The sequence below is a fragment of the Diplotaxodon limnothrissa genome, linkage group LG7 (assembly GCF_057381915.1).
Source record: "Diplotaxodon limnothrissa isolate DT_005_m linkage group LG7, D_limnothrissa_male_GT1.1, whole genome shotgun sequence".
Taxonomy (NCBI): domain Eukaryota; kingdom Metazoa; phylum Chordata; class Actinopteri; order Cichliformes; family Cichlidae; genus Diplotaxodon; species Diplotaxodon limnothrissa.
The window spans coordinates 49748824-49812931 of NC_140602.1; the positions used below are offsets into that span (position 1 = coordinate 49748824).

At 41.5% G+C, this 64108-nt stretch overlaps 1 protein-coding gene across 2 annotated transcripts; it reads left to right on the top strand.

The window, feature by feature from the left end:
* The first annotated feature begins 4255 nt into the window (after nucleotides 1-4255).
* On the top strand, nucleotides 4256-59076 carry znf462 (zinc finger protein 462). Of its 2 annotated transcripts, none has more exons than XM_085359829.1 (13): nucleotides 4256-4410; nucleotides 30382-30632; nucleotides 30882-36070; nucleotides 36719-36853; nucleotides 39572-39975; nucleotides 41920-42038; nucleotides 44120-44317; nucleotides 47467-47722; nucleotides 48119-48258; nucleotides 49459-49682; nucleotides 53243-53606; nucleotides 54143-54284; nucleotides 55824-59076. In XM_085359829.1, the coding sequence occupies exons 2-13, from the start codon at nucleotides 30422-30424 to the stop codon at nucleotides 56041-56043; spliced, it is 7602 nt and encodes a 2533-aa protein (XP_085215955.1). In that variant the 5' UTR covers nucleotides 4256-4410; nucleotides 30382-30421; the 3' UTR covers nucleotides 56044-59076. The 2 variants fall into 2 exon arrangements, with proteins under 2 accessions (XP_085215955.1, XP_085215956.1); XM_085359830.1 differs by lacking the exon at nucleotides 4256-4410 and adding an exon at nucleotides 10407-11065.
* Nucleotides 59077-64108: the final 5032 nt, after the last annotated feature.

A 64108-nucleotide genomic window follows, 5' to 3' on the forward strand; every position in this document is an offset into this window, starting at 1 on the left:
TTGAACCTCTGACCTCTTCTTCAAGGTCAAATATGGTCAAACCGTCATAAAAAAAAACCTATCTTTGAAATTACTTTCTGTTTGTATTAGCAACATTTCAAAACTGACCTTCTTATATGGGGATTCTAAATATCGGATTATACTTTGCATCCAAGTATCATGTCACACTTAACTTCTGACCTCACTTTTACCTTTCATGTTCATCTTTCTTTCATGTGTCACAGCAACAGAAAGAGATTGAGCTGCCCAGTTAGTAAAAAATATACCGTAGCATAATATTATGTAATAAGTCCAAGTTGTTCATGGCCAGTTATTTACAAATCAATACCTATTATTCATTACTCCTACGTAAAGATTGTATACAAAATATAATAATATTCCTTTAAAATAAACACTGCCAGAAAGATGTTCAGGCTTCTGGAAGAAAGTTAAATATTCGCAAAAAAGTGGAGGAGTGCAACAGTTTCTGGTAATCCTTAAAAGACATATAAAGACAGTTAAAGGGCTTAACTATATAAAATAGTAGTTCAAGCATTAATAATTCAGGATCATTTATCCATTTAGGCCTAAGCCGTGGTAATTTGCTGAATGTAACATCTCTGTCTAAAGGTCCTTGCAGGCAGCAGTTAGTGGATTTATTTCCACTTTATACACATTGTAATGGTGTGTTTTGTAATTTAAGAGATATATCAAAAATGCAATGACAGTTTAAAAGAAGTTATTCTGGGAAATACATACAGAAAGAAACTGTATGAGTTTCTTTTTCTTTCATCATAATCTCGTACATTTAAACGGAGTACATATTTAAAAATCTGTCCGACAACTGAAATAATTATTTCATTGCCTGCTTGATTACAACAAAATTACGTCACGACAGAACCGGCACAAACAGTTCGTGTGCACTTTGTTGTGCTCATTGTGAACGTACGTGTGCTGTTATGCTGTGAAAGGGGAAAAATGAGAATTTAAGAGGACACAGGCAGCATGTTTAGACCTGTAGCTGAAGGTAGATGTCCATGAAAAGTCCCGTAACAGCAGCAATCACTTTATCCGCTTGTATCACCTCCGTCTATGTGTGGTCACATATCTAGCAACTTTTGCTGACCCAAATGCTGTAGGACTCAATTTAAGTGTTTTTGAGTTCCAAAAGACTCCTAAAAGCATTTAAGAACATATACAACACAAAATATCTGTTAAACTGATTCTTTTTATTTGCAAAACTCTTAAGAAATAATTGACTGAATTAACTGAAGACCCTCGTTTTTAATTAGCAGTAAATATTTACACTGAAATGGTGGCACGCTGATGTAAGCGTATCCAAAAAGTCATCGGTCACCTTCTAAATCTGTACAACACCTCCTCTGCTCCCGCTCTCCCACTGCTCAGACCATCTGAATCCCTGACGACGGGTCTGTTTTTAGCTGCGCCGGGTGGAGGCCTGGCACGGTGTGAGGGGGAGGCCGGACCAGTGGGGATGTCCTGGCGCAGTCTGTCCCACGCTGCACGCTGGTCTCCTGGCCATCCCATATTAATCAGATTTGCCGCAGCAGCCATATGTCCAAGCAGCGTGATAAACCCCGGCTGCTACCTGGCACCCAAAGGACTCACTGTCAACAGAGTGTGTGTTCATCTGCGCAGGTGTGTATATTTCACAAGTCTTTTACTCCAGAGACATTCCTTCAAAGATCTGTTGAGACATCAAAAATGCTTGGTATGAATATCTTAGGCCTTTTCTGTTTGTGTGTGTGTTTCTTTTTCTTTGAGATGCTCTGACTTAAAAAGAAAATATATAACACAGGTTATGAGCAATAACCCTGAAGGAGGGGGAAGTCACTTTTGGGCCAAATGATCATTTGCCACAGTGTTTGGGAAATACATGGGGCTATGTACGTCACGGCGACAGAAGAACTGGCACAATGGAAGTGCATTAACAAAGGCCGAGTCCTGTTTCCATCTGTCACCTTATGCTTATAAGCACTGTATACATTTCATATTTGCACATGACTCAGCTCACAAGGTGTCACATTTTAGACACCACTTGTATCACACTGCTTAGTAGTGTTGCAGAGAATCTACTCGAGCATTAGCTCTGGTGACACGAGCAGCGGCGATGGTGATAGAAAGAGTGACTGAATATAATTTGCTAACCCAAGCTTTCTATTAAATTCAAGACAAAAAAAAATGCATTCCACAATCCATAATTCATAACCGAACCTCGCAAGAGGCAACATCAACACTTGTCAAACATGATTAACTACGTCTGTATCTTACACAAATTTAATTCCTCTCTGTGTCTCTGCCTGTAAATCAGGCAACAATCACCAGTGAGCATGCTCGCAAGATTTGTGGCTGAGGTTTTTTGTGGGTTTGAATGTCACAGGAAAGGAAAAGTTTCTGGAATCCAAACTACTCCCCCCCCCCCCCCTTTTTTTGCTTAATGAATAAAACCTTGAAGCACACAGAACATCTCAGATCTTTGTTTGAACAATCAGGGCAGATGGGCTTTTCTGTCTTCTGTCTTGAAAAGACAAAACAACAAACAACCAATCTCCTTGTGCACATCATGTAGAGTGAAGTAATTACTCTGCGTGAGTATTAAAGAGTAATCACATCGGCCTTTAGATGAACATAGTGCAACTATTACATATACTGTACAGTATTAATAAGCATGTTTTACCACCATTTACACATATACAAGTGTAGTCAAGTAGATGCAATGAAAGGAAATTGAGTTTTATTGGGTGGTTTGTATAATGCATGGCTTACACACAGTGCTTGCACCAAAGATCTTCAACAACAAGAAGAACAAAGAGTCCAGAAACAGATGGTATTACCCCCTACCCTGCCCCCCCTCCCCCCCAGGGCCCTGATATCAACAACATGGAATCAGACTGGGATTACATGAAAAAACAGAAGCAAACGAGACAGCCTAAATCCACTGAAGAACCACAACAAGGTCTCCAAGATACACAGAGCCACCTAACTGCTGCCGAACCAAACACAGATCTCCATTTTTAATAAAGTTTTTAAAAAATGATTTCATTTCATTTTAGGTTAACTGATAAGTAAAAACTACCAATGACAAAAGACGCTTGCTTTAAAGCAAATACTTGCAACTTCAGCCCAATTCTGCAGCTGCAACTGCATTTATGTGAAAAATCAAAGTGCCTGACATCATACAAAGCTTTTAAATATTCAGACATGCAGTGTGTGACAATAAGCTGTTGCCATATCAGAAATATTGTGCAGAGATATAATGTAAACAGCATCGATTTAAAAGAAAGCCCATACATAACAGGTAAAAATATACACTTCTTCCCAACAAAAAGTCATGGAGGGAGACACATTTCCCCGCTCACATTGTAGTTACTCAACCACTCAAGGTAGACTCTTCTTCTCACCACCCACCCACCCATGCGTGCCCTTCCTGCCGCTCAAACCCCCACCCACCCACTCACCCACCCACCGTTTACACTGACATACATCTGAGCAGGACCCAGCACCTTTTGTCTTGGGCTCCCTCCTTTGTTAGTGGCTGGTGGACACAGCAGCAGCAGCAGCAGCCTGCATGCCGCATGTCTACAGTAACAGGGAAGTGACAGAAAACTGCATCTCATCAGCCATTTACCTTTTTTTTTTCTGACTATCAATCAAGCATAAAATATATATTAAAAAATATTAAATCTAATATACATATATAGAATTATATATAATTAATTGTTTAATTTAATTTAAATAGAATACTTTGAATTCTTGATTTTTTATTATTTGGATGAAAACAATAAACCTTTTGTTTGTCAGTCACTGGGAGATTTTTTTATATTCTATATTTTATATATATTGGGATGTGTAAAAATATACAGTTTAAATTATATCTATCTTTTAATATCGGGGTGTGTATAGTGAATCTGTGTATCTATGTGTCTATCTGTGTGTTTGGTTGACTTGGGAAGCAGCATCACCACCAAAGTGAACTGCAGATAACCTCATGACGTTGCAGACATGGTATGCAACCCTATATAAAATTGACGGTGGCCGCATGTATCTGGTGGTGGTCTGCGTCGCTTGATAAGGCTTTGCAGACTATCTGACTTCAGTCTAGATGAAGGATGAGCTTCTCAGGCACAGACGTTGTCCATCCTGCTGATGCTCCCTCGTCTCATCGTAAACTCTTGTGCACCCTCTGGTGCTTGCTAGTCTCCCAAACTTCTTTGTGTAGCCTGCTTTGCAGATTGTCTTCCTTGTCTGTGTGGTTGCTCATTATTCAGAGACAGACGGATCTCAGGTCATCTGCAGCTGCAGCAAAGGAGAAGCAGGAAAGATGGCGATCATCCACTAGACCGACCGAGCGCACGCATGAAATACGGAGGACAACTTTTGGGAGGATCGCTTGAGGAGAAGATTGTACCAGTGAGTTTTTTTTGTGTGTGCTCTTGCTCTATATTTCCAGTTTCGTCAAGATTTCGGCTGAGCTTTCAAGGTCTGCGAGAACGTCGGTATGGTAGATCATGGGATATAATTTGGAGAGCGCCTCGTGAATGACCTGGAAAGAGCTGATCTCCCCTCGTTTCTCCCCCTTTTTTTTGTAGTCGAGGTCCATGCTACCACTGAGAAGGAAGTCGGGGCGAGATTTTCTCCTCTCTCTCTCTTTTTTAATCGGGTGGTCGCTCTTGCTGGCACCCGTGCAGCCAAAGTCAAGTGGGTCTTCTCGCTTCCCAGTTAATATCCTAACCAGCCTAGCGCTTCCTCGCTATGTCGCCTTTCGGTTTGTTGTCAAAGTGACACAAGGAAATGGACGCGGCGGTGTAAAGAGGCTCGCCTGCGTGTTTCGGCAGCACCGGAGCGCCAGTGTTTTGTTATTCTGACATGTCTGGTCAGGGGAATTATTGGCCCCGGCTGTGCACCCCCCCCTCTCTTCGGCCGTGCGTGTTGTTGCGCGTTAGCTTCATGGAGAAGCCATTGCACGGATTGCTCTCCTTTACCAACCAGCCTCCATTAGCGACACAGTGGAGCTGGCATAGCCGCTGGTCCAGTCTCACACACACACACACACACCATGAAAAGCCATGTCCACTGTGTGGAGGCTATATGCGCTCTCCACCTCCCCTTGCTTCTCTCAATTTTTAAAAAGGAAACCTTAACGTGGTGGCGATTTTTGAGTCCACAGTGCTGGAGCTACTACACGTCTTGCTGGTCGTGAAATCAATTTAAAAGCGCAGTGTGGCTTCTTCTTCTGCTCTTTCTTTTTAGATGTTTTTTTTTTTAATTCAAACGGGTTTTTTTGGTCCTCCTTTTGCTTTTCTTCTTGGGTGCTTCTTGCTACACTCTTAACCCGCATGTGCCCTTGCACTGTTTTGGATGTCTATTTGCTGTCACTGGTCTCAAGTCAGGTATGTCACACTAGTGAGGGCTTCACCATAAAATGGAGGAAGGCAGATGAGTATCCAAGGAGAGCCCTGGAGTCAGATAGGCAGGATCTCCCCCCACCTCCCCCCCACCTCACGCCAGAACAAAGGTTGTGTTTAGAAAAAGAAAGAAAGAGAGAGAAAGGGGGGGGGGTTAAAAAAAGAAAAGCTCGGCCACATCCTCTTCTTCCTCCTCTTCTGCTTCGTTTTCAGCTCGGAAGTTTTAGTCTAAGAGGAAGCAGAAGAACTCTAAAAAGTGAGGTTAGATCCTCCAGTGTGTGTGTTTGTGTGTGTGGGGGGCCTTTCGAGGTTAACTTCTTCATTTTTAACCCCTGGCTTGCTTGTTTAAGTCATCTTGATTTGAAAAACTTGCTTTTCAACTATTTCTTTATTTTTGCTAGAGATGTACTGCTGAGGCTTCTGGAAAGTGTGCGCTTGTGATTGGCTGGGGGGGAGCACATGGATGAGACAGGAATCCTAAGGCTCAATAATGCAGTGTTTTGACCATGCAAGTAGTTAATGTTCAACAAAAAGTGGAGTCAACACACACACACACACACACACACACACATGCTCTCTCGCTCTCTTCTCTCTCTTCTGGTTGAGTGTGTGAGGGTGAAGTAATGACTGTCGCAAACAGTTTCTTAAAGGAAGTTCTCAAGATGATTCTTTTTTTTCTTCTTCTTTTTTTACTCCGTGCTCTGGTCAGACGAGGGTTCAGATACTGTCATGAATGTGCTTTAAATTTTGCTCCCTTATGGCTTCCCCATAATTTGCAAAGGAAGCAGGAGCCTCCACTGTGCACGTTACTGTAAGGCTCTACAGACTTATTTGGGACTTATTTGAGATTCTGGGTCCTTTTGGAAAACTTATTTTAGACTTGCGATTGAGGTTGTTGGTCATTTATTAACAGCCTCTCGGTTGCAATGCGCTCCGCGTTCGCTCTGCAAGCCTTGGGTGACTTTTCACACATTATATCCAAAAGGTGTCTGTTGACCAGCCTGGCAGGAGAGTGTGGGGGTGGGGGGCTTGAAAGCTGTAGTGTGTTTGTCTGTGTGTGGGTAGATGTTCTGTGTGTGTGTGTGTGTGTGTGTGTGTGTGACAGAGAAGGAGAGAGAGGGAGTGTGTGAGGTTGTGCTACGCTCTGCAGTTCCCCTGGCCACTGTGTGAAATCTTGCTGACAAGGAGACTGTGAGCTTGACACACTGTGCTGCGACAATGCCGGGGCTGAGAGGAGCAATCAAAATGGTGGCGAGGCTCCTTCTCCCCGGCGTGGCAGGGCAAACAGGTTCTCGAGGAGGAGCCAATAGAGGACAGAGACGGGCAGGAATCTGCTGCGGCGACACATTTGCATCGCTGCAATGCAATGGATGCAGTCAGGTGGATGGTGGATGTTCTGCAGAAACAAGCCCCCGTGATCGCAGTGTTTTGTTCCCGCTCAGAGTGTGCTTCTCTTTGCACTTGCAGTTCCTGTAATAACTTTCACAAGTCTCCAGCACATTCGTGGCCTATTCGTACTACGCTGGCGGGTGACCTATAGTCATATACCAAAGCCCCCTGGACTGCGTGAGGGCCCCTGAAGTTCCCTGTAGGAATTTCTTTGTTATAATTCGGCAAATGACACTCATGTGTGGCAGTAACATATATATGTGCCACACATATGAATTAAAAACTGAACAACGCAGGGTCCTTAAAGTGGCTCCTGTATTTTTACATAGCCTGGAAGGCAACTATCTGTAACGCCCATAAGAAAATCAATCTTTCCTTGGGAAATATGTATTTTGTAAGTGGAAACTAGTGTGCTGGTAAACAAAATAGGCTTGGAATTTAGACTGTAAATAAGAGGAAACATCTTGTGCCCCTTTCCTGCTTGTATTTCTGAGACTAAACTAAGAATTTCACAGAGCCAGAATGCTCTACTCAAATTTGATCTTGGACTTTTCTGCTGCTCTGTTTAGTGTTTCACTCTTCTGCTCGCTTCGTGTCTACAAAAGCATTTCTCTGCTGGTGTAATCATCACCAGTGACGTACAGAAAACCTTGGGGCAGGGCTGTGTGGGAGCACATGTGTTGGGTCTTTGAGCTGCATGTTTCTGAATGATCTTCTAAGATTTAACTGAAGTCATGTGATGACACGAGCAGATGTGCACCATCATGTTGGACTGAAAGGCTATCGCTGAATGTCCCAATGCGCATTCCCTTCTTCCTGTTGTCTCACTCTTCCTGTTTTATTCTGAAAGTCCCGACCAAACGCCGTGACACTGTGACCTCCACTGCTCGATTACTGTTTGTTCTAAAGAGACTACACCTCCAGGACCTGTAGTAATTCCAGCGAATGTTGCCTTAATTTGCATTAAGTTTGAAGTGGAGAATGGCAGTTGGGCAGTGCTGTTGTTTGTTTAGTAATAAATGGTCTGAAAAGCAGATCAAGATCATCTCTGATCGGGTCCCCCTCTCACTTGTGATGTGGTGCAGCAGACAGTAGTGTTTTGGGTTTTATTTTATTTTTTTGATGGACCACTTTCTGTCTGACTGAATATTTGCATGTAGCGCACGCTCGTATTAAACTGTTTGAATTTTAGCGCGGCATAGAAAGAAAATTTTAATACTCAGTGTTACCATAGCTCAGCTTTAAGGTGGCGGGGGGAGGAATTACATAACTGGATTTGTTTGCAAGGTATTTCAGGATTATGTTAGAAAAGCTTGACAGAGAGGACGGAGGATCAAACAAGAGAGACTTCTGTGATGGTTTGAACGCTCGGAGGAAGTGGTCATGAAGCTCATCACCCCCCTCTACACACACAAACACACATACATGCATACAGCTGCTCTCTCTCTCTGTCCTTCCCTCCCCTCCCTCCATCTCTCACTCACTCACTCACACTGGGTGATGCACGTCTCCATTCTTCTCTACCTGGGGCACTGAAGAAGGCTAAGGAGACGCACAAAAGCAAATTGAAATGCTCCAGTGAGTGCTTTCTTGACGTGATGCATGGCTCACAAGATGCAAGTGTAGCAGCAGGGCCAGGCTGCAAGTGTAGATCCAAAACACCACAGTCATCACAGCACAGCTGCAAGGGGGGAAAAAACCCCTCACTATTTTCTCCTGACCTTCCTGCCTTCATAAGTAGCCACCAAACACATGCATGCTCTTACAATATGCCCAAACCTGCTCTGCCCATCTGAATAATTTAATGCTGTTTAACTGTAGCGGGTATATTTGAAGAACTAAAAGGCAATATCATGTCAGGGTTTAAGTGGAACAAGGAAGTAGCTTCTTAGAGGTGTCATTCCAGTTTCTGTTGTCAGTTGCGACGTTATACTGCTGCAAAACTGGTTCCTCCTCTCTGCTTTCCATCAGAACATCAACAATTCAACTGTGTCCCGAGGAAGAGAAAAAAATGCTTGTGTAGCTCAGTGAAGCTTGCAGTTGTGCCCTACCTTTATCTAGATCTGCTGATCTTTTCAGGGTGCATATTTTAGGCGTGTGAGGGACTCGTTTTGTTGAAATTCAAGGTCTAAAGTGGCCGTGCTGAAGAGACAGCTCGTCTGGTGGGATAAATTAAGCAGTCTACACGGCGTCCTCAGGTTTCCAGCCTAAATTCAGGATTTGTGCTGTTCTCTGCTAAGACACAGTGAACCAGCTCTGTCAGTCTCGAGCTGCCTGTGGTGGGGAGGAAAAAAAAAAAAGGAGAGAAAAATTCTTTGGAGACGCCCGTTCCTTGGGCAGTGTGGTGCCACCAGACAAGGCCTTCATTGAGCAGAAACAGGAGTGGTCTTGTAGATGGGATCCACAGTGGCTCAGCCTCCGAAGCAACAGAACTGTCCAAGGACGATTAAATATTTAAGAGCTTGGAAAGGAGGTCTCAGTGGTAAGTTAATATTGATGGGTCTCATCTTTCCCTTCTCAAACTTGTTGAGTTGACTCAAGAGGTTGGTTTAGCAGGTCTGGAGAGGAACCTACCTTCTTTTCTTCTTAAAAAACTTTGAACCTTCACAGAGTTTGTTTGCAGTGTTTCCTGCAGCTGGCTTTTGAATTTTTCTGACACCCCCCCCCCCCCCCTTTTTTTTTCAGCTTCTTCCTGTGTCCTCTCATGGTCACTGTGAAACACTCCATCCTGGCTAGCTTGTAACCTCACCCAGTCCTTGTAACTGTAGTAACTGCCATGTCAGGCTTACAAGGAAGTCAGCATTGCAAGCTTTTCTGGCATTTGTCCACTGAGCACTACTTACAAGAAACCCTTCAGTGCATCTTGCAGTCCTTTCATGTAATCCTTTCCCCCCCTTTCCTTACTTTTTTTGTGAATTGGGCGAATAGAATACAACCAAAAGGCATTTTGATGTGTAAAATGGAAAAACAGGAGTAAAATTCCTGTTGCCTCCAGCCTCAGCCTCCAGCTGAGGGTAATTTTCCTGACAGTAAGTAGGCATTTCAGTTATACTAAACATTTCCCTCGATTGTAAAGTTTGGTACCTCAAGAGCAAAACTTCGGGGTCATTTATGGACAATTTTTGTGAGATGATGCCGATTTATCTGAGACAGCAGTGGATTGATTTACGTCAGGAAATGGTTTCCTAGGAGAGATGGGCTTCAAGGCTGCACGGAATGCAAGGTTTCCTGGACCTAATTGTCCTTGTGGAAAAACACTTCCTGGTTTCTCTCCAAGATCTGTCCTTCACTTGCCCCACTCTTGTTTGTTTAGCCCATGAACCCTTATGTTTCACTTTGGAGAGATCTGACTCAAGCATGTCTTCAGGCTCATGTGTCTGACTTATGTGTTGTGTGCAGAACAACTTCTTTTTTTTTTTGCTCTAGCCTACTTGTGTACACCACATCTTTTGTCAGGATTTTTTTTTTCTCTTTTAAGCTCAAGGGAAGAAACCTCTCGAGAAAACCAAAAATATCTACTTATTCCCATATAAAATTGTAAAAATAATCACGCCTGAGGCTATTAATTAAATTGTGCACTTAATCATTTTTGGATGGAATATTTAATCGTGTTGCTGAGGGTTGCCCCAAGTTTTCCTCTCTTATGCTTTTCAGTGTAGAAAAGAAGCTCTAACCTCTTTCATGGAAATCTTGATTAGACCACGTTAGGTCGCCCATATAAGTATGATGTCGCTCGCAGAAGGTTCAGGACGCGACATCGCCTCTAAAGTGTACTCGACCGGGCGGTCGAAGGAGCCACGTTTTAGATGCACGACAATCAGATCTGGGCTCTTGTCTTCACCCTCGGAAGAACAGCAAAAGGCAGGTTCGCAGGAGGCCATCTTTGCAGTTCACAAAACCACGCTTTTCACTTCTGCTTTTCTCGCTGACTGCAATGACAGCGTGCAGAGGAACCGACAGGAGGGGAAGCAGCTTGCTCAGGTCTGCGCTCTTAAAGTTAAACACTTCCATCTGTGTAACAAGATAGCAGAGCAAGCAGAGGCAGCTCCACTCAGCTGAGCAGGACAGTCAAAGACCTTGAGGAGCACAAAATGGTGGATGGCCATACCACTGATTCTCCAGCATGATTGGCTGCGTGTCTCCTTGGCCACTGTGGGGCTGGCTGTGTGAAATGGAGTCCTCTGTGCTGAGCGTTGGCCCAGCCTCAGCTCTGATGCAGAAGATAATTCTGTCAGCCTCGAGAGAGAGAGACGAGAGAGCAGCCAAGTGAGGTGACTATACTAAAAGAAGGCAGAGGACTCGAGCCATGTTTGTGTCTGCTTGCTTCTGTTTCTTATCTTCTAATCTGCTGTCCTACTTGATCTCCCGGGTTCTGATTTCTATTAATAGCTATTTAAAAATATATATTTTGGTGCTTTTTAGCTTTAAACAGACCTGTAACAGGTTAGGAAGGAATCAGTTGGGATTTATGTTTTGGCTTCGTTTGTAGGAATGAAGAAAGTGTCTGTGTAAGAGTGTTCGGTATCTCGGTATCTAACCTTCACACCCAGCAGGCTCAAGCTGAGGGATTTACCAGACCCTTTTTTTGCTGCTTTCAGCCTTGAAGGTCACATAAATATCTCTCAGGCTCGTGATTAAAACGCAAATTCACGAGATTTAAAAGAGTGTCAGCGCTGCATATTAAGTGGACTTGTATTTTTTTTTTCTTATTGGTTAGTTTTCACCATGACAACCTGAAGACGGCAGCCTCACAGCAGATAACCATTAATGCTTGTCCCTTCCTAATCTGCTCGGTCATTATCATCTGTGCAAAAAAAAGGACCAAATGTTACTACTGAGTGCTCTGCAGTCGTCCTCCTGTTCAGAAGGAACAATCTGAGCCCTTTGCTAAGCACAAAGGCTACCCTTGGTGCAAGGTTACTTGTGCCATGATGGCCAGCTGCTTCTTCTTCTTCTTCTTCTTCTTCTTCTTTTGCTTTTTTTTTTTTTTTTTTTTTGTTCAAATGCAGCTTTAGAGAGACATGGATTTGGCAAGTTGGATGTCTTTTGATTGACAAAGGGAATGTCTTGCTTTGCAAAGTAAGTCTATATAGAGGTCAGCAAGTACACTGATGTTAAATGGAAAAGGCCAAGTGACTGGTGATGGGTGATGTCAGGTAACGTGTCAGAGAGACAGGCTGATCCAGGCGCTGTCTGACCTTGTATTATACATGACTGACATAAACTAGAAAGTAAAAACAGGAAGAAGAAAAAGTATGCTTGATATTTTCTTTTATTCTTCTTATTGAGGTCTGCATTTGAAACTGTTTTCGTGGTTCAGTTTATGTTTACTTGTTCTTGGTCAAGCTTTTTGCTATAAATGTGCATGTGTTTGTTTGATTTTTTTTCCTTCTAGTTTTTTTGAAAGAGAAAGTTATTCTGGGCTCATCATAGCATTCCAACTAGGTGCCGTGCTAAAAGAATTCCAACTTTCCTCTTTTTGATGTGAGGATTTGCTTGAAGGCTTCAGTCACTCAAATACTTTGAGGTCCAGAGATCAAAATCTCTGGACTGGGGGGGCGTTGCTGACATTTATTACAAAGGTGGCGTGTCTTCCTTTTGTTTAATGTCTTGACCGTGTGGCGAGTTGGGACCAGATGTTGTATTCTTGAGCTTCCTCTTTCAGCACGATTTCAATATAAATGTGCAGGCCAGTATTAATAATTGTATAAAAAAAACTTGTTCCTCCAGTTTTATTGTTCAGAGTTGGTGCATTATAACTGATACGGTGCCGCTTGCAAAAAAGTTAACTAACTTGCGGTTTAGAAGTAAAACTCACAGAGGGAAAATGTGAAGAAGCCACTGAATAACATCACAATTCGGGCTTTTGCAGTTTTTTAACGTTGTTTGTTCTTCTTTAGTTACACAGATATCATGCTGTATTGTGATACTATTGTAACTGCGTGCAGTGTATTGCAATAGCAATCAGTTTGAAGAGCAGTAACGATTTTCTAAACCTTTATCAACTGACACTAGAAAAACATATCTTTGTGTTTCATTTGGTTTCCCTTTAGTCATCTTAACGGTATGGCGGTTAGCCTACATGATCTTCTCAGTTACCCAGAATCCTTAAGGGTTGCCTGATCCTGCTGCGATGAGTTGTTTCTCTTTTACGCCCTTTGAATGTGACACTCGTGAAGGTCAGGCTGCGGCAGATCAGCAAAGCTTGCTGGATTGCAGCGTCTGAAAGGCTCTGCACCTGCATTTAGCAGTCTCTCTGACACAAACCAGGATTACTGAGCTGGATGTTCACAAAAATCTTCACTGCTTTTCATTCATTCTGCTCAATTGCAGTTAAAGTTTAGACACAAATGACTGCTGTTTGTCTATGCAAAAATGGGCTACTTCTGCTTTGTCTGCTGTTTTTGAGACTTGTGCTGATGTACGGTCCAGTGTTGCTTGTGTTCATTCTGATTAGAAAAAGCTGATTTTTCCAACGTCAAAATAGTGCAGTTAATAAGCATAAAGAGCCTGCATGCTAAAAAAGTAACGTTTCAGATGGGGGGAAAAAAGGTAAAAAATTAGATGAAGGTTTTCTCTGAAACACAGCATAGATGGATGTCATGGAAGGAATTATAGAACCATGAGGACCACATGTAGATCAGGTCATCTTCCTATGATGGACACTTATAAAGAGGAAGCTCAAAAGGAAAAACTACCAAGAGGCCAGCAGCAAGCTAAAAATATCTGAAGGACTATATAGCAGAGTCTGTCCACAACATGCAGTTAGCAAGAGATTCATGTGTTCTGCACACTTCTGAACTCTCTGCGGGGCAGCGGCATGAAGATTTCTCTTCTCCAAAAGGCACATTTTAATGTTGCAAGCATGTGGTTAATTCCCATGACAGGAAATGGAACTTGTGGTCCGATGAAATCAAGGTTGAATGTTTTGATCTTACTTGCCAAATATGGAGGAGTGGTACGTTTCAGAGTGCAGGTCAAAACCTGGGGTCTTTGGAAAAAACTGACTTTAGGAAGGCAGGAGAATCTCAGGAGAATATATATATATATATATATATATATATATTTATTTTTTTTTTTTGAATGCCATATACCTCCTGAAACAGATCTCTTCTCAGATTTTACGCCCAGCATTTTTATCAGCCACAATGGTGATTATGGTGTTGTTTTCAGGCTTTGGTGTTTAGGGCTCCGTTGCAAAATGTAGCCCAAAAGAGCCAGAACTAGTAGAAAGGCCACTCCTGGGTACTTTGGCATGTGTTTATAGGTCTGTGTGCCTGACGACAGATTTTGTCAGCATGATGGCACCATGTACAGGTGGGTAGCTGAGGTCAGTATTATAGCCGTGTTTAAAGATGGGTGTGGTCTGAAAACACATTGACTTTGTGACTTCTCCTTTAGTTATTAGTCAGATAGCTGATCATATCTCATGACAATGTGGTGGATTTCTGGTGTTCTGGAAGATGTTTGTGACTTTTAGACTCTGCAGAGTTGGCTGATTCATTTGAAACATGATATAAATGCCATGACTATTATGGTATTTTTTTTCTTTTTTTGGTTTTTCCTAAACTGAGTAATAATGCTGGTCAAACCGCGCTGTTATTAAAAAAAAAACACTGTCTTCTTAGAACCAAAACTAAAACTGAACAGAAATGTGACAGAGAATATTTAAGTTCAAATATATGCTAATGCTCGACAGGCAGAGCATTGCGTGGTGGCATTGCTGATGTATTTTCAGCCCTTTTTCTGTTGCCTTTCATACCCTTCCCCATCCCTTTCATTCAATTCCAGCAGATGTCTGATGAATGTTATGACAAAATGTTCATACTGAACATTATTGATTCCTCACATCTTCTCTGAAAAGGCCTGGTTCATTGATCGGCCAGGTGGGATCGATGTTTCATCTCGGCACATTCAGACTTCCTCAAATGAGTTGGATCATGTGATCACGTCATTTAAGGAAGCTCTGTGCTCTGATCACAGGCACAGAAGAATGAGGTCAGTGTCCAACTAACTGCTCTTATCGCACAAGCTGTTGTAACGAGACAGATATGCTCATCAGTAATATAGTGGCAAGATAAATATCTGTCAGATTCAGGTTGCTTAAACCTATCAATGTCATTGTTTTAATTATCAACACTGCCAAAGTAGCAGGAGCACCAATTTGAGTATAATATATGGGGTTGCTACTTTCTGTTTTGGTATTTCTATTCAAGAACTCCAGACTGTGAAATCAGTCGGGATATCTGAGCAAGTCCCAAATATATCCTGCAGCTCCCCAAATATACAGCCAGAGCATAAACGAGCTATCTTCTGCAACAAGAAGAACAAGGAGTTCTGCAACAGACGGTAGTGCACACTTACCTCATTCCACCCCACCCCCACCTCACTCCAGAGTCCAGACCTCAACAACATTGAGTAAGCCTGGGATTACATGAAGAGGCTGAAGCAGTCTAAATTCACAGGAAGACTGCTGAAGTTGCTCAGGGCATTCTACAAACCAGAAAGAAAGTATGCTTAAGCACTGGTACTGTTTCAAAAGCAAACAGTGGTCATCCACCATAATGATTTGGTGCTAATATTATTTGGAAGCACTTTTGTGTTATTTATTAGTGCCTTTTTTGTGCCCAAAGCTGTAAACTAGTAACAAATATGTTACAAAAGAGATTACTTCATTACTTCATCTATTACATCTCTTCCAACTTTGGATTGGTGCAGCTGTGCAAGTGCGGAGCGTTTGGTGTCTTTCAGAACCAGCTTTCACTTCATCAGTTTCTAAAACCAGTTGCATGCTTGTTGGTACCTGTCAAACATTTGAACACACCCACTTATTGGGTCTATCCAGTCATTTAAACTGGTGCTGAATGTAGGAAAAAAAACCCTTCCATAGTTAATGATGAATTATTCCACCTTTGGACTCAACACTTTTTTGTGGTGCCACACTGGTGACAGATTTTGGGCACCAGTTTTTTCTTTTTGTTTTTTTGGTGGAAATCATCACATTGTTTGAACACTGACTACATTGGTGGGAAAGAGTTAGCTCTGAGGTTGCACTTTCACACAGTTACTTTTAGCTAAATACAATGACAGTGTCCCGTGCTAAAATAAGGACTGTTTCATGTTAAAAGTCATGCCAGGTTTGAACTGATTACTGAAGTGAGAAATAGAAATTGCATTAAATACCAAAACAGTAGGTGAGACATTTGACTAAAAACAAATGCAATCACTCTGCATGATAAGTTGCCAAGAGTCCTCCAATGTGCACCATCAATGATGGCAACAGATTTAATAGAAACAATCATGTGGTTGTTGAAACACATTAGATTAAGTGTTGAACCAACAAGCACATCGCAACTTTAGGTGCAAGCAATCAGTAATCAATCCCACATTAGCGATGCACAGCCCCTACATGCAGGATCTCTACATTAGAGTTTTACTATGCAAAAGGAAACTACTATACAGTGTTTTTTCTGTCTTTCAGTATGTTAAATCTTCTGTGATTGGACTGAGAAGGTCAGTCAGGTTGGACAAGCCTTTCTGTTTTGAGCCAGTGTTGTTATCTGCTACACTGCCAACAGATAAAACTTCAACTGTGCAGCAACAAAACTCTAAGCTGCATGCAAATTTTTTTCGTTCTTCAAGCCCGACTTATATTTCTAGGTTGTATTTGAGGGCACCCTTCCAAAATGAACCAAGGCAACTTTCAACGCTCATGCAAAGTAATTCTTGATCCTTTTCAGGGGATTAATGCGCTGTGGCATATTCACACCCCATGGTTTTATTGTTTGTTGAGACCTTCAGGTGAAGCTACACCACGAAAAGTCTGAGACAAGTTGCTGCTGGAACTCTGCACATTGTATTTTAGGATGTTATGCTGTGTAATCTTTGTGATTGTTGTGTGTGTGTGTGCAGTGCAGTAAATTTAGACGCATATGGGTGCATGTAAGCTGACAGTACAAATGTTAATTATGCTTCCTGGCTGCCCTTTGGTTGCTGTCTCAGGGCCTGTAGCATCCTGTGTTTGCTGACCCTAACAAATTAAATTAACTGATAAATGTGTGGCTTTATCACACTGTTAACACTGTTAACCTTTCTTTAAAATAACATTTTACCTGCTATTATGATACGCTGTCAACATATCAGTGACATATCACCTTTTTGAGTCATTACGATGAACGTTTAGCAAATCAGTTTTCGCTACTGCAATGCATTAATTTAAAAAATTTGGAAAAAATAAACGAAACCCCCCAAAATGCAGGATTTTTAAAACCGATAACGATATTTGATTATTAAGAAAATCCAGTATACGGGCCGCTGGTTGTCGTTTGTGGTGTTAATATCAACACTTATAGCATGGTTGAAGGGTGTTTCTCTCGTCTTTTATGTACTTTCAAAATTTTCATTTATCGCCCATTATAAAAGCCAAAATTGAAATATCGTCTAAAAGCTAATATCGTACGATATATCAGCTCCATATTTATTGGGCCTCACAATAAAGTGTTTTATCTTAAAGAGTAACTTTTTTCTAAATGCACCCGTTATACAACAAATCAATTTATTTTGAGCCATGTGAAAATTCTGAAATCCAATGATTGCTCTCTTTTAGCTCTTGTGTTGGTTCTTGCTACAATAGGTCGCTCAAGGACCATTTTTTCGCTCTGACGCCATGAGCGCACACATGGTAAAAGCAGCAATGGTTGTTAATAGTTGAGTAGGGAGCTGTGTTAAGGTGGAAAAGGTAGTCATCACAGAACAGGCCTTTTTTAACGGATACGTTTTAATGGGATTTGCTAAAGCCCTAACAAAAATATAAAAATAGTATGTTAAGATTTCCCACAGATGTGGAAGGAGTGAGTCAGTTGTCCTGACCATCTAGTCAGTGTCTGTGGTGGCTCTATATGCAACTGAGCAGTCTCAGTGCTAGTGGGAGCTTTGTGTTTTTCCAAAAACTGGGTTGTCGTTTGCGCTTTGTTATTTTGCCTTTACGTTCAAACGCATGCAAGTTTAAGTGGAACTGTCATAATTTAAAAAGCTTAAATGCTGTCTGTAAAGTGCTTCCCATTAAACAATTAACTCAATTTTTTTAATAAAAGGGGAACTAGTCAATGTTGTCTATAGTTTAGTAGCTTCTAATCACCTCTGCCTAGTATGATGTTGGTCTATTAAGTGCTGCCATAATCTAATCAAACCCACATGGACTCTATAAGGCATTTAAGGTGCCCTGTTGTATCTGACAGTGAGAAATTATGGTAAATGGTAAATGGCCTGTATTTATATAGCGCTTTACTAGTCCCTAAGGACCCCAAAGCGCTTTACATATCCAGTCACCCACCCATTCACACACACATTCGCACACTGGTGATGGCAAGCTACATTGTAACCACAGCCACCCTGGGGCGCACTGACAGAGGCGAGGCTGCCGGACACTGGCGCCACCGGGCCCTCTGACCAAATTAGCAGATCCTTTAAATCCTTTAAGTTGTAAGGAGCAGCTGAAGCAAATCAGACTTGCTGTAACAAGTCTTCCAACACCATGGTACTGATTCATGATTTATCCCATTGTCCATCTGTATGTACCATGTCCGATTGGTAAGCAACAAGGCTGTTTGTTTAAAGGTGCTCCTGACAAGTCTGTAGAGATTTAAAAAAAAAAAAAAAAAAAAAAGTTCTCGGATGTTCGGTTCATTAAAGCTGTCCATTTCAGTTTTGCTCTTTTCAACATACATATGCCAGGTAACATGAGCTCTTAATATATTAATATACCCCCTACTTTTGTGTGCACATTGCTGAAAGATAACAACCATTATTTGTTTCACTTTTAGGCGATCTCTAGTCTACAAGGTTGTTAGAAAAAAGTGAGAAGGACCTTTTCCAGTTTCTTAAAAGCAAATTGTGACATTTTTTAGATTGGTTGCATTGTTTTCAGGCAATATAATCTCAAATATGATCGAGCAAGTCAGCAAATCGTCACGGTATATACACTGGCATTTTTGCTTGAATTATTTAATTAAGCATCAAATATTTGCTTTCAGGCAGTTTCAGTCTAATTTAAATAGGAGCTTCAGATGTTTTTTTTTATTTTTTTTATTTAACTGTTCTCCACCACATTAGGCACCAAATCAAGTTTGTCCATTTAAATATGGTTCATCATCATCAAACTGCCAAGCTTCATTAAGTCACTACTGCTTTACATCAGCCGAGCTGGTTTTCCTGTTTGTGTCAAAACAGCTGGTAAATAATTTAACAATAAAAGACCAACGGGATCTAATACTCCGTCTAATGATTACAGTGCGTGAACAGGTGTAATATGACCACAAAAAATGAATCTGAGGCCTTACATTGTTGGTTTTCTGGTTTCAAAGTCTCACAGTATCAGGTAAAGAAAAGGTTTAACAGTTTGGTGCCAAAATAAATATTTCCTGCTGCTGCTTGACTTGACCCACACTTGCATCAGTTGATTTCACGAAGATAATTTGAGCCTCCACTTATAAAGACTGACTTGCAATGTTAAGGAACTGTTAGGCAGGAAAGAGGTCTTCTAAAAAAAAAAAATTTAATGTGTATGTACTGAGATGAAAATGGAGACAAAATCCTTTTTCTTTTTCCAAGCAAAATCATGAACCATACATTCATTCACAATGCCCTCATTCCTGTATAAACTTGAGTCATCCCAGAGGTGTTCCATGGGTTGAGATCAGGACTCAGGCCAGTCAAGTTCTTCTACACCAAACTCATCCATGATTTTATGGATGCTGCGTTTGGTGCGCTGATGCTTCCCAAACTGTTCCTACAATGTTGGAGGCATGACATTGTCTAAAATGTCTTGGTGTGCTGAAGCATGAAGAGTTTCTTTCATTGGAACTAAAGGGACGAGCCCAACTTCTGAAAAACAACCCCACACCGTTAACCCCCCTGCTCCCCTCCACCAAACTCTACACTTGGCAAAGTGCAGTCAGACAAGTCGCGTTCTCATGGCAACTGCCAAACCCAGACTCTTCCATTTGGTTGCCAGATGGAGAAGAGTGATTCGTCACTCCAGAGAGCACATCTCCACTGCTCTAGAGTCCAGTGGCGGATGCAGTGCTTTACACCACTGCATCCAACGCTTTGCATTGCACTTGGTGACGTAAGGCTTGGATGCAGCTGCTCAGCCATGGAAATTCATTCCATGAAGCTTTCTACACATGGAGATGATCTCAAGGCCACATGAAGTTTGGAGGTCTGTGGCAACCGACTCTGCAGGAAGTCAGCAACCTCTGCACACTCAACATCCCCTGATCCCTCTCTGTGCTTTTACACGGCCTATCACTTCATGTCTGACTTGCTGTCATTTCCCAGTCGCTTTCACTTTCACGACTGGGCTTGTTACACAGGTGGCATCCTTTCATGGTACCAAGGTGGAATTCACTCCTGAGAGTGACCCATTCTTTCACTAATGTTTGCAGAAGCAGTCTGTATACATACATGCTTGATTTTTATATTTTATCTGTGTCGATTTAGACATGTAAGTAGAAGTGCCCCATTCAGAAACAAATGTTGTAGTTCAATGTTTACTAAACTTAAAATATGTTCCATTAAAGATGAGCGGGAAAGCATGCAAAGGAGCAGGGGGGAAAAATGCTTAAGGCATAATTCGATAATAAATGATGAACTGACCCATACTCATCCACTACTTAGAATTCTGTTAAATATCAAATCCTGTTATTTGTAGCCCATTATTGTTATTTAAACGGTGCCTGTCAGCAACATCTTTTAGAGCTGATAGGATTAACAGTTAAATTCATCAGACAAGCTTGAAAGCCTGAGGACACAATGGTGGTATCGTTTAAAAAGTATTGCCTGAATTAAAACCAAGATGAAAAGTTACAGCTGCAGTTAAAATTTTCTTACATATTATATGCCAGTCATAATTCTCCCAAGTGTCTGATCCATTTGTTCATTTGGCCTCACAGTGCTGCAGTTGTGTTTGACTAAATTTGACTACATTTTTAAACTTTCTTCATGTGGAAAAAACCCCAAACACAACTACCAAAGGCTTTAGGGAATAACTAGACAGTCATTGACTTGTCAAGATGGCTCAAGAATCGTCATTTGAATTAATAATTGAGGATCTGAAAAAAAAGCCCGGTGAGTAGTTTCTCTTAACAGAGGAAGTCGGGACTTAGAAAAATGCAAAAAGCAAAATCTGTATTGAATGTGTCAGCTGAACCTTCCCACATGAGATCGGGGCACCATTCCTCTGTATAGAGCTGCTTGCAAAAACAGGGTCTACACGGAAGAGTCATCAGGAAACCTCACAAAAATCGACATGGGAAGCATGCAAAACACCTGCAAAAGCACGTTATTTTGGAAAACGGTGGACGCATGAAGATTAAATTGCGTATAGCTTGCCAATTGTTTAGCTTGGGAGAAGAAATATTCTGCTTTAGCATTGTCTGTAACCCATTGCAACAGACAACACTGCACAGATATGAGGACGATTGGATTGCACTTAAATATAGAACAGTCTGGATGCGTCAGTCGTGCAGTCATTCAAAAAAAATAAAAATAAATGTGAAACTGAAAAGAGACCGGTTCCCACATCGAGACGAGTTTCCAAAGCATACCTTTAAAATCTAGCATGACCTACTTAAAGAAACTCAGGCTGAAGCTTTGGAGTGGCCTTCATAGTCCCCTGAATTGAAGAACATTCAAAGTCTCTGGGTAGACATCTTAAACATGCTGTGTGTGCAAGAAGGCATAAACATATCACAGAACCTGACATGATATGCAGGGAAAAGTGGGTTAAAATTCATAGAGAGATTTTGATGGTCATGCTCTCCTTGGATTTCACAGTTCAAACAATCAGTAAACAGATAAACTAATAAAAAGGTTTATTTCAGCTGTATGTCGGTGTGCATGATGTGCTTGCAGCTTCACTTTGTTTCAATTCAACTCAGGTTCTAGTTACAGTGATTTATATAGTACTGTGCAGAACCCTCGAGCCTCCCCTCATTTCTTTATCTTCTGCCAGTGACTTATTGAAATGTGCACATATAAATGAAAATGAAATATTTCAGAAAAAAAACCCAAGTTGTGTAATTCTAACAAACTTAAAAGTCAAAATCTGGTATGACCAACTCTTTAAAGAAAAAAGCAAGCATATATCAAGATTGACGGCAAACTTGTGAGATAAACGTTGGAATTTAAGTTCTCATTGTCAGATTCATTCTTTTTGGCTGAATATCATATTGTTTAATACTCTTGATTAAATCTTTCTATTGCAGCAGCACTCTGCCGCAACCTGCCATATTTCATGAATAATGTTCAAAAGACAGGTGTGTATAGACTACTGAGAGGAAAATGTTGAAGAAGAGATTACTGATTTTTTTCTTTCTTTTTTTTTTTTTTGTAAAGGCAGTCTTTTTGTCATCCTTGTGAAAACCTATCATTGGATATAAATATGAGTTATTTTCACAGAGTCAGTGTGCCAGCATGCAGACGCTGCTGGTTATGAACCTGCTTGTTTTGTAGTGGTGTGCAGCAGATGTCTTGTCTCTTGTGGCTCTGTGGCTTTATGATAAAACAATCATAGCAAAGAGCTGCAAAATTTGACTCCTTGTGGAAAAAAACCCCCATAAAATAAAGCAAAGATTTCACTTGGGTGAACTAATCTTCTATTAGTGAGAGTCACTGCAGTCTGCTGTACGCCCGATATGTCCAAGTTGATGCAAGGTTTTTGATGTTTTAGGTGTAAACTTAACAGTCTTGGCAAGTTGCTGTTAAGCAGCAACAGCTCAGCATGGTTTTCTGCTGAATGCATATAATCTTGCAACTGCAGGTACATTTTGTACACTGTCTCTTCCATTATTTTCGATATACTACTGCTTGCTAAAGTGGTAGCTAACTGTGAATATTTAAAGCTCCGCTGGTGATGTTGTTGTACCGGTGTTGGGTGCTGCAGCACGCTGAATGAGTAAGAAAAAGGTCTACTTCTCAGAGGTGACTTCTGGCAGGGTAGAAAGACTGCTCATGAAGCAGGGATGGAAAGGCGCAGATTTTATTGAATTTTATTTCCTTTTCCTCTAACGTCCCATTTATCTGGACTAGATTTGTGGCTAGGTGTACCTTGTGAACCCTTAGGCTGGGTGTGGTTCCTGGCAAGGAGGCAAATGTGCTAACCATTACACGATGGAAACATTACATATGACGCTTGGTGCATTTTTAGAAAAAGTTACTAAAGGCTGTTAAAACTGGCTGGGTGTTGTGACAGAGTCACTAAGGTAGCAATAATGAGACGAACTGAAGTATCACTGCTGTGAAGAAGATTTATGTCAGGTTCTTAAGCTAGTTCCAAACATTCAAAGCAACTATTGTAATCCTGAAAACTAAGACATGGCTGTGAATGGTCTGCTCCTGCTGCTGCTGTGTTTGGCCATTACTTAACTACTATTAACGTGCTTGAGTTTGACAAATTCACTGTTTTTCACTCATTTGCTGAGTGTGCTCTGGTGAATATTACCTTTGCTAACATTTTGCTCTTCTTCTTGATTTTTCTGGTGGTTTGTAAGCAGCATCACGGTCCATTACCTCCACAACTGGAGTGCGAATGGGAAAATCAAACTTTACATTTACTGTGTCTCATAATAAATACCAGGAAAAAACTATATTTTAATGGTAAATTAGATTTAGATGACATAATACGCCTCGATAATCTCTGTAATCTTTGCCCCATGTAGCAAACAAACATCTGTATAGAGAAGCTCGACAGTTGAATCCATGTTTATTTTATTGTTTATATTTCAGCGTCTTGCTTTGTTTTCCCTCAAACCTGTGACGGGCAGTAACTTGTTTATTTTATGAGTTACTCATAGCTGTGTTAGATGTTGCGTGCTATTTGTGTTTGAGAAACTCTTAAAGCACACACTCTGATCCGGTGTCTTGAGTTCTCCGGGTCCGCTGACATCAGAGGATGGGAGTAGACATCTTGATCTCCAGATCTCTCTTTCTCTTGTTTGTGCAAGAGGCCAAATTCTCACTGGTATCATGACGCAACGTTTTCTCCTCTGCGAGACACAATGAGATCTTTCTCCGGCTTTTCCTTTTTCTTCTGGGTAAACCCTGGTGAAGCACTGCGGGCTAAAGAGATCAGGATTTGGAGTATTGTGTGGTTTCCTACACATTTCTGTCTCTCTGCTTTTAAAATTTTCTAAAATTAAACATATTGATATATTTCTCTGTTGTGGTCATCTAAACTCTGCAGAAAACACGAATAAATACATTTCCATGATTCTGGCTACCTGCTGTTATTGCCACTATCATTTTTTTTCCCCTTTAAAAAATCAGGCTGTCGTTTTCATTCACTGGGTCATTAATTATTGAGGATGTGCAGGTTGACGAGATGCACATCCTGCCTTGCTTGCCAGATGACTTCTCTGTCGCCAGGATGCATGCCATATAATAATTTAACACATCTGTGGACTTCTCTCTCCCAGACAGCATGAGATGGTTGCGCTAACCAACAGTTAAGGACAAACCTCTGTACTCCTAATCAGCTTAATGCTGGCTTATTCAAAGGCCCTCTTTCAGACAGAGCAGCTGCTGTCAGCCAGTTTGAGTAGAGGGTGTGACTGCTGGCAGAGCTTGCCAATGCAGTGAGACCGGTTGGTGATTAACAAATGTCAGTAGACTTTGGAATCTGGGGAGCCCAGTCTGATGGCTTTGTCCTCTTTTGCTTGCACTGAAGGTCTTCCAGGTGGCTCCGTCATGCACTTTCACCGCCTCCCACCCTTCCCTTCCCTTCTCGTCCTTTCCCTCTCAGATCTGCTCTTCCCTTTTTGCTTCTGTGTGCCCCTGTCTCCTCAGGGCTCAGGGTTGCAGAGCGCTCTGAGATAAAGAAGTTCAGACATGCCTCACATTTTTAGACCCCCTTGTGGAACGTTGCTGGCGGCTTCCGCAAAATGCTTTTGCCGTATTTTGCTCCGCAGAGTGGCGGTGGATGCCGCTTGCTCTGACCTCCGCTTTCTTCCTTTTAGAGAGGGACATCCAGCATTTCTCCGAGAATCTCTTGATGTGAGAGATAATGTCGCCGAGAAATGAAAAGACTGCACAAAGTCAGGCTGGCAAGAGCGTGAGATGTTTTCTGCTGAGCCGTGTGGGCAGAGAGCTCGGGTATAGTACTGTACATCTGGCAGATAGATTTCTGTCAGCAGCTCTCCAGCGACAGGCTGCCTGCCTTTGAGGAAGAGGATCAGATCTGTGGGTCCATGTTGTGTGCTGGCTGAACACCTAAGCGCACATAGTCAGCTCCTAAAATGGCTGCCCTTGAAGCTCGGCTCAGAGGAGGATCTGAGCAGCTCAGTCGCTGTCTGTTAGAGCCCCAGCTGACTAGATGAAAGCAGTTACACAATCTCACCCATTAACTTGGTGTGGTGCAGGGACTGACTGCCTGAAAAGACACAGTGAACTCTGAGGCAAATTCTGGTTGTGTACAAGGGTTGTTTTTATTTCTCTCCCACTCTCCTCCCTGGCCATCTCTCTCCCCTCCTTCTCCAACGGGATTCTCTTGATATCCATGTCAAGGAACCCTTCATTAGGAGACAACTTTGTTCAAAACAGCAGTGAACTGCCAAGAGAGCAGGGTGGGGCCACGTGGTGAAGTTGTAACCTGACCCTGAACAACAATGGCTCCCCTGGTTGCTCAGGGACATGCTGGCAGTTTGGCTGGCTCTCGTGGAGCACTCCACTGGCTGGTCAGTTGGGTGTGGGAAGCACGGTAGGATTCCCAACTGTCTCTGGCTGGATCTCATTTGAATTGCAGTGGGAGTGAGAGTGGGGGGACTGAAAACGATAGTGTTACTGAAACTACATTTCACAGATAGCTATCCAACTTAAACCTGACATAATAAATATAAGTAGAATAAGTATAATTCTTTTTTTTCTTCTAGTAGTTCAGTTACACTGGAAGTATTTTTTTTTTCTTCACTTAAAATACTTTATACTAGTTTTCTTTTCTTTTTTTGTCTTTTTTCAATTGTTGTTGTTTCAGAATTGAACTCATGAATGGGTGGTGGGGGGGGGGGGGGGTGTGTGTGTGAAAAAACCAATAGCAACAAATGGTTTTTTGGACCTTTCCTAAAATAAGTGTAATTCTCCACTTAACACAGGTTAATATAGGGTGATTGTGTATTGCTTTTTATTTCCCTCTCAGTTCCATACACACACTGTATGCAAGATGGATGTAGCGGGCAGGCCTGAGTGTAAAACTGCTTCCTTGTTGGCTAACGTCCTAAACCATAGAGATGGTAACCAGTGCTGTGATTGCAGGTAGTTTGTATGGAAGATGCAGACTTGTCTGCAAACACTTGCTTATAAGTTTCACAGAAAATTCACCTTCAAGGTAAAAGCTGTACCTTACTGCTAAAACATTTCCAAAGGCGCAACTTTTACTTTAATAGCGTACAGCTTCCATTTCTGATTTGCATTGTACTCTTCACGTTTCCACTTGGCGCGACCTTTGCAACTGGCTGGCAAGAAAATCTGCATCTTCCACACAGGCAACTGGTGCAACCTGCTACCAAAGCAATTGTGTAGAGGTTTGTGGTGTGGTTTCGTATACCTCTTTGTGAACCAACTTAATATTACCACTGCCAGCAACCACTGACCACTAATTGTGCCCATTGGTCCCTTGTATCCAGGTTACCAGAGGGTCACTGACCAGTCTGTTGGCCTTCGTGAGTGCTACTTTTTCTCGCAACTGGTACTTGTCAGGTAGTTGCATGCAATAATGCCTGTGCAATGAAGGCTTTGATAAATCTTAATATAATATGAACTTTTTGTAAGAAAAACAAAATCTGTATGACTTGAAATGAGAGACTGAGTCTATAAAGTCTGTAAGAGCAGGTTTACAGTCAGACATAGAACTGGATGTCTTTTTGTAACCATGTGTATCGCCCCCTAGTGGCTGTTAATAAAGCAGGTTTAAGGCGCTTCTGCTTTGCCGTAACATTTAAGACCTGAAAGACAGGTCAGTTTTTTGACTTTCTATGGTTTCACATCGTGGAGCGTTTAGTGATCATTTGTAGGCTACTAATGTTGCTTCGGATGTCTTATCTCTGGCTGCTGATATCTACTTTCAGATGAAGTGTCCATGAATGGTTTTTCCATCTGGTGAAGGCACGATTCGACTGTGCTTTATTTTTTAAATTCACGTTGTTCTAAATACTTGGTTAACAGTATTTGTCTTGGTTTTTTTCCAAAGTACATCGCTAGTTGACATGACCTGATTTCGGTGTTTAGTCATCTGTTCCAGACACATGCCCACAAATTTCAACTGTGGTGTTCTTGGTCTAATTTAGTCATGTTGTAGACATTTAATGCACTGCAGCATTCAAATGAACAGGCCTAAGCAGATTAATATTTTACTAGTCTATTTGTTTTTATATATATTTTTTTTGCTTTAAAAAATTTTAGATTCAAGGCTTTAGGTTTATGGGATACTATTTATTTTGTGCCAGTCATATATTTTTATTTCTTTCAATGACAAAAAGTACAGCAGTAAGATAGGATTTAGTCATATTCCAGACATCCAAGAACAGTGCAGTGTAGACTATTTTCTTTTATTTATTTATTTTATTAAAACAACAAGGGATCGACAAGGGTCACACTGGAAGTGTGAATCATTAATCTTCTTTGAATATATTCAAAACACTTTGGCCGTCGCCTAATAGAAAACAAATGAATAGTCATTGCAAAGAAGTGGGTCTTGGAAAAGAGGCTTGATTTTCAGCTTGAAAATGTTTTTCCGTTGGTAAGACCAAAAGGGTTACATTTAACTCAGTGCATACCAAAGTAGTCTTCCTGGGATGTCAGACACGGGCATACAGTCCATTGTAACCCTGACGTCCATTTGTGAATCGAGCCAGGGAGTAGTGTGGGGAACGTCACTTGTCATTCGTCATTATTAAACTGCAAAGTTGTACAATAAAGACAGGAAAAAAATTTATAAATTGTGCAAAAGAGCACTTTTGTTATAGTCTGGGGCTTCTCATCTCTTCCACTTTTAACAGATTCGAGCAGAAGTGGCGTGCAGTGTACGTAAAGTGTGTTTGTGTTTGGTGTTCATTTGTGTACATACCACTTGTGTGCACAACTTCCCGTGTGTGTGGTTTTTTTTCTCTTTTTTTTTTCATTGTTGTTTTAGTCTTTTTTTAATTATTTTTTTTTATCCATCCTGCGGACATGCAGTGCTGTAGAAAAACAAAGGGAACTCATCGCACTTCATCAAGCAGGCAGTGAGGAAGGGCCACCTGTGCTTTCAGAGGTGCTTTAATCCATCCTGAAATGTTCCAGGTACTTTTCATGAAACTCTTTTTGGTTTGAAGGTGTAATCATCCTGAAATATAGAAACAGCATGAGGAGCTGCTGTTTGCACAGCAGGGTGTGTCTTGTTCTGTGAAACGGCTCCATGCCGGTTGTGTTGAACAAACCTAAAGACTCCCACACCACAACCTTACTCATCCATACTTGTTAGACATTTGTTGGTTGTGTGTTTTTTGTGTGCCCTGTCCTTGGACACAAGCAGTTTGGTTGGGAAACTTGCCAAAGATGTCAGCTTAGGTAAATTCAAATTATACAGTTCCTGTTGAAATCAGGCCACAGAGGTGCTGATTTAGTACCAAAGTAATGTAATCTCTTAACCGTCGATTTGTGGCATAGTTTGCTTTTATTTGCTCACTTATTAAAACTAGTTATTTTTTAATAAGTGAGAAACTGAGATAAACGGTCTGTTTATCTCAGTTTCTCAGTTTTGTCACAAGTTTTCTGTCTTTTGATTTTAGAAATCCTTTCTTTTTCATTTCAGGTTCTGAGATGTTTCATGTTAAGATCTGCTCCACAGATTTTGCAGTCATGTTAAAGGACAAAAGCTTCAGCTTGTGTTTTATGAAAGCAGAAGTAGTTCATGGACGAATTCTTCCGTTTTTCCCGTCTACGTGTGCTGACACACAGCCTTTTCTTTGTTAAATCAATTGCTGCCTTTTCAAACACCAAGCATACTTATTCTGGTAGTAAACCTCAGTTTTAACCTTATCTGCCCACAGTATTCAGGCATTTATGGAATGAACCATACTTGTATATTAAAAAAGAATCTCAGATTTTCTGGGGTTATGTGGACCATAACACCATATAGCTCACATATTAGTTACATTTACTGAAAAGATGAACCCACTTTGAAGCTCATCCTAAAAAATGTAACATGTTAGAGAAAAACTTTGCTGTCATTTAATTTGCTGCGTTCAGGAGAAAAAATCAGATTGAATGTGTTTTAATTCTAGAGTAAAGGCTGTAAACTTTGCCCTTTTAACCAGCTCTTCAAAAACCAATGCCAGCTACATGTTTTTTGTAGTTTTGAGGGGGGGAAAAATCATTGCTGGTGATCAGAGAGCCACAATGACAGAGATTTGAAATAACGGCCACGCCGTCAGCTTTCATTTTACTGGCTATGTCCAAACTACAGAGAAGCCCAAAGACATAAAGCCATCATTTCTTAGTTGATTCATTCAATCTTATTTCAGAGCAGTTGATACAATCTGATGGAATAGTCTGCTCTAAATACTGAGCTGTGGAGCTGCTCTCCAGCTGTTGCTTATCCCAAGGTAATAAAAATGGGACAAATCAGCCCATAATCCCTCCCCAGTCCCTCCATTGTTCTTGGAATGATGCTATGCAAAAAAAAAAAAAAAAAAGGAACCTTCTTAGTATTCAGAATAACATCGGCGACTGCTGATTTGCCTCTGTGTCATGTTTTGTTTGCTTTGTGTCATCTCCTGTCATTTTAGCGATAGATAATATTTGTATGTGAATTTATGGCGCTTGATCCGTGCGGGTTTTTATCAAAAGGAGAACAGATTAATTTTTTATTTCTTTGCTTCTTGTGGGGTTTTGGGTTGTTTTTTGGGGGGGGTGTCTTTTTTGGGGTTTGTTTTTTGTTATCTGTACTTGTTTTATTGCAGTTTTTTTGCTTTTTAAAAAATAATAATTCGGTGGCATTTCCATTGATTTTGGTCCTTTTAATTGTGTCATTTCAAAGCAGTCCTGAAAGGTGCATTCAAAGGTGGCACTTTATCCAATACATTTCCCCTCACAGTGTAACAGGTGAAAATGGAAAGGAGGTTCTATTAGGCTGAGTCCTTTAAGCTATGAAATTAGGGTTTGCATTTGGAGCATATCTTTTGAGCTGATACACATAAGCGTCTGTTCTCTCTCTCTTTTTTTTTTTTTTTTCTTTCGTAGTGTTGTTATTTGGTGAAGGTGTGTGTACCTTCCTGCACCTGATTATTCTTTGCTCAAGGAGCAGTAATCATCACTGATAATCATATCAGATCATCACTGAGCTCATTTTTTATGGAACAGCATGTTTAATGCAGTGAACAGGGTGATGACAGCCCTGAAGTCTAGGACTGGACTCTCTCTGTATATACTTTCTGTCTGACAAAATTCGGGCCCTGACCTCACGTGTGAAAGTGTCAGCTCAATTGTTTTATATTACTTTGGCTTTTCTTAAAAAAGGTTCTGTGTCCTCATGATTTTCTCTCTTTGTGTTTTGCAGGTTTCCCTGATTTTCCAGGGAGTTCTCCCCAGTTTTAATAATGGAGGTGTTGCAATGTGATGGCTGTGACTTCCGAGCCGAGTCATACGACGACTTGAAGACTCACATACAGGAAGTGCACACTGTTTTTCTGCAGCCTGCAGATGCAGATGAGTCTGATTCCCTGAAAGATGAAGATGAAGACGAGGAAGAAGAAGAGGACTATGATGATAAAGATGACAAGGATTATACGCCTCCTAAATCTGGAATGAGTATGCCTACCACATTCATTTAGATGTTGCTGTTGTTTTGTTGAGGATTAGGATCATGTCTGTGTCTGTTATAAAGAAGTCTACAAAGTAAGGTGATACATTTTACAAAGTTGGGTAATGTAAAGAGTTGTGGATGGACTTTATCAGCAGAAACAACAGAAAGGGAAAGAAATTACAACAAAATAATTTACTGTTTTCCAGCATGTGTCTAATAATCTTTCTCTTTTCTTTCTTTTTCTTTCTTTTTAGGCCCCAACTCTACTGACAGTCCCAACCAAACATCACAAAAGCCAACAGCTGAAACTCATCTGCAGTTTTATCAGTGCAAGTTCTGTGTCCGTTACTTCAGATCAAAGTCTTTCTTAAGAAACCACACCAAAAAGGTGCATAATGTCATAGAGCCAGATTCGGATGCAAGTGTCTCCTCAAAGACTGCAAAGCAGCCCAGCTACACTGTCATAATGCACAGTGACCATTCAGAAGTGTATTCCTGTCAGTATTGCACATATAAGTCCCCAAGGAAAGCACGGATAATGAAACACCAACTAATGTATCACAACAAAGTTCCTTCGGATAGTGCTGGAGATCCCCCGGAGTGCAATGAAAGCGGTGAGAAATCGGACTCTGCTACTGAGCTCATGAAGGGAACGTTTGCCTGCGAGTGGTGTGACTATCAGACCAACCAGAAGGACAGCTGGACCAATCATGTGGTGAAGGAGCACAGTGACAAGGTCAAGATAGTTTCCTGCATTGCGGAGGTGGAAGAGCAAGCAAGTGCAAGCTCCCCCAAACCGGATTCTCCCTCCTCTTCCCGTGCTAATGTTAGCGGAAAGGAGGAGTCTGTAGCAAAAACACCAGAAAACACAGGGGAGAAGTCCACCTCAGAGATCTCATCCTTTCAATATGCACAGATAAGTGCAGTTACACCCAACAGCACAGGTTCTTCTATCCTATCCAAGAGGTTTGCATCATCCGATGTCCCCATAGCTATGGACACCAACCTACTCAATGAGGAAGACTCGAGGAGCAGCTTAGAGGACGATGACGACGACGAAGAGCTGGGTGATATGGACGATCCCAGCTACACTGGAACCCTGTCCGCAGATGCAAAGCAGCTATTAACAGATGAAGATAATAAATTATTGGAAACTAAAGGAATTCCCTTCAGAAAGTACATGAACCGATTTCAGTGCCCATTCTGCTCCTTCCTCACCATGCACAGGCGGAGCATCTCCCGCCACATTGAAAATATTCACCTCTCTGGAAAAGCCACGGTGTACAAATGCGATGAGTGCCCATTTATTTGCACCAGCCCTCTGAAACTAGGCACACACAAACAGAGCCACAATTTTTCAGATTTAGAAACCTTGGACCTGACAGGTGATAGCCCAGGACCTCAGAATGACAGCGCAGCAGAGCCAGTTAATGAGGGTAACGTGAGTTCTAAAGTCAATGGGAAAAAGACAACCAGCACACCAAATGACCAGCAGAACCCTCACCGCTGCACCCTCTGCAGCTTCTCCACCACCACCCTGAAAGGTCTGAGGGTCCACCAGCAGCATAAGCATTCCTACTGTGATGACCTCGACTCCACTGTCTTTGAAGCCCAGCTGTCTGACCAGCCAGACTCTGAAGTAGATGCTTCTCCAATCTTCCTACAAAAAACCCAGACCCCCATTTTAGGGCTTGCCACCAAAAAGCCCTTAGTAACAGGGAAAAGAGCCAGGAAGTCCATTAATGACTTGCCTTTGGATTTGTCCTCAGTCAAAAAGAGAACCAGAATTGATGAAATTGCCAGTAACCTTCAAAGCAAGATAAGCCAAAGCCAGCAGGACACCGTCATTAATCTGGATGACATGGATGATGAAGACGCGGGAGAAAATCATGCCAGCGCTGATGAGGGGAGAAACAATGAAAACAACTCTGTCTTTGCTTACAACACACAGCAGCTTTATGCAAGAGACTCTGCCAGCTCTAATGAGGGCAGCAGAATAGGGAAAAGAAAAAGCAACCCTAGGTCCAAGCCTAGAAACATCCCCATATCGCTGACTCTCTCGGACGATAGTGAAAATATCTCCGCTGATGCCAGTGACAGTGCTATCCAAGAGAACATGGAATATTCAGAGGATCCTGGAATTACACGCTTCTACTGCAAACACTGTGATTACCACAACAAGTCGGCTCGTAGCGTCAGCACCCATTACCAGAGGATGCACCCTTACATCAAGTTTAGTTTTAAGTACATCCTGGACCCTGAAGACCAGAGTGCAGTCTTCCGCTGCTTAGAGTGCTACATCGAATACACAAATTACAACGATCTGCACCAACACTACATGGACCACCACCCTGAAGCAAGCAATGTGCTCAACTTCAACCAGCCCCATCTCTTATACATGTGCCGGTTTTGTTCGTACACGAGCCCTAACGTGAGGAGCCTAATGCCCCATTACCAAAGAATGCACCCCACCGTGAAAATCAACAACGCCATGATCTTTTCCAGCTATATTGTAGAGCAGTCCCACAAAAGCAGTGAATCACAGACTCTGAGGGAAATACTCAATTCGGGACCGAAAAATTTTAACTCTCCCACTTCGATGCCCAGGTCCACCTCAAGCCCGGTGCAGAAAGCGGTTTCCAAATCCCCTGAAGCTAGCGCTGACCCAGAACCTCTCAAAGAAGGCAGCAATGTTGTCGTCTACGATTGTGACGTGTGCTCCTTTGCAAGCCCCAATATGCACTCTGTTCTGGTCCACTACCAGAAGAAACACCCAGAGCAAAAGGCGTCTTATTTCCGTATACAGAAAACCATGAAGGTCATCTCAGTGGATCAGTCACAGCCTGTAGCCAACTCTTCGTTTAACACCAGCATGTCTTCGACTCCAAAACAATCAAGTGCAGCAGTTTATGGATCAGATGAAGAAATGTATTACTGCAAGCACTGCGTGTACAGCAATAGATCTGTTGTTGGTGTTTTGGTCCATTATCAGAAAAGACACCCGGAGGTGAAAGTGACAGCGAAATACATCAAACATGGCGCTCCTACCCCTGGATTGATGAAGCTCATGGATGAGCTACAGATTGCAGCACCCAAGCAGTTTATGAAGCAGTTTCAAAATAACGGTCACGACGGATCTAATAACTCGAGCCCCAAACCCGGAAGTGGTGAGAAAGGCGAGGATGAGCTGTTCTTTTGCCAGCACTGTGATTACGGCAACCGCACTGTAAAAGGCGTGCTTATTCACTATCAGAAAAAGCACAGGGAGACCAAGGCCAACGCTGACCTTGTGCGCCGCCACACTGCAGTCGTCCGGAGTCAACGTGAGCGAGCGCAGATGGTTCAGTCCAGCGTCGCCTCGTCTGCCGCTGTCCCAGCTCCTCCAGACCCTGAAAACACTACACCTCTGCGTTCCCTGAAGTGCAGGCACTGTTCCTACACATCTCCCTACGTCTATGCTCTGAAGAAGCACCTAAAGAAAGAGCACCCTACTGTGAAAGCCACAGCCATGACAATTTTACACTGGGCTTATCAAGATGGTATCTTGGAGGCTGGCTACCACTGCGAGTGGTGCATTTACTCCCATGCTGAACCCCAGGGTCTGTTGCTCCATTACCAAAGACGCCACCCTGAGCATAATGTTGATTACACATACATGGCCAGCAAGCTGTGGGCTGGGCCTGAGACAACCCAACAGGGAGGCAATGCAGAGACAAAACATTACAAGTGTAGGGACTGTGCCTTTGAGGCTTGCACAATATGGGACATCACCAATCACTATCAGGCGGTCCACCCCTGGGCTATCAAAGGGGACGAATCCGTGCTTTTGGATATAATCAAAGGAAACGGCTCAACTGAAAAAGCCCAACAGCAGGTTTCCAAAGAGCAGACGCCTCTGAATTGCCAGACTGTTGAAGATGACGGCCCGTTGGTTATTGCCACCCCACCTCAAGAAAGCAATCCCCAGCCTCACCACCCACGCCTTTCCATCTCTAACAATCCTTATCAGTGTACTGTATGTCTGTCAGAGTACAACAGTCTGCATGGCCTCCTCACCCACTATGGAAAGAAGCACCCTGGCATGAAAGTGAAAGCTGCAGATTTTGCACAGGAGGCAGACCTCAACCCCAGTTCTGTGTATAAATGTCGCCACTGTCCGTATGTGAACTCCCGGATCCACGGAGTCCTCACCCACTATCAGAAAAGACACCCGTTGGTCAAAGTCACAGCGGAAGACTTTGCAGACGACATAGAGCAAATCACAGAGTTGCACGAAGGGGACGACAAGTTCAAAACTCAAAGGCAGGGCTACGGCGCGTACAGATGCAAAATGTGCCCGTATACACATGGGACTCTGGAGAAACTCAAAATCCATTATGAGAAATATCACAATCAGTCTGCTTCCGACATGTTCTCTCCTTCTCTGACTCATTTTTCTTCTGGTAAAGAAACAGAGCTAGCAGGTGAGTGCAGCGCAAGTCATATATCAAGTGCAGCAAAAGTCCAGGAGGTCAGTGAGTTGGACCTTGCCCTCTCTCAGTTACCCATCAATAAGACAGAAAAACACGCTGTGTTCAAGTGTCAGCTCTGCAAATACTTCTGCTCGACCAGGAAGGGCATCGCTCGCCACTACCGTATCAAGCACAACAACGTCCGTGCTCAGCCGGAGGGTAAAAATAACGTCTTCAAATGTGCTCTGTGCTCATACACAAACCCCATACGCAAAGGCCTGGCAGCACACTACCAGAAGCGGCATGATATCGATGCCTATTACACCCACTGTCTGGCTGCTTCGAAGACTATGAATGAAAAGGTGAACAAAGTGATGGCACCCCCGCCGACTGAAGGGGACAATTCAGAAATGAGCGAAGATTTGCGATTAGCTGTGGAGAGACGGAGGTGCTCTCTTTGCCCCTTCCAGGCCTTCAGCAGGAAGAGCATTGTCTCACACTACATTAAACGCCACCCGGGTGTCTTCCCTAAGAAGCAGCATTCGAGCAAACTCGGCCGCTACTTCACTGTCATTTATGCCAAAGAACCCGAAAAGACTGCCGCAAGTGCATCAGCAGAGGACGATAAGGAAGTGATAGAGGTCCCGCTCGAACCTGAGCAGGATGGAGATGTGGACTGGCTGCCATTCAAGTGTCTGAAATGCTTCAGGTTGTCTTTTAGCACCGGCGAGCTGCTCTCTATGCACTACAACAACCACCACTGCAACGACTTGAAGCGGGACTTTGTGGTATCTCCTGGTCTCTGGGACGAGGATCCCGATTTATATCGGTGTTCTCACTGTGAGCTTAAGTTCCTATATCTCCCCGCTCTTGCTAAACATCTCCTGAAGCACAATGAGGAGTTTCAGAAAAAGGCGATGAGGCACGAGAGAAGGAGGCAGCTCCTCAGCAAGCAGAAAGCCACAGAGCTGCCTGAGAGCAAACAGGAGAAGGTGAGCAAACATAGTCGTCCCGAAATCTCATCAAAGAAAGAATTAAGGCGTAATAGAATTCTCTACCTACCATTAATGTGTGTGATGGCATACTGTGATTTACATGAGAGTCACATACCAATGCTCTACCTGTGTTCTTCATCTTCTTGTAAGATGGAAGCGTCCTCCTGTTTTTTTTTGTTTTTTTTTAAACAACCATTTGTGGCATTGTGCTAAAGCTAATGGGTGGCTTTGCCCCTGCACTTCATTGGCAGTAAACGGTAAAAGTAATGGTAGAAGAAGCTACCTTTAGAAGATGCTATTTTGTGTCTCCTTCCAGGATTGAACCAGAGATCTTTCGCTCATTGAGCCAATTTGCAAGCTGCTAACTGTGCATGATGGGGTGATTTGATGATCTGCCAATTAGTTTCATATTAACTTCATGTTAAATTATAGAACGGTAATATTCTGTAGTTTTTCTTGTGAAAATTGTAAACCAAGACTAAAATAATGCCGTCGTCTGACTGTGGCAGATATGTTGGCTTGTGGAAACCATTCACACAACTCATGTTAAATTAGGTAGTTATGGTGCTTTAATGGCGTGTATTTTTGTTATATATTATTAAATAGGACATTTAAAAAAGAAAATCTTTCCTTTTCTGTGCACAGGAGAGTCCTGTAAATAAAACTCCCATCGGATTCAGGTGTAACTTCTGTGTAGAGATACACCCAACCCTCCGAGCCATCTGCAACCACCTTAGGAAGCATGTCCAGTATGGTGAGGTCAAAGAGGGGCATGTCAAGGTAAGAGAAGCTGCTTTTAAAGCTTCTTAAAGATTAGATTAGATAGAACTTTATTAATCCCTCGGGTGGGTTCCTCTGGGAAATTCGATTTCCAAAAAAGCACAGCACCGACAGAAGTTACAGAGTTACAGAATATTATATATATATATATATATATATATATATATATATATATATATATATATATATATATATATATATATATATATATATATATATAATACAGAGACAATATAAATAAAATATACGAAGGGGATAAATAGGAATAAAAATACAAGTGAATTGCACATTTCAAGTATTGAGTCTATTGCACCGTTGACTATTTACAAAAGGTATTGTACAGTGAGGTGAAGAGGCACTACAGCTTAGTTGTTCCCCCCTCCTTTGTCCTCCTGTTTCCCCTCCCTCTCCCCTCCAGAGAGGAGTTAAACAGTCTGATGGCGTGTGGGACAAAGGAGTTTTTAAGTCTGTTAGTTCTTGTCTTGGGGAGAAGCAACCTGTCACTGAACAGACTCTTCTGGTTGTTTATGGCCGTGTGCAGAGGATGCCCAGCATTGTCCATAATGTCCATCAGTTTCTTTAATGTCCTTTTCTCTGCCACTGTCACCAGAGTGTCCAGCTTCATGCCGACCACAGAGCTAGCCCTCCTGATCAGTTTCTCCAGCCTGGATGAGTCCTTCTTTGCTGTGCTGCTCCCCCAGCACACCACAGCATAGAAAAGTACTCCAGCAACCACCGACTGGTAAAACATCCTCAGGAGCTTCCTGCAGATGTTAAAAGACCTCAGCCTCCTGAGGAAGTACAGTCGGCTTTGGGCTTTTTTATACAGGTGCTCTGTGTTGCATGACCAGTCCAGTTTATTGTCCACCCACAGCCCGAGGTACTTGTACTTGTTGACCACCTCCACCTCCTCCCCCTCTATCTGAACCGGCAGTGGACCTGCTCTAGACCTCCCGAAGTCCACAACCAGTTCCTTAGTCTTTGAGGTGTTGAGTTGCAGGTGGTTTGTGTGCTTATAATATATAGTTATATTTCTTGCGTCAAATAAATACTATAGTGTATATTCACTATCCATATCCTATATAAAATAAGTCGTTATTTAAAATGTGTGGCAACAGTAGAAGTAAGTCGTTTGTCAAATATATTAAACAAGTTATTTTACTATTAAGAATATAGAATATATTCTTATAAGAATATCTTGCCTTCTTCTTATTGTTCTCATATTGGGCAGCAGGGCATTAGTGTGCTTTAGGGGTTAGAGATGATGAGCCAAACATCAAATATCTGCAGCATCATATTTATTGTGATGTTATGACTCTTAAACCTTTCCTTTTATAAATCGTGACCACATATACAGTACATGTAATTTATTCCACTGTGCTAATGTGATATCAGTGTAATATCCTCCTAACTATATTTCAAAGGCACATTTTTTTTCCGGTCCCCTGTGCTTCTGTATTATTTTCCATCTCTCATCCTCCTAGCACTGCAGTGATCTGTTTTACTGGACTGGGGTTCTGTTTCCCATTTTGTTTATTACTGACAGAGGCTTCTGGGTAGACAGTCTGTCAGCTACCCCGAGAGAAAACAAGCAGTGCTGTCCCATTGCTGTAGAGAAGCAGGGGGGTTGGAGTGGTGAGCCATAACTTTTAGGGCAGTGGCGGGTAACCATTCGAACATTAGTATTCCAGTGAGGCTGCCAGTGAGGGGAACAGGCCTAAGGACCCAATGCCTCACCCAAATGGAGGCCTGGATCTTCCATCAGACACTCGGTCTCTCTTTATGTGTCTAAGACGCCATGTTTTCCACCAACGAGAGTGATCCAGTGAAAAAGCACTGTATTCGTTTTGGTAACGAGGTCATAGTGTTCAAAGATGGGAGTTAAATTCGAGAACAGCGCTGGTTTCTCAGAGGGGAGCGTGAAGAGCAGACTGACGGTGCATTCAGGGACTGGATGGTAAGGCTGGGGCTGTGGATGCCACATCTTATTTATGGATTCACAAAGTGCAGGGTCAGGTCCTTCCACAGAAAGAATGAGTTTCCTTGAGGCAATAAAAAAAGTCATGGTGATCGTCTGCCTGCTCACGATGACTGCTGCAAGCAGCCTGCACTCTGGCAGATGAAGGGAGGGGGGGAAAGAAATGTTTTTCCAGTTCCTTTCAGTAATTGTTGGTAGAACTGCACGGTTGCAAGATCTTTGTTTTTAGAAAAATTTGTCTCGATTAGTCACCCCGAATAAATGCTTATGGTTGGTTACAGTTATCACACTTGATGCATGAGGCGAGGGGATGGGCTGGAATTTTTCTGTCATATTCTGCTAAATATAAGCCAAGTGCGGTTTCTCTCAACCAACACACTGAAGAGTTTTATGTCTGAGTTAAAGTTAACCAAAGTGCTGATCTTCAGATAACACAGAGAGATGGAAAGAAAAACAGGGGGGGTCAAAGGCAGAGTGTGAGAAACTGTAACTGAGGCCTAACTGACAGTGACTGCATGGATGGAAGCAGAAGTGTTAGGCAGCTGCTTAACTGTCGCCTGTATGCAGATAATGTAGTAAAAAATAACTGTAGGTGCTAGACTTGAAGCGATATTTATATTAAAGCGATCTCTTCATTTCAGCATTCAGCAACCACATGAAAAAAGGTGTTGGCAGATAAAAATCAGCATGAACTGAGAGGTTGCTGAACATCTGAGACCTTTCCTCTTTTTGCATTGCAGCAGGAAGTCAGCGAGGTCCCCCTGATCCTACCTTCCGAGAGCCTAACTAATGGCAACATGGAGGGGGATGAAGCTGCCGAAGTCGACGGCCTGGAGAGACCCGGAGCCACGCCCAAAGATTCTGATGATGCCGCTGTTACCGTGGAGAACCTGGATCCTGAGACAGACGCTGGTGAAGGAAGGGCAGCGGCCTTGGTGGCCGCAGCCAGGGCCGTAGTGTCAGAGGGCCAGCTGAAGCAGCGGCTGGCAGCAGGGGGTCACCCGTGCGCCCAGTGCGATCGAGTCTTCATGTCCATGCAGGGCCTGAGGTCCCATGAGAGGAGCCACTCAGCCATGGCACTGTTCAGCAAAGAAGACAAATACAGCTGCCAGTACTGCCAGTTTGTCTCGCCCTTCAGACACAAGTAAGTGGGGAGGATCGGGGTTTGTGACTGACACCTTTAACACCGCTTCCACAGTGCTGTCCCTTGTGTGTACTGTGGTACTGTTTTTAAAGAGTAGAGCGCAGTAAATTGACACTTTGGCTGAGGCAAGCACATATTCACCATATTGCTGTGTTATCTGTTGACTCTCCTTTGAACATTTTATCTTTCCTCACTTTCCAGTTCTTTAGATTTTTTGCTTTTCATTAAGATGAAGTTTTAAGATTTAGTGGCTGTTTTGCTTCTGTCTCCTTTTAGAATAGTGCAAAGAAAATCCAAATGCACATTTATATACACATAGGTGCAGATTTTTTAAGACAGAGACTTTATTTAAGTGGGGGAATTTACTTGTTACTGCAACACAAGGGACAGGAAGAAAAAATGAATTAGAGTGATATTAGATAAATAAAATTAATTAAAATTATATCCAGGAATCAGTGGTTTAGTGTGACTTGGATACACCAAACTTTCCAATTTTAGTGTTTTCTTTTTCTTTTCTTTTTTTGTAGAGGAGTATGTGACTATCAAACATTTACAATCTCAAAATATGTGTAAAATTTGAATTTTCTGGCTTTTGATCAGTTTTTCACATCTGTGAATCGATTTTAAAAACATGCCACAATCCCTCTGTAAAAGAAGAAATACGGTCTCTTGCATGCCACCAAAACGAAGCCTGTGTCCGATGTTCAGAATTAGGTTCTAGAAAAGCAAATTGTCACGTATTTAGACAGATAATGGCCACTTGTTGTTAGAAAAATTGCCTTAATGTTAGCCCTTAAGCAGGGGAAGTTTCATAACGATCGCCATGCATGCAGGATGAATGCAAAGACCATTTTCTTTAAGATGTCAGTCCAGCTTTATGGGGAGCTCTTACATGCAGCTACTTCTTGCTGAGAAGCTTCTTCCTGTTATTTGGCTATTGCTAGTGCTGTTTGGCTAAGTGGCTGGATTAGCAGATGCAGCCTTGAGGAAGTGCGATCAGTGTTAACCTCAGCGATACACATTGTGCACCCTGTGGTATTTGAATGCTCTGACTGTGAAGCAGCATTACTTGGAAATGTTTAGTTTGCGTTAGCAGTCACTTGGCAGGAGGCAGTGAGTCAGACATTAATCTATTAAAAATTACAGTTAAAAACGGATGAGTGGTTTGAACTACACCCAGTAAGCGGTGTATATTTAAGCTAAACGCCTCACCAGCCTTTACACCAGCTGCTCTTTAGATCAACTAGATGTTAAAGTCATTTTGTACAGAGCACAGTTTTACACCTTATTCTGTTTACCCTATCACAATCCCTTTGAATCTTCAATCTTCTCCAAGATTTCCTGCCTCCTAGGAGAGAAAGACAAGCATTACAAGCGAGGCAGACATTTTTTTTAATTTTTTTTGGTAGCGTGATTTGTTTTATCCATCACAGAGACACAGAGCGAGAGGGGAAAGAGAGAGTCCTCATCTCCTCTGAGCTCCCAGGTGTAATCCCTCTGTACTGTATGTGCCCTGACCCAGAAAGAAGCCGCATTCCCATGCCACCTAGGAGGCTGGCATTAAAAACACAGCTACCGTCCCCACAGGCACTCACACACTCATTCCCACCAGGGGATTGTGGGTAGATGAGTTCACCCCACGGCTCCTTGTTCTGTAGTCATTGGAAATGTGTGGCTGTTGTTTGCGAGGTAAACAGAATCGAGCGCTTTAGACGCCGCTGAAAAGAAGAAGGGAAAAAACCCCCGCTGTTGAAATCATCAAAGTGGATGCTGTAGAGCTGCTTTCTCTTTCTTTCTCGTACTCCCGTCTTGTTACTGTCTCTCTCTCTTGTCCTCATTTCATCCATTTTTCTCATTTTATCCTCTTATCTCATATCCTCCCTTCTGTGTTTTGCTGTTGTTGTTGTTTTTAACTTCTTTTTTTAAATTTTGTTTCATTGCCAGTCTGGACCGACATGTGCAGTCTCACCACGGGCACCACAAGCCCTTCAGGTGTAAGCTCTGCCCCTTTAAATCTGCCTACGTGAGCCGCTTGAAGAGCCACCTGCATAAGGCACACACAGGTAAATAAAAAATAACACAAGCAGACACAGAACATTGTCACATACAGCTGTATCTCTGACTAACAAGCTATTCCTAGACCCATATACCTACCAACTTCCTGTTTATCTTCTCCAAAAAGATGTTCTGTGTGATTATCGAGCACAACTCAACTAGTGGGTTAGCCTTAGCAGCATTTTAACCATTCACTAAATCCAGGGATTTAGTTTGAATTCCTATTTTAACACTTAAAGGCCAAGTGAGCATTTGTATTTTTAATATTATGTATTAATTTAATTCTATTATTAACATTTTCTTCATTGGGGAACCTAGCATGCTACAAAAGTGAAGGTTTACTGGCTGTTGTGGCATAATGAGATTATTTTTGTTGTCGAAGGAGCCAGACAGCAATTTGAATTCATGTTAATGCAAATGTGGAAAATCTCCACCTGAGCTATCAAAACACAAGCAAAATGAAGCAACCTTGAAACTGGTGAGGCAGATAAGCTAGTCCTACGGAGGATTTGAATAATACTTTGAAGAAAAATCGCTAAGATGTGCTATATCCGGGATGTCAAATATAAGGCTCGGGGGCCAGAATCTGTCCAGCAAAGACTCCAATCCTGTGAGGCTCTGGAAAATGTGAAATGTATTTTCATATCTTTTATAGGTTTTCCTAATGATAAAGACCTCCACCACATGCATTCACACTACACCAAAATAATCAAAAAATGTATACCGATTCCACCATCAGGCCGGGGTCTTTCTGTGTGGAGTTTGCATGTTCTCCCCGTGTTTGCGTGGGTTCTCTCCGGGTACTCCGGCTTCCTCCCACAGTCCAAAGACATGCACTTAGTGGGGATAGGTTAATTGGTTAATCCAAATTGCCCATAGGTGTGAATGTGAGTGCGAATGGTTGTCTGTCTCTGTGTGTTAGCCCTGCGACAGACTGGCGACCTGTCCAGGGTGTACACCGCCTCTCGCCCTATGACAGCTGGGATAGGCTCCAGCGGACGCGAATGGATGGATGTATACTGATTTAACTTTTTTTCAGTTTGTAATAAGTCAATCTGATCTGTAAAGGTCAGAAATTTTACAGTGGGTCCATAGTTTACAATTTATTTCTTACAGTTTAAGCCCAAAGATTCCTTTAATTTGTTATGGCTGCAAGTGTAGTTAAACCTCTTTACACTGACAGAAAGAGCAGGTTCACTGGTTAAGATCAAAGTCTGACTTCCCCGCTCTAGATCTTTGAGGCAAACCAATGTTTAGTTACATTCAATAAGTGGAATTGTGAAAACAATCAGCATTGAATGTTTCCATTCACACTGCTTTTGTATTGAAGCTACCAGGAATTTATATTGAAGATATTCTTACTAGAAATAGTTCAGTGCTGTGTGGCAAGCCAGTGTTAGAGTTAGATTTGGATCAGGATGCTGCTTCCTTTTAAGATGTTAAGCAAATACATTTAACAGAAGCAGGAAATACAAGGCTGGAAATCCCCATGGGAACATTCAGAACATCAAAACCAAAAATTCTAAAGTAAAGCGTGCACCAGTGTGCAGTTAGATGCTATAATAGAGCATAAAATAATAAAATGGGTCACTGTATTGGGCTTCAATTTGTAAATGAGAGATAAGCTGTGATAACCTCATTGTAACCTTTTGTATTTTATGAAGTACTCTTTTTGTTGGCTCACTAACCTGCGCTGAACGCTTTTTAATGAACCAAGGATTACAGTTTTTATGAGCTCTTCGTTCAGGTGCAAATTCAAACTTTCAAATAGAAGAAATTTGATTTGATTGCTAAGTCTAAAATATGGGACCAGCTTCAGCATTTTTGCTTGAAGTTTAAGAAGCTTTAATAAACGCTGTAACGCAGGAGGAGCCCTGTTGCCAATAGGTTATTACATTTGCTCCAGATTTCCTCAAAGGGCTTTGTTTGTGGTCGGGGATGTGTTTATCATCACCGCTTTCATTAACAAATGCTCCCTAATTAGCTATCTAGAACCATGTGCAGGTCTTTGCAAGCCTGGTATGTATAATACTTCTGTGTTGATGTAAAAATCAAGTCCAACGCCTCATGATCCTCAATATTCTTCCAGGTGAGCAGCACACATACAAGTGCTTGTCCTGCCCCTTCACTTCTATGACCATCAGCCAGCTGAAGGAGCACTCTCTGAGAGACCACGGTGAAGTCTTGACCCTTCCCAAACTCCGAGCAGCCAACCAGGCTGCGCATGCCACCCTCAGGCCCCCCCGACCGGCCAGTAATCCAGAACAGACTCCCATAGCACCTGATGGTATGAGATCATGCGTAATCTTCATTAAGCATTGTTTTCTTCGGTTTGTCTCTGGGTAAAAGGAACAAATTATAATATTTTATCTAGTGAGATTTATAGGTGCTGGTAAGCAGCATGCTCCTGGCTCACCACAGTCGACTACAGCATTTTCCAGCTTTGAATCTTACATTTAATGAAATTCACTGCAAAGAAGTTATATAGAAAACTGCAGGAGCTCATGTGTAATGTTTTTCTTTTTTATAGTCAAATAGGAGTCAGCATGAAGTAGCTGTCACTGAGGGTGTATGCATTTAACTGTATAACTGGTTGCCAGGGTAATCTCAGGTGTCTATATGGGGTATCATTGGGAAACAACCTCTCACACCCAATCACGTCTGTCGAAACACACATTTCAGTCACTTGAATGTCACGATCCTCCCATCCCCGAAGTATCAGACATTCTCAATGTATGCTTGGATATGCAGGCAGGAAAGTGCCGTCACATTGAGGGGGAATAGTGTTAATAAAATTAAGCGGGGATGCCTAACAAGCATAGCCATCTGTAGAAGTGAGTCTGGTATTCGTGAGTCATGCATTCATGTTGGAGAAATGCTTTAATGTAGTACTGTGGCTGTTTAGATTTGACTACGTAAGACACTGTTTTTCCACAGAATATGTTCAGACGGGGACGCGCCGTGACTCTAGGCTGGTGTAGAAGTAAACCCCTTGATGTAATCCCATGTTTGAGGTGTTATAGTGGCTTTGCAGCGGCTGCTTTAGCTTGCAGACTGTTCTTGGCAGCAGCTGTCACCTTGCTGCTGGAGCTGTGGAATCTTCCCTGGAGCTGAAGCGGGGCAGCATTCCTCAATGCACCATCCACCACTGTCAGCTGTGCCCCACCAAGACAAATGAAGCATTGAGAGAGCAGGGCTGACATATTGAATGTCTCTTTACTGAGCCAAACTAGCTACCTTCAGCTGAATGTCTGAAATTCAAACAGAGGGAGTTTGTCTTGTTGGCAGGGTGTCTTGAAAAAGATTTCCATTTGATCGCCCGTTATTAGCGGCAATGTTTACTTGAATTTCTTGGAAAATTCCTCTTAACAGTTGTACCTGGCAGAATTATGAAAATAAAACCAAAAGGTCTTTGAAATCCAGCCTCATCATCGCTTTTAGCAAAATGGCAGAGCAGGCGTATTAGTTTGATCCACACCATATCTCGGTGACTACTAAACTGCTATACACGCTCATCATCCCCGCAGGATGTATAATTAATAGCTTTAGGAACTCTATAAAGCAAAGGATTAGGTTAAATTTTTCCTGTGCTTTAGTTTATGACCAAATACCTGCAAAGTGAGTGAGTTTCTAAAGGTTTCAGCTGTACTTACAATGTGTGTTAGCTTGCAGGTAACTCCTTTATGACTTCCGTGTTAGTTTTTCCAATTTGAGGCCGACAGCTTGGCAGTTAGTGTAGACAGCCGCTATCGTAAGGTTTTCTCCTCCTTTCCCTTAACTTTCCCACACAGGTATTCCATCTCTAATGCAGTACAATAAATAGTTTTAGCCCTTAATGAACAATTTAAGAAGCGACGTCCCCACCTAACTACAGAATCTGCTCTTCATCTTCCGTCTCATCTCCATACCTCCTCCACATCGCGGAGAAGATATTACAGGAATTAATCAAGCGTGGTGCTGTTTAATTTAATAGAGCTCTTCCGTCTCCTCTGCCTAAGTCAAAAAATGGATCTCAAGAATTTTGTAACAGCAAAGTTTCAAAGAAAAGTTGTTGAGTTTTTTTTTTTTCCCCATTCCCTGCTTGCTTTCGCCTACTCTTAGTGCTGAATGAGGTATTTTTCGCACGGAGAGATACTCTGTTAGTGTCACTGTAGTTTATTTATTGATGTGTTGGAGGCTCAAACTAGGACGAGAATATGAGCCGGCTCAATGATATTATAGAGGAGGGAAAGAGGCAGGGTACAAAATGACAACAGTCACAGTTACACTTCGGCGGGGGTGTGAGGGACATTTGGTGTAAGCACATCTGAACACCTCTTCTTTACAGAGGCATGAATCATATATGGCCCTTTTATTCAACGTTATGTATTCTTTCTATCCACTTACTGAAGACTTTATTAGGACCACGTACCTTTTCGTATGTGTATCTAAACAGACACTTATTTTCCAGCAGTGTAGTAGCACAATCTTGCTGATACACGTTAGAAGCTTGTGTTAGTGGCATAATTGTCAGTTCCAGACGGGCTGTGTTTTCGAAGCTGCTGATCTCATGAGATTTTTACACAGTCTCTTAGAGTTCACTACTGAGCACCTCGATGGCAGTCGGATATTGTTTGAATGCTACAGCCTATCGGAGGACCGTCGCTGACCTCACACATCCCTTTATGATACAGTTAACCCTCTAATAGCGACATTTAAGCATAGTAAGTAAGTAAGTAAAAGATTGCACACTGGTTTCATTAAAATGACACAACCGTGCTCCTCGGTGACACCCCCCCAGTCACCAGATCCGAGTCTAACACCTTTGGGATGTGGCATAAAGTGTGGTTCATAGCATGCAGCTGACAAATCTGCGGAAATTATGCGAAGCAATCATGTCGGCGTGGAGGAGAATCTCAAAGGAAAGTTTCCAGCATTTGTGGAATCTGTGCTGCAAATAACTGAGGGTCTGTCGAGAGCAAATCGAAGCTTTTCCCAGTGTTAGTTATGGCGCTCATAATAAATTCCCTGGTGTAATGTTTACTCTAAAAAAAATTAAATGTTAATGAAATGTAATCAGACTTCTTACATAAACTGAACAAAACTGGGAGATCAATTGATCCAAGTAGATAAAGTAGGTTAAACTCCACCCTGCTGTGCAAAAAAATTCATCAGCTCGACAACTTCACCGTGCGCTGGAGTCAGTCGGTGACTGATGATGATGATGATGATGAGTTGTGGTTGGAGGGGTTACTTGGTGAGGGAAGAAAATAATCAAGTCCTGCCACCTTGTATACAAATCCTGTCCTATGGTAAAACATAGAACATCTAAAGATAAAACATCAGTGTAAAAAGCGATCTTACTTGCCAGACGTTACATTTTCCCCATGTCCGCATACACTGCGTCACCTTTTATTAAACCCTGAGGTTGTCTAAACGCCTCCGCCTCTCCCTCAGATCCGTCATACCTGGAGCCGGTGGATGTTCGTCAGCAGCTCAGTCATTACCAGCTGGCCTCCCGCAGTCAAATGTCTTCCAGCTCGACACCTGGTGGCTCAACGGTGGCCGACAATCGTCCTGAGAATATCCTCACGTGCGAGTTCTGTGAGTTCAGCTCCGGATACATGCAGAGTCTACGGCGTCACTACAGGGACCGTCACGGTGGCAAGAAGCTCTTCAAGTGCAAAGACTGTTCCTTTTTCACCTGCTACAAGTAAGTGAAAAACAAAATTTAACAGAGAAACGTAGAAAGATGTGCACACGTTGCACTTAGTATTGGCACATTTGCAGGTGCTCATTTAACTTCATAAAGTCTGAACCGTCAAATAATTGCCTGAAAATTCACTTTTTTTTGGAAACTGGAGTGTTTACTGAAGTTTCTGACTATTTTTTTTTAAAAGAAATTAAATATTTGCATATATGAGTTTTAATTTCCATCATTTTTTGCCACAGTTGGCGCTTTTGTGCAGTTTACTGCTTAAAAACATATTCTACAATGTATTCAGCTTTTTCAGGAAAACAAAAATCTCACTTTCGTCTTCATTCACAAAAACTCTCGGATCAAATATGAAAACCTTACAGGGTCTGTCTGTCTTTTAATCTGCCTCAGGAATACCTTCACCATGCACGTAGAGGCGGGTCACTACAACAACATGCCAGAGGACCTCGCTAAAGACCTGCGCTGCCCTCTCTGCCTCTACCACACCAAACGCAAGAGCAACATGATCGACCACATTGTTCTGCACAGAGGTACGCTGCCTTCAAAATGGAACCGGCCACATAGCATGTTTTTCTGTTTTTTTACAAGTCAACTTTATTGGTGGGTCATGCTGTGGGAGACTGGTTTTCAATGCTGTGGCTCAGGTGGTAGAATTAACCTCAGGGTCAAAGGGTCAGTCCGCGTGAATATTGGTTTTTTTTCTAGCACTTACCATTTAGGAGTGAAACCAGCTACAAAAGGAAAGGCGTGTGTTGTGGTGAGATCTGAAGACCTTTGGTGTCGGCGCTGCGGCCAGTTTGGCGAATGTTTGCTAGCTCTTGAGTTGTTCTTTAGCTCTTGTTCTTTCTGTGTAGTAAACAGACATGAGCCATCAGAGATATCAATCATCTTATATAACTGCCGGCAAGACCGAAAAACAGTGCATTTTCTAAAATGTCAAAACATTCCTTTTACAGCAAACGCCATTAGATTCAAAGTCGGCGTCATACTGCCTGTGCTGGCATTTGCAGTGTTCAACATGAGGGAGACGATTAAATGATATTTGAGTCAGGACTACTACAGTCAAAGGAAGATTGTTATTTCCATCTGCTGTAATTTATACTTGGCGGTATGCCTCGGCTGTGGAGTAGGACAGCACAGATCCCCCGTGCAGGGGAGAGCAGGCGTTAGCGTCTGTAGATATGACACTGATGAGAGACCCAACATGAAAGGAGCTGGTGTGGAGGTGGGTTGCAGCCACAGCGAATTGTAGGCAGGCTAAAGCGGCTTAAATAAACACGCCCCATGTCAGATTTGCCAATCTGATACATAGAGGTTTCTCATCTGAGCCGTCAGCTGATGTGGGCTAGCACTGTGGTCAGCTGATCTGCCGGAACTGCAGCTGAGCTCGGCTTGATGGACAAGGCAAACATTTAAATTTCTCCTGACAAGAATGTTTTTCATGTATTTTTATCACGAGGAATAAAGACACACCAGTAAAAGTAACGGTAACACAAGCGATACCAACGGTCTTTACATGTTATGTGGAGCGTTTTTCTTGTTTTTCAATAGTTAAAGCATCACTTTCTGTAAATGAAAGCGTTTAAAGTGACAGATAACAAAAGCAAGCAAAGAAAGTGCGACTGCATTTATAGTGTTCGGGTACTTTTTATGATAGAAAGCTTTTACCATCCACTACCTGTATTTCCTCCTTACTTTCTCCCCGTCACTCTCTCCTCTCACTCCACCAGAGGAGCGCGTGGCTCCATTGGAGGTCAGCCGCTCCAAGCTGTCGCGTCACCTTCAGGGCCTGGTTTTCCGTTGTCACAAATGCACCTTCACATGCTCCAGTGACCAGGCCCTGCAGCTGCACCTGCAAAAGCACGCTGAGATCAAGCCCTACCAGTGCCAGCTCTGCTATTATGACACCAATAGACGGATCCAGCTAGAGGACCATCTACGCCTTGAGCACAAGGTCGGTTGGAGTTCACGTATAATGGTGTGGTGTTCAAGTAAATTCAAACTAGTAGTTCTGAATCGTGGTGTCGTTTGGCAGACGAGAGAGTCTTGCTTTTCACTGTAAGAGTGTCTTAATAAACATGTTTGTATTTAATTATTGCTCTTCTCACTTGGTGTAACGTGAGATGTTCATCACTGAAACACTGAATAGTCTTACTCGCTCTCAATGTGTAAAGACGGAAAATCTAGTATTATAAAAACATTACACACAAACACACATTCATTTTTTTAAATATTAGCATTACATTTAAAGAAATTAAGCATTTAAAAAACACATTAAGCATTTAAAATACAGATTGTTATTTGGCAAGAAAAAGAGTTTCACGTTAACGCACCAAAATCCAGTGGAAATGGTACTTACAGTACAATAAAGCAACAGATCAGGGGAACACTGTACAGTTGGCAGTTTTCTGGACCCCAGGCAGTGTTGCATAAAAGTACTGTACCTCCTAAAGGGAGGAAATGAGCAAAATACTGCATTGCTTTGTCTTTTTCTTTTTTCAAAGCACGAGTAATTTGTAAAACATTTACAAACGTACTTTTAAGTAACAAGAAGCACTCTCGAGAGCACAAACTACCACCAAGGCAGCTCGCTCAAGGCAGTATTTACTTTTAAGGGAGTACTGTTGTATTTTTTTATATACTCATTCTGTTTTCTTTGTTCTTTTTAAATGTACGTTAAGACGTTTGTAGTGCAGTAAAAATCAGAAAAGGGCAACTTGACAGACGTTTACTTTGATTACACAAACACGTGTAGGAGTAGGTAATGGTAATAAGTATTGATTTGTAAATAACTGGGCATGAATAAATTGAGCTTATTACATAATATTATGCTACAGTATATATTTCTAACCAACTAGGCAGCTCCTTCTCTTTCTAAAAATGGTATCTATATATGTACCGTATTTTAGGGTCATATTGAAAGAAAGGCGGAAATGTAAAATGAAATGCCAGTGTCATTGCCAATACATTGCCTTTGTTTGTAATGTTGCCAATACAAGTAAAGGCAATAAGCACAATTTTAAAAATAAAAAATGCATTTTATGAAAGTTTGACCTCGAGAAGAGGTCAGAGGTCAAGGTTACGTCATATTTAGAATCCCCATAGATCTTTACCTTTATGCCTATATTTGCACACAGGTTTAAATAGCTCTATATAGCATTGTTGACACGTTGTTAGCAAGTTGACCTTCAGATCAAGCCTTTGACCTTGAAGGAGAGGTCAGAGGTCAAATGTAACACAATGTTTTAAATCTTTATACAGTACTTTCTATACGTTGACAATACTCAGCACACTTGTAAGAATCAGAGTTTCTGAGTCGTAAAGCTTTTTCTGAGTTTTCAACCAATAATGAAGTTGACCTCGGTGTATGTAACCCAGATTTTAATGGATATTTAACATTCAGTTTTACCAGAATTTATTCAGAACTGTTGGAGCTACTGTATCGTGTTTACAGGCAGAATGACAGGAACGCAGGCAAGCGAATAACAAAATATAACCTCCTCGTCAGAGGTAAGAAGTAACAACCTCAAGGCTGTCAGTGAGCGCGGCCGTCAGACTAGATGTATACCTCCTTTTTTTTTTTTTTTTTCCCTCCCTCTGACTATGTAATGATAAATCACATTTAAATTGGAACAACAATAATCAGTCCCCATTAGCATATATTTGTGGTATTTGAAAAGTTGCACCGGGAATAAATAGGAAAGTCTTTACTGTTTACTTGAGTGTTGTAGGTTAACCTTATTAAGAGCAGGCAACTCACTGCTAAGCATTTTTTTTTATATAACTAATCAAATGACCAAAAAAAAAAAAGAGCCACATTTTTCCAAATAGTAGCTCAGCATGGGGTAAAATTTGTAAAGAGGCTGCTCTGGGTTTGACATTAAAATCTGCTCATTTTAAGGTAGAAAAAAACTGCCTCAGTGATTCTGCTGACATTTGTTACGCCTGCGATTTTATTCATTTATTTTTACATGAAACCTTAGTTGGTCATAAACTAGAGGATTGGAGTGTCTGCAATTCGAATAAAAATATGTAGATGCTCTCATATTATCAATAGGCTCCATTTCAAAGTCTCCCTTTAGCTATCAAGGTGTAACAAAACTAAAGAAGGGCAGTGCATTGATACATTGTGTAGGTGTCATATTGCTACAGTTTCAATATATTCTTACAAATCAGTCCAGGAGAGGAAAAAGAGTTCATCTGTTACTCTCTCTTAATAGGGATAAGATGATGAGATGATGTGCGATGGTAGGTGGAAAGAGCTTTAAAGGGCACCCTCTTAAGTTCTTTTTCAACCTTTACCTGAGATTTCACCCAGTGCTTGTTGGGATAAAGTCAAACCTAGCTTTTAGTTGAAAAACAATTTGCTTGCTTCAGAGCCATGATTTTCACATATAATTTATAATCATATCTCTTTGATTAAACCGTGCGATGCTCTTTTTATCAGACGCCTATAAATACTTTTTTGGGGTTGACGTTTGCGATAGTTTTATTTACAATGGAAGAGGTCAGTACGACCTTTTTTCCCCTGCCTCTTCACTGGTTGTTGTGTGTTTAACCTATATATAAAAAGTCAGTTTTGAGTTTTTCTATGAATTTATATGAATTCAGAGCTATTTCAGATCATCTTTGTTTTGTTTTTTCCTGTTTCAGATTAATGGTAGTTCTGAAAAACTTTCAGACTGTTAGAAGGAAGCATGACAGATCAGGTTTCTTCCTGGGTGAGGCAGCAGGCTAAAGCTTATTCATGCTAAAGGATGATGTGAGTTGAGGTTTGGAGGGTTGCTGTTCCGTGTCTTCAGGGAGTATGGGAGGAGGAAATTACTCAGAAAGTGTGAGATAATAGGTGACAAGATGAATGAGATATTGGAACAAGTTTCCTTCCTTTGTTAAATGTTCTATTTTAGATTATCTGAGTTTGTCAACTAGAGATACAAAAATCTCCTTGCATAATTCTTGCGAATCAGACGGAACTTTGACTGAGAAGTAGAGCGTTCAGCAAAAGCTACGACTGTTTAAAAAAAGACAGGCGTTCACCTGCTAAGGTCTTACAAAAACCAGACATTTCAGTTGTTTGAGCACTTTGGTCTATAAATAACCACCAAAACTCACTTTGACTGATACCAGGAATTTCTGTGCTTGTGCTAAAAATATACCGCTTTCACCATGACTGTCGTATCCCATACAGGCAGGATGTGGACTTGTGTTACAGTGAATGAATATAGGTCAGAGAAACATAGCTGCTGGAGGAAAAATTGCATCAAAAACCAAATCCAAGCAGAAACAGTTAGCTTTGTGGTCTCAACCCAGATCTGGAATTTCTAACAGGTTTTCATTTTCCTGCTTAAAATCAAACAAACAAAGAAGGCCAAACATGCACATTCTGATGTTGTCAAAGCCTGGAAAGTTTCAACTCTGATTTTGGGGAGCAAGCAGGGGGAGCTCCTTGAAATAAACCCTGGCTGACGAACACCACACTAACCTGAAAAACACACATCTCCTGTGTCCGATTAGGTAATCCGCAACTTTGAACTGATGGGCCGGGTCAACCTGGACCAGCTGGACATGATAAAGGATCAAGGCAGCAGTGCTGAGGAGGAGGAGGAGGAGGAGGAGAGAGAAACTATGGAAATGGTGTCAGATGGAAAAGTGGCTCTGGAGGAGGAAGAGGAGGAAGCGGAGGAGGAGAATGACAATAATGATGTGGGAATGGAAATCATTGAGAACATGGTGGAGGGCCAGACAGAGATGGACGATGAAGAGATGGAGGAAAACGTCAAAGACGAAGACGATGAGGTGGAAGAAGTAGAAGAAGTGGAGGATGAGGAGGACGAAGAGGAAGTCCAGGAAGTGGGGGAAGGGAAGCCTGCCCCTCAAGGTAACGTCATATCCAAAAAACTGTTATTTTACGACTGGCCTGTCAAATCCAAAACTCTATATTATGACTTTAAAAAACAAACAAACTAGACTATAAAAGCGGAATAGACTCTTTGACGAAGATTACTGGGGACCACAGTGCAAGGGATTATGTGAAGTATAGCTGACCTATGTTTGTGCTATACATTATCTCCTGTGTCGCTCTTTGATCTCAGTAAATATGCCCATAAGTAGGACATGCAACAATATTCTGGAAGTATGATTTATCTCAATTCCATAACATTTATCTCTTTGTCAATTATTCATGTTTATGTTCTTTATTTGTAGTCCAGCTTTCAGAAACCAGATTGTCATTCTGAGCTGATTTTCTTATTTTATCATTTTAGCTTCTATTTTGCTGTACTTAACTATATTGGTATGTCTGCAAAAAGTACATTAAGTATGGAAAAAAATCTGATCAATCTGTAGGTATGGGGATGTGGAGGCTTGTTTTTAAACATGTGTGAATTTGCTGTATTCTGAAACTCTATTTCCCAGAAGTCCTTGCATCTCCCATCAGCAACAGCAGCAGCAACAGCTCTGGGCCAAGCAGTGCAGAGAAGCGTATTCCATGCGAGTTCTGCGGCCGCTGCTTCACAAACAGCCTCGAATGGGAACGACATGTCCTTCGACATGGCATGTAAGTCTATTTTTTTTTTCCTCTCTCTCTTCTTCGTAACTGTCTCTTTGTGTGTGAGCCTGCATACTTTCCCTACCCAGTCAGCTCTTCCAGCCTACTTTTAAATGCCCTCTGTGGCCCTTTTTAGCCATTTCTCTGCTGTCATTTATGTACAAAAAAAATCTGCATTCAGTTCAACTGATGAAAGGTTGTGCTGATACAAAACCTAAGGAAAAAGTTGACAAATCATTCGAGAGTTAAGATGTTTGTTGACATGGTTGACATGAATTGATGAAAATGAGGTTTTTCCATATTTTGTCTTTGGTGTGCAGCTGTGGAGAAACGTGACTTTGGTAAAGCACCAGGTGCATCCTTTTCAAAGATGTTTGCATTCAAGCGTTAATGTTACTTAAGGTCAACCCAAACCTGTCTCAGCAAATGGCTGCCTCTCCCTGTGTTCTGCTGGAGCTCTTCATCTTACATCTGTAGCTGCCCAGCAATTGCTTTGAATTGTTTTTGTTCTTGGAGAGCAGTTGCATGCGTTTGTGGAGACTGACTTTCGATTTCAAGGCAGTTGCACCGATGGGATGGGAGGCAACCTGTCTTGTTTGCAAATAATTGCCATCTAACTTATGAATGCAGAAATATTGCCTACAAATTGCAATCAATCTGAGTTCATCTGCACAGAATTCAACTCATGAACTGTTTGCCAATATTCATATACTGTATGACAAACGTTGCTTAGTACCTATTTCAGTCTGCAGTTAAATTGCTTTCTTGCAGCAACTATGTCACTATTTGTGAAGCTATATCTGAATTAAATCTGAGGATCTGGCTAAAGTCTGAATGTAACTAAATGCAAGAAGCCAATTCTGTTCATATAGAGTGTTTTCAGTGGGAGAAAATTTTCATTACTTATCCAAGTGACATCTTCAGTCTCAGTTGACTGCAAGTTTCTCCAAACTTACAAACAGTACTTTTGCATAACGACTGAAACCAGCACCACTGCTTAACACTGAGCCACAAGATCAGTTTCATGACCGTTCCCCAACTCTCTGTGAATCAGACACATGGTCATTGTTCAATGGTCATGACAATTTGTATAATAACTGATCAAAAACCAATCTCTGGCTCCAGATGAACAGAATCAACTTCCTAGGATTTCCTTACTGGAATCAAGACTCATTTGCAGAGGAATCTCTGAATTTTCTATTATCAAATCTGTCAAATCTATGGTGTTCTGGCTGGAGTCTGAATGTTTACCACCACCTAGATGCACTAAAATTGTTATAAATACAACAACTGACTGCAAGTGGTCACAAACGGGGGCCTTGTCTTTTGAGTCATTTCAAAGTTCCTTGCAAACAGTCGCAATAATTTTGGTTGTGCCACAGTCACAAACTACTGTTTTCCATAATATGACTGTAGTGTAACTGAGATATGTTACCACTTTTGCTGCTAGTGTCATTGTCGGTGCACACCACTTTGTTTAATTGCTGTATTTTTTGCAAACTCACACACTCATTGATGTTTTTCTGTGCATTGTTCCTCTGGCTTTAGGATGGTTAACAACAGTCGACTGGACACCAGCACCACTTCAGCAATAGAGGCCTCAGCTTCATCTTCCACCAGCTCCTCTGTGTTTGCAGACACAAGACTGGACCTGTCCAGCAACAGAAAAGAGGACGGGAACCCCACTGATCTATCTTTGGCAAGTCAAAGCCAGTATGTGGAAGACAAAGAAAAGCTTGACACCAAAAAGGATCAACAGTTCAGCTGAAGCGATTGTGGCCTCTTGAGATGCTGTGCTAGGAAGTGATAAGATTGGGTAGGATCAGCGCCGAGTAGTGGGATCAGTAAATAAGATGTCAAAGGAAACAAAAGGTCGAAACAAAAAAAAAAAAAAGAGTTTTTATGAGTTGGTGCATTATTAGATTTTAGATGTTACATATATAAGTATTAGGTTGTGCTGCATAAAACGGCTAAGCTCTTTAAATGGGCGGTCCCCTAGGACAGATTTTAATATATTGGTAACCAATAGTGAACAGAACTCTTTATTGCTGACATTCTGGTCAAATCCACAGTAAAAGTTCCCACCTAGATAAACTCCACTATTTATAGAGAATGTTGTCCAAAACGAGAAACTAAATTTTAGCATTTTATTATTTGAAGCACCTTTCACACTCCTCCCCTGCTGATTCAACACAGTGGTACTGAAATTTTACCTAAAACAAAAAGGCGTGAAAGCATTTACAGCTGTGACCCACTGTAGACCAAGCTTTTCTTATATTTTATCAAAATTTCAGAGGTTTTTTTTTTTTTTTTTTTTTAGTGAAGTGTGTGGAAGTATTTTTGGAGAAATAGTGGCACCTTATGTATTTGAGTAAAATCACAAATCTTGTTCTCTCCCTCTGCAAATTGCCCCAACGTTTGATCGGAATTGCTATAATTTTTGGTCCCTTTAGTATTATACTATGTATAAATCTTTGGCCTGTGGCACCCTTTGCATTTTACTTCTACTCCTTTTGTTTTTTTGGGTTTTTTTTTTTATTGTCCAGAAATTCACTGTGAAAATCATAGAAATAATGGGATCGGCTTTAATCTCCTGTAAGATATTATGTTGAGTGTAGTCCGGGTTTTCCTTTGCCCTCAGCAGATCCCACAACGCCTCTCCACAGCCAGCTGATTTATTGTTTTTTTTGGTCCAATAATTTTAGAATATTAAATGAAACCGTGGAACATTTTACCTTCATACTTTGAAATTCTTCCGAGTTACAGCCTCCCCAAGTACACGATGGTTGCTATTGCCACTTTCTATTTCATATTCTAGCCTTTTTGAACCCCCATAACCTGTAAGGGACAGAAGGATCTTTACAGAAGAATAAAGTTATCATTATTACTTAAATTGATTTCCATAGCATGAAGGTAAAAAAGAAAAGCAATGTATAAGTACCACTCCATTTGTCATTCACCACGATTTTGCATTGCTTCATTGAATATACTGAAGTTATTATACCAAAAAAGGCTGATTGTGAGGTGGAAGTGACTTTAACATGGATTGACCTAGTGATTTGTTTAATGTGTCATGACCTTACCTGTGTCCGTTAAGGATTAGCCTGGATTGCAACTACCAGTTTTACGATCAATGGCAACTTTTCTGAGAGACAAAGATTACACTTGTCTTTTCAATGCAAAATGTGTAATCAGGTGTGCCTGAAATCCCGCTCTCTCCTCGTCCTCTGCGGAGGAGTAAGAGTCCACGCCTCCGCCGAGATCAGGAGGTTCTAACCGTATTGGAGTGGTCTGGTTCACTGGATTACACTGTGCACGGGGGATCGGACCACGCCAAGTGTCAACCCACCACAGCTGTGTTTCAAAACCAGTGCACAAGTGCCTTAAAATGCAGCTCCCCTTACGGCCGCTATATGGCTTTTGATTGCTTTAACAGTAATAAGGAAAACACCAAACGTCCCTCTAAAATTTCAAGTTAAAGTTGTGTGTTTTTCCGCAAGAATTTGCTCTATATGAATCTATTCCAATGTGTGCCTTATTGGCAATAATTAAGATCAGATCAGATCGAGTTAAATTTATCTTTATTGTAATTGCACAGAGCAAGTACCAGAAAAGTAAAATGTGATTTATCATGTAGCGCAAAGATATTGAGACTTTTAGCGTAACCAGATTACCAAAAAAAACCTATTCTAATCTAATCCGCCAGATATAGTTTTAGTCACTCAACTATATAGTGCATTTTATTTCTTTTGACCTCCCCGATCCACTGTAAGCACATGGGATTTAATTAGTTATGCTCACATTATTGAGAGTTCGATAAGGAGGATGGTGTGTATATAGAAGGAAAAGCTGCTTTTGATTATTTTTGAGTGTTTGTTTCATGTTTTCGCACCACAAATGATATCCCGGGCTAAACTGAGTATGTTTGCAGCCTTCTTTGTTTCTTTGAAAAATGTCTGGACCTTTCACTGTCACCTCTGTTGATTAGATTATGGAAAGGTTGCTCTACTGTATTTGTATGTGCTTGCGTTGAGCATTCAAACATAGGCTTTGAAATGTCTCTTCAGAAACACATGGCTGAGGCTAAGGGAATGGCCCTGTTTTGCTATAGTCTCTGGCCCAGTTTTAAAAAAATACAATGAAAAGACAAGTGTAACCTGAGCAGGAAGCTCTGAAAACATTTGTTTCTACGTGTATAGGAAAAATCTATAGGAAAAATATGAGACAATGTTAAAGATTCACTGTTTTTAAAGGTCTCAAATTCCCTGATCTTAAAGACCTCTGGAATTTTTTTTTTCTGTTTTGACGCACCTGTCATAGTCTGCATTTGTGTGCTTCTTGTTAGACAAAGCTGTTATATAATTGTTAATATTGACAAAAGGCAGAGATTGTATTTGTTGGAAGCTGCTGCTTGAATGCCCATAAGCCTTATGAGAAGTGAATAGCAATGAAGTCAAATTTGCATCCAACTCCAATAAGACCAGCAAGAACAATTAAACAGTCTGGAGAGGGAAAAAAAGAATGGCTAATAACTCCAATGTTAAGAGGAACACGTAATAAAGCAATGTGTTCTTGGTACCAAAATATTTACCACGCCTGATGTGTTTGCTGCTGGAATCGGCTTTCATAAGCATTGAACTGTTGATGGAAATGGCAAATCTGGGTTTGAACCATAGACTTGTTCTATGGGTTGAACTTGGACGAAGTACATGTTTGCAGCCATGTATAGACAACAAAACTACTCGTTAAGTGTTTTGAACTGTGGTGTTTCAGAAAGGATAACTTAACCCTTTTTTTTCTTTAAGTGTTGACTCTTTTTTTTTTTTTTTTTTTTTTAAAGGGAAAAAAATAAATCTAAAGATCATAGCTAACCCTTGGGGGGCTTTGAGTCCCCAATCAAACATTATTATCCTGTTGTGCAATGTCTGGTTCCAATGGAAATGCATCCCTATTTTGTATCGTAATGGGAATGAGCAGATAGGAAGCACAGTGTGGTTGTACAATAGTAAACATAAAGGAAATTAATGCAATTCTCTACTGATTGATGGCCAGGGCTTTTACTGTTGAGGAAGAGACAAGTAAAGAATAGTTTGCTTTGGGAGCATTTACCTAAACTGTTCTATTTCTGGGCTTGACCATCATCAACATCTGGATTCCAGTTCCTAGTGAGCCTCTTGACCTGCTCTAAGATTTAGCTTATTCTTGTCCAAGCCCAAATCTGACACACCGTTATCTTCTGTCCATGGCAAGTAGGGGCACCAGCTCATGTTCTCCAAGTGTACCCTTCCATCGTCTACCCACTCAACAGTACCATAGGTGGCACTCTGAGAGTCGGACTCCCCGGTCCTTCTAATACCCTCAAACCAGTTGAGTTGGTGCTGAATCTCAAAGCCCTTTTTTTCTGTTTTACTGAACCAGCTTGTATCCTTTTTTTTTCTTGAAAGCAAAACTCTTTGAAAATAGTTGTTGTAGAAATAAGCTTTGTAAGGCAGCTTGTTACCCAGCTTGAAATCCCAGGGTTAAACCAGATGATAATCTGGGACAATGTGGGTGATGAAGCTGTCGACCCAAAATTGTTTGTTGTTCTGTGATCATTTTAATAGAGAAGGACTATGAATCCCTCACTGTGTGCAGTCTCTAGACTGTAATGTTCCCAGTTTACCCAAAGTTACGCCCCTGCTGACAACACACTGGATACTTGTATATATGTTTAGTTTGTTTCCAATGCATTTCTCCTTTCAGACTGTTGTCTCCATAGTTTGACACTAGAATCTCTCCTTCTTGCCTTTCCCCATATAAATCTGATTACCTGATGGTGGGTTGTGATGTTGCCTAGAATGATTGTTTACAATTTTATTCCATTTATCTCTGGATATTCTGTAAATATTGTAATTCATTGTCTTTTTTTAACTTGATAATAAAGTTATCAGATAACAGTTAATTGTTGGGTTTTTTCTATTTTTTCCAATTTTCCTTGCTTAGCACAAAGGTTTAGTTAAAATACAGAGCTGTGGAACTTGAACTAAAAACAACTTTATTAGTTTTGTACATTTGACTTGATATGTTTGATAATGTTTTTTGGAGCTATTTAAATCAGAGAATTGTGCTTTCTTTATTAAAGTTTAAAGTAAGTATGCAAATGGACAATAGGGATTAAGTGAATCCAAAGGAACTACAAAGAAAATTTTGTTTCCCTAATACAGTCTCCTTCAACTATTTTGATTTAAAGGTGTTAAAGTGACTGAAGTGCAGACCTTCAGCTTTAATTCATGGGAAGGTTTTACGAAGGTTTTTCATTAACTGTTATTATCATTTATACAGTCCCCCATTTTCAGATGCTCAAAAGTAATTGGAAAAAACAAAAAGCTCCAAAAACAATCTGAATATTTATTACTTGGTTGAGAATCCTTTGCAGTCTAAGGATTCTCAACCTGCCTGAATTCTAGAACCTATGGACACCAAAATCCCTGAAGTTGCTGCTTGTATGTGGGACATCCTGCAATCGTTGTCTCCAGAAACTAAAAAGCTGCTCTGTTGGGTTGAGATCAGGTGACTGACTCAGCCATTGAAGAATATCCCATTTCTTTGCCTTGGGAAACTCTCGGGTTGCTTTTGCAGCTTGCCTTGGGTCATCCTTCACTTACACTGTGAAGTGTTGTCTGATCAGTTTTGCAGCATTCATTTGAACCTAGCAGAGCCTAGCCCTGTACACTTCAGAGTTCATCTTACTGTTTCTATCAGCTTTCACATCATTAGTAAACACGAGTGACCCACTTTTGTTGGCTGCCAGAGTGCCTATGCCACAATATTGCCTCCAACATGTTTGACAGATAATGTAATATGCTTTGGATCATAAGCATTTCACTCTTCCTCCATACTTTTCCTCTTCCCATCATTCAAGGGCATGTCCATCTTGGTTTCATGAAGTCTTTTTAGTTAACCAAAGAAAGAATTCTGCGATCATCCCACTTCACTTGTCTCCTGTGCTTTTCCAGCCCTTTTTGGTGTTGCTGATCTAGTCAGAGCATTCTTTTCCTCCTTATTTTATTTTTTGCACAGGATTTATTGTAATAGGCTGCATGCTGCCATCAGCCCCGGCTGTGTGCTTAGGGATAATTAGCAAAACTTGGCACAACTACAGTACATGCTGCACTGAAATAGTGAAGATTGTTTAAAAAATGCAGTGGCTATGTCAGCATCATCACTGTGTGCATTTTAGCTTACACTGCGTGTTGGCTTTATCTGACGGTACCAGCCACCACCCAGATCCGGAAACCACCAGCAGTAGACATTTCACTTGCTCAGATGGAAGACTGTGTTTGGATTCTTTGTTCACACATCTGGTGAATTATGATTCCAGTTATATTCTGTACTTTGTAAAACTTTAATGGTTGGCACTTAACTTTAGAGCAATGTACTCAGCAATGTTTTGGATTTCCAGTGTAACACATCTCCCCAGTACCAGCCAATAACAGTGCCTACACCTTTTTCACAGGAAATAGCTTTGGGCTGAGAAGGCATCTCAGTGGCCTTCAGTCTGTGTTCCACCCCTCTCTCTCTCTCTCTCTCTCTCTCTGTGTCTCTACACCACTCCACACCCTCCAACAGCTCCGCTGACCAAAACCACAGATTCATGCAAATACCAGTTGTGTCTGTTGTGTACTTGTGTGAGTCCTTGTGTCTGTTTATTGCACATGCATGAAATGCTGCAGCTCTGGATGTCACAAGTCACCGACACCAAAGGTACATTTAGCTACGCTTTCATGTTCCACGAGCTCCTCATTTTCTCACCATTACGCTGGACCAAGAGGCACCACTCTGACTACTCCATTATCGCTGTCTTCCTCCAGAAAGCCTTTATTTTGCCGCATTTCCTCTCCTGCCTGCAACGTCTTGATTTCACATGTCTAACATCATCTCTTAAAAATATCTTGAAGTCACCAGGGATCAGACTGTAATCTCTGTGGCTCTTCACTTCAGAGGGGGGCTGACGGCAGACTGACGACCCCTGGAGACAGGAGCAAGAGTCACAGCCACAGTGGGAGAGGGGAAAGGAGGACACTATTGTTTCTCGTGCGGCCGCTGCTGAGTGGAGCAACATAAGGAATGCCTGATGAGCGCTCGGGCCAAGGCAGGCGAGGGCACTGCCCCCGTCGTAATAACTGGATGATAGAGGGAGAGGATTGAGTGGAGAGAAAGAGGAGGGGAAGGCAGGATACAAGGAAGGCAGAAGGACAAAGGCAGTTGAGAGGAGTGGTAGATAAGGACAGACAGAGTCATACAAACAGTCATTGCAGGTAAGAGGGAGCGATATAAGAATAAGGGCGAAATGACCTGGGGAAGAGACCCCATCGGCCTCCAGCATATCATCTTTGCACTCAACAGTCCTGTTTAAAGTCAGGGCTGGGCAGCTGGACGATAGAAGCCAATAAAACCTCTGAATGCTGAGTGCTGGATGGGTGATATTGAAATTCCTCTATGCATGCCAGAAGGACCTGGGATTGTTGAAAGGTTGATAACGGAATAAACTTCCAGCTCATGTTTACTAAGGAGAGAGAGTTTTTCCTAAAACGTCAGTCTTGAGACAAATGTAATGAACAAGCAGCAAAAACATTCAAGTAATGCATTGCATGTCAGTGGTTACATACTGCAAGCCTTCGCATCTGCTCAGATGATGCTGTCCCTGCTTTGAAAACAATTTGCATCTAATTTGAAGAGGTTAGTACTGTAGAATACGAGTGTATGCAACAGGCTACAATGACCTTTGAAGGATTAAATTGAAGATATAGGCCTTTTTGACTTGTTATAATGGCTTACTTGGTTACTTAGTTTGTTACTATTTTAATTTCATGTGTTTGTCCTGTGTTGACAAGGCAAAATGCATACCATGAAAAAAGAGCTGTTAACACTATTGCACTGAAAATTGTTTTTGTGTCTATTGAACTATCCCTCATTTATATTCATATTTTACAAGGAAAATGGGAAATAAATGCAGCAATTTATTGAAACATATGCAGACATAACCAGCAGTAAAGTATATGAGACGAAAACTGAGTTTGTAAAATAAAACCTTGAAAGTCAATATTTGGTATGACTGCCTCTTTCTTCAACAAAGCCAGAACTTAGGCAGGCTTTCTTGAAGTAGCCTTCAGGAATCGCTCTCCCGGCTTCTTGAAGGACACTCAAAGCTCTTCTTTGATCATAGTCATGCTGAAAAATGAAGCCTGCTGAATGAATGCTTTCCAGATGGTATTGCACAGTGGATCAAAATCTGGTGGTGCTTATCTGTGTTCACATTCAATTCATCAATTTTGACAGATGGTTGTAGATACTCTCTCCTATATTCTGTTGCAGCTGATTTTCAGTTCGGTCCAGTCTTTTCTCCCTCTTTCCTGATGAGGCTTCAGTGAGCAGTAGATGGATCAACAGCTATCAGACCTGTGTCAGACCTATGATTTTTACTTCCTATTTCTTAGGAACATGACTTTCAGATACTGTTCATCTGCTGATGTGTGTGTGTGTGTGGGGGGGTATGTTTGTTTTTTCTTCCTCCACTTGTCTAGTTTCATCAAAATCTTTAAGGACACAGTGCACAGCATGCTGAGATATGCCAAGTTTTCAGCTCATAGATCTTTGGGACTCATCTCATTGGTACAGAAATATTATTTCATGCCTTTCAAACTGTGTTATCTTTGGCATTTTTTGTAGATTCAACTAAAGAAATGGGAACAAATGATGTGCTTTTGTGACAGGCTGCTAGTAATAAAGTGCCTAAAGATACAATTTAATACAATTTGCCAAGATGTCTGTTATGTGTAGAAAGACACTGTGTT

Coding starts and splice junctions, on each gene's coding strand:
- znf462 (XM_085359829.1), top strand. CDS start 30,422: ATGGAGGTGTTGCAATGTGATGGCTGTGACTTCCGAGCCGAGTCATAC. Junction 36,071..36,718: donor CTGAGAGCAAACAGGAGAAG/GTGAGCAAACAT, acceptor TTCTGTGCACAG/GAGAGTCCTGTAAATAAAAC. Junction 54,285..55,823: donor CATGTCCTTCGACATGGCAT/GTAAGTCTATTT, acceptor CTCTGGCTTTAG/GATGGTTAACAACAGTCGAC.